The 68,038-nt window shown below is 51.6% G+C and overlaps 7 protein-coding genes across 7 annotated transcripts; 4 read left to right on the forward strand and 3 right to left on the reverse strand.

The window, feature by feature from the left end:
* Nucleotides 1-10,153: 10,153 nt before the first annotated feature.
* On the forward strand, nt 10,154-13,403 carry LOC100902508 (serine/threonine-protein kinase OSR1). The gene is made up of 7 exons (XM_018640519.1): nt 10,154-10,256; nt 10,766-11,010; nt 11,493-11,667; nt 11,776-12,056; nt 12,204-12,427; nt 12,691-12,967; nt 13,062-13,403. Exons 2-7 carry the CDS (start codon nt 10,864-10,866, stop codon nt 13,401-13,403), a joined length of 1,446 nt encoding a protein of 481 aa, XP_018496035.1. The 5' UTR covers nt 10,154-10,256; nt 10,766-10,863.
* A 1,066-nt stretch (nt 13,404-14,469) lies between these two features.
* On the reverse strand, nt 14,470-20,948 carry LOC100902650 (DNA topoisomerase 2-alpha). The gene is made up of 10 exons (XM_029112248.1): nt 20,901-20,948; nt 19,616-20,274; nt 19,288-19,458; nt 18,504-19,182; nt 18,188-18,404; nt 16,269-18,013; nt 15,961-16,131; nt 15,512-15,544; nt 15,224-15,475; nt 14,470-15,089 (listed from the first exon to the last, which is right to left on the reverse strand). Exons 1-10 carry the CDS (start codon nt 20,946-20,948, stop codon nt 14,547-14,549), a joined length of 4,518 nt encoding a protein of 1,505 aa, XP_028968081.1. The 3' UTR covers nt 14,470-14,546.
* A 3,182-nt stretch (nt 20,949-24,130) lies between these two features.
* eIF2Bdelta (eukaryotic translation initiation factor 2B subunit delta) lies at nt 24,131-26,436 on the forward strand. Its single transcript, XM_003745965.1, has 6 exons — nt 24,131-24,281; nt 24,388-24,664; nt 24,760-25,072; nt 25,175-25,405; nt 25,504-25,681; nt 25,805-26,436. Exons 1-6 carry the CDS (start codon nt 24,180-24,182, stop codon nt 26,186-26,188), a joined length of 1,485 nt encoding a protein of 494 aa, XP_003746013.1. The 5' UTR covers nt 24,131-24,179; the 3' UTR covers nt 26,189-26,436.
* A 548-nt stretch (nt 26,437-26,984) lies between these two features.
* Nucleotides 26,985-29,190, forward strand: LOC100902945 (serine/arginine-rich splicing factor 5). Its single transcript, XM_003746001.2, has 7 exons — nt 26,985-27,085; nt 27,172-27,350; nt 27,442-27,538; nt 27,659-27,728; nt 28,402-28,478; nt 28,620-28,710; nt 28,810-29,190. Exons 2-7 carry the CDS (start codon nt 27,176-27,178, stop codon nt 29,188-29,190), a joined length of 891 nt encoding a protein of 296 aa, XP_003746049.1. The 5' UTR covers nt 26,985-27,085; nt 27,172-27,175.
* A 3,763-nt stretch (nt 29,191-32,953) lies between these two features.
* Nucleotides 32,954-33,950, reverse strand: strat (RAB interacting factor STRAT). The gene is made up of 3 exons (XM_003746002.2): nt 33,916-33,950; nt 33,485-33,620; nt 32,954-33,319 (listed from the first exon to the last, which is right to left on the reverse strand). Exons 1-3 carry the CDS (start codon nt 33,948-33,950, stop codon nt 33,146-33,148), a joined length of 345 nt encoding a protein of 114 aa, XP_003746050.1. The 3' UTR covers nt 32,954-33,145.
* A 422-nt stretch (nt 33,951-34,372) lies between these two features.
* Nucleotides 34,373-47,721, forward strand: LOC100903232 (ensconsin). The gene is made up of 10 exons (XM_029112234.1): nt 34,373-34,418; nt 43,256-43,441; nt 43,718-43,902; nt 44,052-44,235; nt 44,621-44,752; nt 45,040-45,426; nt 45,685-45,891; nt 46,066-46,945; nt 47,079-47,404; nt 47,697-47,721. The coding sequence occupies exons 1-10, from the start codon at nt 34,373-34,375 to the stop codon at nt 47,708-47,710; spliced, it is 2,547 nt and encodes an 848-aa protein (XP_028968067.1). The 3' UTR covers nt 47,711-47,721.
* Nucleotides 47,722-49,899: 2,178 nt separating this feature from the next.
* Nucleotides 49,900-52,304, reverse strand: LOC100903375 (ectonucleoside triphosphate diphosphohydrolase 5). The gene is made up of 10 exons (XM_003746004.1): nt 52,221-52,304; nt 51,991-52,124; nt 51,725-51,889; nt 51,428-51,642; nt 51,134-51,346; nt 50,984-51,026; nt 50,663-50,862; nt 50,450-50,556; nt 50,230-50,358; nt 49,900-50,132 (listed from the first exon to the last, which is right to left on the reverse strand). The coding sequence occupies exons 1-9, from the start codon at nt 52,221-52,223 to the stop codon at nt 50,287-50,289; spliced, it is 1,152 nt and encodes a 383-aa protein (XP_003746052.1). The 5' UTR covers nt 52,224-52,304; the 3' UTR covers nt 49,900-50,132; nt 50,230-50,286.
* Nucleotides 52,305-68,038: the final 15,734 nt, after the last annotated feature.

A 68,038-nucleotide genomic window follows, 5' to 3' on the forward strand; every position in this document is an offset into this window, starting at 1 on the left:
GTGAGCGGTAGCGGTGGTGCTTGCACCGGCGACTGCGACAACAACAACAAGTGCGACGTCAGCGGACCTAATTATCCAGAGAACTGGCGTCTTATGCCGCTTCGACAATGAGCATTAGTTCGTTGACGTATCGCGATTATATCGGAGTGGAAAATCTCAATGCGACTGTCAACAACATGAGTGTCGGAAGGAATTCCCGATCCGCGCCATTCCACCTGACAGCTCTCGCCACGATGAGACCTTGTCATGTTTTCGACGGAACGAATCCGGGAAAAATATACCGTGTATGATCCATGGTTGGGCACGATTCCTATCCCGGATACGTTCCGTACGGAAAGTCCGCAAGATCGGCGGAACTCGGTAGGTTCGTCGTGAGTCCTAGACTGTCCAGTACGTAAGACATCGAGGCAAAAGTCAAGAGTTCGGGAAGAGGAGAGCGGCAACCGTCTCAATCGGATCCGTTCCCCACTCGGAATGCCGCGCCATCCGTAACAGCAGTCAATCAACCGTCGGGGCTACCGACGTGACTCCGACGACAATCATCGAACTCCTCAGCGCCGAACAACTTCGTCTTCGTGAAGGCTGAGCAATGCAAGGGCTCCGACCTCTGCTGACTGAGTCTGGAAAGGAAGTCGATTGACTCTTTCTGGTATTGACTATTAGGGAGTTACGAATGGCTTTGTGGAAGACGAGAAGGATATTCATTATTACGCCTCTTTCGATGGCTCTTTTTCTTCAAGGAGCGACAGAAGTTGCTCCGCGATTGCGGCTTATTGCGCAGTTGTTTCATGTCGTGTGACGGCGTATGTGTGTTCATATGTGCTGTCCCAAGAGTGTTCTGCCCTGAGATTCACCACGAGTCGTGCAGCTCAAGCCACATCTGGTGAATCGTGAGCCGGGCACTCCGGAGCTCAACTCCCTGGAGGTCACGCTCTCATTTGAACGTTTGTGTCGGCTGCAAAATCATTCCCGCTCAACTCTGTAGGCTCTCGAATATGAGGCGTGGTGCAAATCTCTTGTCTGACGACGCGAACTCGCAACTTCGAAAACTGACGCGCTTGAGGAATACTTGAACAGACTTCAAGCGGTTCACCGAGCAGGTAAATTACGCTCGCCCATTCTCTTGACCACGTCGGGAATACTCGATCGGACCAGGCGGAGAGTTGGCGACGGTCTTCAGGAGATTGACCCGATGTGATGCATGGATGCCGACAACGTGAATACGTTCATTCAGAAAACTCGACTCCTCCGCTAAGCGGTATAATGGGCCGAGATCATAGCAGCGAGGTGGACGAATGGTCACTCGTCGGAATGACAGTCTCTCAAAATGAAATGATCTGCGTCAGGCCACGTTTCCGTCTACAGCGGGAGCCCGGTCGAGCTCGAAGCGAGTGCGCAATAAATGCCTACGAAATTCTCATTCATGTTGTTGAGCTTGCTCCCGTACTATTCCAGGTGTCTATTCGCTTAGAAGAGGAACATCATGCCGAAATTCGTGACGTCGATTCTGCACACCCCGCGGCTCCCGCGGTCGCCAATGCTCGGGAGGAAGGGAGACAAAAACAGCATGACCCCGAGTCTCACACCGGGTTTCATGACTCCCTTGACAATAGAGTCTTTCCAGAAAGGGTGAGTTCACGCACGGAAATGTTTCTCCCTCGTTCTGAGGCTCAAAGTCGAGCTTTTTCGGTGCGCCGATCTTGACGATAGCTCTTCGATCCCTGCGGCTGTTCAACAGACGATTCAGTCAGTGACATGGACAAACAGAGCCAGTTGTGCAACGCGACAGATGCATGACATGCGTAGCGAGCCGGAGTGCGCCGATCGAGAAGGAGATTCAGCGTCCTTTCGGCAGCGTAGTGTTATTTTCGGAAACTGCAACCGCGTCACTGGAAAGTTTTAAGTTAGCTAGAAAACACAGATCAGGCGGCTGCAAATAATCGTGTGTTGCTGAGTGTCGTCTCGTTCGAGGCTCTCAATAGATTTGTCGGAGCCCCTTCATGGTCCGATTTGAACTGGACGAATAGATGTGACACACTTGCTCATGGCTCATGGGCTGTCATGCCTCCTTGTGAGAAATAGTCTTCCGCTTACTCAACCTAATTTCCTTCGCCCGAAAACCTGACTTGAGATGCCCGACTCGAGGCTTCGTCTCGTCTCCACAGAGAGAGAGAAGTCTTTTCTCCCAACGCTGTTCCGGATGTGACCAGTTTGTTCCTCAGTCCGCGACGCCGTAGACAGTCTGAGATCTTGGGCTGATTGCAGTGATGTTCTTCCGACGGAAGGGATCATTCGTCAGGACTCATGCTTGTTATGTCAGACAAACTTACACGCCAGAATTCTCGCTCGATGCTTCTCGCGGAACGAGAAATCCGAATGATTGAATGGGGATGCCAAGATGGCACAGCATGTGAGCCCTCGAGACTGTGTTGACATGTCGGACAGATATTCATCTGTGACAGGGACTGAGGAAGAGAGATCAAGAACAAGGAAGAGAGCCCAGTGATGTCCAGCCATACTGCACTGGAGCATGCGTACACAAATATTTTGTTAACCGACGCCTGTGGACAAGATCTTGAAAAACAAGAACATCTTGATTGAAACATATGTACTGGTCTCACCATCTCTGGTACTAATACCGTTATTCTGTGCAGAGATCGAGTCACTCCGGGCTGAGACAGCTCGCGGAGCTGCCGGTCATTGGGAATGTCCGCAGTTTATCGGCCAAAAACCGATTCAGACCGAATCGGAATCATGAAATCGATAATTCCGTCGTTGTCCCTGAACAATCAGTAGCGGAATACGCTACCCCATCCCCCGCCCCGCTCCTCCTTCCGGAAGATTGTCCTAGAGGCGGAATAGAGGAATCGGGAATCTGGTTTGACTCGGGCTCTCCACAAAATAGTCGGCTAATTACACAAATGTTGATTCAGTCGCCGGAACTTGAGGGTTATGTAAATATACAATATGTTTGCGAAATGTGTGCTCCACTGACGGCAGCCGCGGCGACTGAGCGGCATGTAAGCTGTTAGCTCGAAGACATCACGTGAGCGCTCCTCATAGCAGCACAACTGAGCATAAAGCGCATCCTGTAAACCTTCGAATATCTGCAGCAGCGACCAGTTTCCAATCAGCAGAGGACGGACCTCCGCTGATCGTTTCACAGTGGCCAACGAACACCGAAGCCGGCAAACTGTTCGCGACCACCAAGGCACCGACGGCGGATTCGCAGGAAGTCCCTTCGGCCCTAGTCGCGTTCGAAAAGCCGCGGACTGGATTCGCGGCATCGACTATCGAAGTTGCTCGCTAGAGAAAAAAACAATTCAGGATCGGTTTCCGGCAAGCGGGATCTTCCGTCGATCGGTCGCCGTCGTCATCGCCGAAAATCAGTGAACGCCTCGCCGTGCCGCTTTCCCTGTGAAGCAGTGTATCGACTTTGGAAATCTACCTCCGGATTCTATAGTGAAGCCCTTGTGTTGTTCTCCATCTGTGCTTCGGACAGAGAAGAGAGACAGGCTTGCAAGCCCTGATTTTGTCAGCTCAGCGACCAGATCCGCCGCTAGAATGCCTATATCACGTCAATCGTCCAACTTGGATTCTTTTCGGTGGGTAATGATTGGAAGGAACATCGATTGATTGAGAGGGCGAAGCGGCGGCGGTACTTCTGTTCCGAACGATTCCAGAACAGTCGGCAATATTTTTTCCGTCCAAAAGAAAACTGTTCCCGAGTTATATAGTCTGGTCAACTCGTACGGCCTAGAAAGCTGTGCTGTGAGTCATGCCTAGGGCGCCCCACATGATTTTGCGCGCGGCCGAGAGCAGCTGAGCCGCCGACAGCAAATGAATGGTCTGTAGAGGAAGCGGGTCGGGGTTTTGGCGGCCAAGCTCACCATGGTGAACTAGCGAGAAGGAATCGATTTGACAAACAGGGGCTTCGCAATACCACCGCTTCCTCCGCCGTCGTATTTCTCTCAGCTGTTCTGATAGGTTATCTATTTTTGATGAGTCGCAGATCCATGTTTTCCTGAAACGCCGCCATTTCTCTCCCCTTCGAGCCGACCTTCTCGGCCAGAGATCCAACATTCTCCAAAAAACGAAAGGAGTAGAACGCTGCCATGTCGAAGGGCGAGCCGTATGTCGAGCGAGGTCTCATATTTCAACGAAAACGCATCGGTACTCAACGGTGACTTGTGTCCTTTGTCGGTTCTTATGACACAGCCGAGGTGACTATCCAGCCTGTCGATTGCGTGCGTTCGCTCCGGCAGATGCTCACGTGTCCGTGATGTCTTGTTAGTCATGCTTCGTTCCGTAATTCGTACGCAGGCAGATTTTCTGGTTGCCATCGTGAATTCATCCAGTAGCTGGAATGCCAGTCAGCTGTTGTGTTCATCAGGTTTTAGAGAGGACACGGATCTGTTCTTGACATGGGCAAGCGGAAAAGCAAGCCGAAGGAATCGATTCTCGCCATTTTTCTCTCCAGTCGTCCTTGAATGGCGCCATCGACTAACAGAAGATCCGAAGGATCGGATCGAAGATACCTGAAGAGGCCTTTCGGCAGTAACTGTTCCCCTTTGAGATCTGATCTCAAACGATTCGGTACAGGTCATGAATTCTTGTGTACCACAAGCTGAGGAGTTAGAACGATGCGATTCGCTCATTCCATCGAGCTCGGGGGAACCTACTCAGTGCGTGGCAGCGACCGCTCCTCGCTGGAGTTCTCCACTGAAGAAAGCGGCTGGCATAGATCTAGGATCCTAGAGGGCGGAGTTTCCCTCGAAATCTTTCGGATCCTACGCTCCGTACCGTGAGCTTCTGTGGTGACGTGGGCGAGCTCTCTAGGATGCCATTTATTCCCGCAGAGCGAGTGGAGTCTCAAGAGGATGAGGGGTCAAGGGGAGATGGGCCGCTGACCACAATTTGCTCGTGATGCCTGGCTCGACCAATTCCTCGGATCATCTTGGCGTCGGTTTGAAGCGCCGAGCTCAGGCTCCGACGCCAGGGCTGAGACTGCCCGTTCCATCCAGAACCATCTGGCTCGAGCTTCCGCTCTCTGAATTTCCCTCTGATTCATGGGAATAAATTACTTCGAGAGTTCTTTTCCGAGCTACTTCAAGCCAGTTTCTGTCCGGAGGTCCAGCAGACAAGGCAAAGCGGCTGCAGTACGCAAGGGAAGTGAATGACCGCACTGGTTTCTGAACGCTCGCGACATTGCTCGCGGACACGCCATACCTCGTATGGGGGCTCAGCTCTTGAGTCATTCTCCTTGATTCTCCTTAAAGAGATGCCCCGAGCGCCGGAACGAATAATTTGAATGAGGGAATGATTCGGGTGAGGAATGTCTGGATTCGGAAAAGCCTTCGTCACTCTCCGATATCGTTGACGTTCTGCCTCCAACGCTCCTCTGGTGCCTTAGTGTTTCCAAAACCAGAGGGAATTATCTTGCTCGGAGCTTTGGGATTTGGATCCGCGAGTCTGAACGGGAGTCTCCGCGCCGAGTTCGCAGAGGAGAACATTCCCTCATTTCGAAGTACTACCTACAGCAGAAAACAAGGAATACGATGCCTAGGCACAGGCTTCAGGAGGGAGTTCATGGAGATTTCCAAATCTGAAAGGAAGCAATCGGTGAGCCAGATTGTTTCGCCCTCGAGTGTCCAGCTTCCTTACGTGAACCTCCACATTCCACGGAAGGCCTCGGCCTAACTGAGAAAAATGCGAAATACATATTAGCGTCACTCCCTTCGCGGTTTGCGAATGATTGCAAGTCGAATTCAGCGCATTCGACTTACTTATGAATCATCCTTCCACGTACCATGGGGGAAACACGAATATCTCAGCATCGGGGGCCGCTCCAAAGTTTTTCGAAGTCGACGTTTTTTTTGGGTAAGGACATTGAGTGGACGCACATCGAGCGAATCGAGATGAATGGTCGGTTGCCAGGACTGCACTGAAATTGTTCCTTCGACTCGCAGACTTCCGGGGCCCCGAGCGTCATCCTAGCCCGTCAGGGCCTTGTAATAGTATGACAGCGGAGATCTTGACATGGGCCAGATCCATTCTACCTTGGATCGCGACGAGTCTGGAGCACGCGCTCGCTTATTCTATCATCTGACGTCGCGTTACTGCCTGCTAGCCGACTCTCGTTGTGTGCCGACCTTAATGCAATCAGATCCACTTCTTTCTTCCTTCCTCCCTCGAGTTCTCGTTGACGCGTCTCGGTTTATTGACGTCGTGCTGTCCATCAGCTAGTCGGAAATCAGACGCGTTAAGAAATATCACTTTGTCAACTCGAACAGATGAGACATTCAAAGTACACCGACAGCGAGTCGACGCCGCGCCGTTCCGGGGGACGGTCGCAGCTTTTGTTGTTCGTGGCGAACGATGATCTCAGTAGCTGTCAGTGGTAGAGGCTCCCTGCCAGATTGTTTTAGCATGATTAATGCTTGTATCAGAAATTGTGGACATCTCGTCGCCCCGGATTGACTACTCTGTCTACGGCGGATCATGCACTGCCAGATTCGTGAATGACTCCGAAATGCTGAAATATGGAATTGTGCGAGCTTTCCGCTTTCCGCTTTACAAGCGGAAAGCAACTCGACTGCCGCATCGGGGTCGTTTTTCGCACGTCAATCGTGAGCTCAAATCGTGCGGTGACGTACACCAGGCGAGACTATGCATAAGACGCGACAGATGCTCATATCCTCATATGACCTGGGAATCGGGGCCCGAAATGCTCTGGAAGACGATTAGGGTGAAGTTCTCGGTTCGAGACACGCCTTAAGTTGTTAATTCCAAAAATAATTATTATTGGTGCCCAGGTCTGAGATCCCCCTCGTAGAACTATCGAAAGTACGCGGAGAATCATTCGCCTCTCTGGCCGGCGAAGACAAGACGAGGACTTTGAAAAACACTGCTCAAGCTGAAGCGATTCCGAGAGAACGCTTCCATAAAGATTTCCAGCGATAACCTCATCTGACAAGTACAGTCCTGCATGGATGGTTCGTGTCAGTGATCTATTGGATTTGCTGCTCTTAAGCATCGCGAAAAGGAGGCCCTGGGTTCCTAGGCATGGGAGATGATCGCAATGCGTCCCTCAGAGCGCTCGATCAGATAGAGGATAGGCAGAAGCTCCCTGCGGACAGGGAGACACAGGGAAATCGGTGAACCGGTGAATGGTTCTCATAATATTAGAGTTCCGAGCCGTGTGGAGCCCCGCGGATTTCCATCGACTTTAGAGATTCCAATCACGGGTCCCCTCAATGGGAAAAAGTCGAGGTAGGGATCTGAGTCCTGAATTATTCGAGTCAGTGTCGCGGGGGGGGATCATTCTGACAGGGTAGGGATGCGAGGAGGGAATCATGCTATCGATGGCGTGCCGAGGTGGAATCATGGACCTGAGAGTTGATGTTAGAGTTGGCTGCAGAAAAGTTCAAATGCTCTTCAAAAAGGACCCAACGATGATTCCATGCCATTTAGCGGAGCGAGCCGACATGTCGGCGCCAGTGACGCTTCGTACGCTGCGAGCCGTGAGGGCCGTGAGGGTTTTCTCGACGTTCTCCCCCTCCACTTCGGTCCTTTCCATGCAAAATCCGCTGCAGCTCGGCGGGATTCGTTCACGTGTTCCGTTGGGGCTCTCTGAGTGCTTGGCTGCGCGCGAGAAGAGAAAACTCTTCGATAGACGTACCATTGAAGACAGTGATCTCTCTTCATTAGTTCACCGACAGCTAGCCGGTCCCTCAGTTCTCTGGTCGACCGTCATTTCGACAGACTTGTCTGTTCCTCTGAATCAAACTTTTGTGCCTGTGTTCCCGTGCTTGAGCGTTCTGTTAGATAATTCGGCTCCCGAGGGAAGGAATAGACTCCCGGAGACGAATCAGTTAATTCACATCTGTGGTTCGATCAGGCAGTGCGTTAAAAGAATATGATTCCGAGCTGGGAAGCCTCCGTATTTCTCAAAGGAATTTATTCGACCAAAGACTCTCAAGGAAGGAAGCTCCGTTGAGGTTAACTTTCCAGTCTGGCCTGAATTGATCGAAAATTTCGCTTCCACCGAAAACTCGCATGAACGGCACCATGACTCGGATCATCGATCGCGTTCACTTCCGAAGGTAAATTTGACGAACCGATCGAATCGGCCTCGTTTCTTTTCTGTCAGATTTCTTCGACAACTGAGAACATACACGTCGAGAACCAACGAGCGAGCTGCGCGTTTCGATATCCCGAAAGGTTGATCCTTCAACACCCGTGGCTCGAGTGATAAGTCCGGCTGATGGCTGTCAATGTATTGTTCGCCTGTATCGACAATGACACCTAAATCTTTACCATCGCTCCACCGTGATCGGATCGACGACCGCGGCGTAACCTGCGCATGCGCTCTATGAGAGCCTGAAAAATTCGACTGAGCTCGCCGCTGCCCTGAGAGAAACCGTGCCGAGGATTGAACTTCCGACGGCGCAAGGTCGGATTTCATCAGTCGTTTAGCTGCCGTCTGGTCGAAGTATTCCTCACTGAATTGTTATTTTATTTACGGGATGATGTTTCATCGCCTCCGCGCGATTATTTCAACTCTGGACCAGTCGAGACACCTAAAAAGTGAGCGTGCCCGGATCGGGTTTGACTGCTCCGGTAGCTCTCAACAAAGGAAATACTGCTGATCACGAGAAACTCGTCAGCCGATGTTCGACCCTATTCCTGTATTATGTTGTTTGGATGAGGTCGACGACTCCATCAGCAGCTTCAGTGGGCTCGCTGCTTGATTAGTAGCTTATCTTGCTGCGCTGCTATTCGAAATCATTCTCAGCAGCGAGAGCATCGTTCATTATCATATCAGCGGCTATTATCTTCTCGCTCACCGGCCGAGAACCTCTTGAACTTTGGTTAGAGTGCTCATTTCCTGATTTAATACCTTTTTTTTATTAGCGAGCACCGAATATAGCCGAGGAGAGAGCTTCCTCGTTTCCGCGAATTCGAGGCCGTCGAGGAGGAGATCAGACCTACAGGTGACTGGTCCCCGGGTGCGAGAGGATTCACCAATCGAGTGATGCTCCTCGTTGTGAATATTTGCAAGTGCGGAATCTCGATACTCCAGAGGCCCCTCCTCTATAAGAAAGCTGGCGACGCGTCGCCGGCTCGAGCCTCGGATGGACGAGGAATCGGCGACTATCTACTTTTCCGAAAAGGGAGACAGCGACTTCGTAGCCATAGGCTTACTGTTTCAACAGACCGACGTCTTAGAAAAACCGCACGGAACGCTCTCATCTTGCGCAAGGCCTCAACTTTGCAACCGATTCGCTAAAGCGGAAATGAGAATCTGTGACGCATCTGCGAACGAAAAGCCAACGGTTCGTTTCCCTCGGCCGTCGGCCAGGTAGATAGTCGGAGAGATGGACAGACCAAGCGCCGATCGACCGAGCTACCCGCAAGGCGATAGACTGCGCAGTGTACCCAGCTTTGAAAGGCGCCGCGGGTCAGCATGCGTCCCCTGTCGATAGTAAACTGTTTCGAACAGACTGCAGATAATTCCAAGCTGAGTTATTAAGGCGAGAGGGCAACAACCGGAAGCCGCAGAAAGATTGCTTCTTGTCAGTCTCCCTCGGCCGCCCATCGTGCAATATGAACCTATCGGCCACGCACAGATCGCTCGAATATTCTCAAGCTCAAGCTTTGCTCGCACTGCGCGCTTTTTGCGTGTCCTCGGTGACAGACTAGATGAAGACGAACATTGGCTCCATTTCGGGAACGCCGGACAGACTCCGAACGTCAGCATGGCGATCTGACTGTAGTGCGTTCCAATCGACATCGCAAAGCCACGGGCGGTCACGGCTTGACAAGTTTCGAGCAGCTGGAAAGATCATTCGCTTCGGGGACCGAAACCTGTTCAAACAACACCTCGCTCCTCGCTGCTTGGAGAAACCTCCGAGTCAGCCCGGAATGGAGATCCGCGACCAGCGAGCAGATTCCGATGGTTCGCGGAGATGAGCATCAAGTAGCGTATTCTTGAGCCCTTGGGGAGAAGAGACGAAGCGTAGACGAGCGACTCGAACAGAATTTCTACATTCGTTTCAGGGAAGTGAAGCATTGCGAAGACGGGTCGAATAATTCCGTGAACAAACTCCTCACAGCGACAGCCGCGCTCCTTCATCAACACAAGGAAAAACAGGATAAGGAGAAAGAGCGTTTCCAAGATGAGAGGGAAGTCGACGAGAAAAAAATCGCTTGGCCCGCCGATAAAGATGCTTATGAGCTTGGCGAGGTCATAGGTGAGTTCCTCGAATTTTCCTCGGAGATCTCGACCGTCCGACAGCTACGGAAGGATGAACGTTAGCGGAAGACCGCGTCGGAGCCCCGCGCCGCGAGTTCGGCCGGGTCGATAGCCGATAGCCGTACTAAAGACATGGAAAATAGATAAGGCCTACTCCCAGTCATCAAAATCTACAGTTGGCTTTCTTCCCGCTCAAAATCCATAGTGACTCGACCAAGCCGTAAAGTAGGAGAGTCTTGTCACCGATGTAACTATCTAGCGAACCCGTGGATTTGTCAGGTGTTCTCAGAACAGATTCTCCGTGATTGAGAGGAAACTCACACATCCGACCCAGACCATGGTCACAATGGAAACATGTGATCCGTTCAAGAGCATGCACTATGTGCTTGAAAGGCCGGACACAATCCGAAGAATGAGTTTTTGTCTCGCTCTTCGGTATCGTGAAAATTTAGAGGAGCTGAGATCGGAATGAGTAGAGCGTTTACGAGTTGAGCCCTCATATTTCAGGTATCGGTGCAACGGCCGTCGTTCACGCAGCATTCTGTCGACCCCGGGGGGAAAGATGTGCTATAAAGCGAATTAATCTTGAGAAATGCAACACATCGATGGACGAACTTCTCAAAGAGATTCAGGCAATGCGCGCCTGCAATCACCCGAACGTCGTTTCGTATTATTCCTCGTTCGTTGTGCGAGACGAACTGTGGCTCATCATAAAACTTCTTGCCGGCGGCAGTTTACTCGATATAATCAAAGTGAGTTTACATATAGTACTCGGATCGGGGATCCCGTCATGGACGGAAGTGGCACGTATGCTGCGGCGTACCATAAAAAATTGAATAGCTCGAGAAGGAAGGCTCGAACGAAGATTAAGGGTGAGGATTCCTCGTTGTGACAGTGGAATCTCCTCCGCAAGTGAGAACATCGAAATCGATCTGACAAATCTCAGTTGAGGATTAACCTCGGTCGGAGTAGAATGATGTGGATAGAAATCAGGAATCTTTCGTTCTGGGAATCCGCCGTGACTGATTGAGTCTGCGGGATGGCGGCTTGCTGTCTCTTCGGCCCTGATCCTCGCGACGAGCGCCTCTCCGGGTGCTCCGAGTTCAGAATCAGAGGGAGGTGGAAGGCGTGGGCCGGCTTTGCTTCATGCGAGAGGTGCCCAGTACGGATCTGAATCAGCCTCTAGAATTGTCCCATGATCGTCATACTACAAATGTTGCATGTTATTCCACAGCATCAAATGAAGGCCGAAGATTGCAAACACGGTGTTTTCGACGAAGCAACGATAGCGACTGTTCTTCGCGAGGTTCTCAAGGGTCTCGAATACTTCCACCACAATGGCCAAATACACCGTGACATCAAGGCTGGCAACATTCTGCTCGGCGAGGATGGCACTGTACAGATAGCAGGTATCGCGCGTTTGACCTTCTTACATTTCAAATGAGTTCCGGCTCGAACGTCAGCCGCCAAAAGGAAACTCGAGCGGAACGTGATCTCCTAGAGCGTTCTTCCCGCAGATTTCGGAGTATCCGCTTGGATCAACACCGATGGCTTCAATCGAACGAAGTCCCGGCACACGTTCGTTGGAACACCTTGCTGGATGGCTCCTGAAGTCATGGAGCAAGTTACCGGTTACGACTACAAGGCGGATATATGGAGCGTCGGGATCACCGCGCTCGAACTGATAACCGGAAGCGCACCTTATGCGAAATACCCACCAATGAAAGTTCTCATGTTGACTCTACAAAACGAACCGCCTACGCTTGATACGTGTTCATCTGTTCGCGACCAGTACAAGGTACGGAAGGCCATATTGATTCGGTCCGGACAGACTTCCCGCCTCGTGCAGGCTCTTTGAACCTCTATATAGAGCCGGAAATTCACTCGCCTGGTGATTCGCCTCCATGGGAATGTCAAATCTTAGTTTTAAACTTTCCGTACACAGGTGTATGGCAAGACGATTCGAAAAATGATCTCAGATTGCCTCCAGAAGGACCCGTCAAAACGACCCACAGCATCGGAGCTCTTGCGCCATCCTTTTTTCAAGAAATCCAAAGATAAGAAGTATCTGACTCAAACTCTCCTACTTTGCACTCCAAAAATGGATCAAAGGGCACAGAAACTCCGAAGGTCGAGAAGAGGCAGCGAGCTGCTGGGTCTCAAATACAGGTAATGATAGCTTCCTTCTCGTGTTTCGCCTTAAGCCACGTATGCTCCAACCCTGCTCATCGGCGATTTATCAGCGCGTCTAGGCTTTCTCCAGACAAAATTAGAATAGAAGGAGTTCTTGATTAGATCTCGCCGTCTCCAATCAAGACAAAGGTCGCTCAGGAGCTTCTTGGCGCAAATTCTCTTGGATCGAAACACGCATATGATCGAAATGATTACGGTATCTGATCGAACGTGACTCTTCATCGCCTTATCATCAGCAGACGGAACTCCCGGAGGGGATCTCTCAATCCCGATACGGGGGACTGGGTTTGGTCCGAAGATGAGGAAGAAGACGACGAGGAGGACGAACAGCACAATGTCGATCAGAACGACGACGAGGACTCCGATGACGACGATCAAGTCGTCCACATAGCTTCTCCGGAGGAAAAAGCCAGGAGACAACGGGCCATCGAACAAGCGAACCAAAGCACATCGTCTTCCGACGATGAGACCGAGAGGAGCGAGAAAGCGTCTTTAGCTACGATTGCTGAGCCCAAGGTTGGTTCGAATTCAGTGCTCCTACATGAGTTTCCTCCTGAGTCGTCGAGAGGTTAAAATGAATCCAGCATTAAGTCGAGAGCTTTTTTCGCAGTCGACCGAGCCCGCGGTTGACGTACCCCAAATCATGATCAATGACAATGTGGAGATCAATCTGGCGCTCCGGATACGGAACCACCGACGAGAATTGAACGACATAAAGTTCCAGTACTTGAAGAGCAGGGACAGCGCGCAAGAATTGGCTGCAGAACTCGTGGGAGCCGGTCTCGTGCCTGAGCGAGACCAGGACATTGTCTCTCGGAGTTTACAGCATCTCGTGCAGAAGGCAGAGCCCGGGAAATCGATAGTTTTCCCACTATCCCCATCTCCAGCGTGGCCCGAGCCCGACCAACAGCGTCTGATAGGCTTCGCTCAAATCAAAATCGTTGCTGATTGAGGAATTCCCTGACCGAGTGTTTTTCGGGAGACCTGATCCTTGTTCCATAGGAAGAAAGTGCCATCGAGTTCCACGCTGTTCCGGCTCTCATTCAATGAGGGGACATATGCAACACCATTCTCCTCTATCATTCGAGCATGGGTTCGAGTGGGAGAGCCTTCTATGATGAGTGCGTTAGCGAATCATGTTTGTATATTTCTTGAAATTGACTTCGAAGATCTTGGAAATCTGAGAAGGGCTCCTCTCTGGGGAACTTCGTAATACTCGACCCATTGCGATTCTCCAAGGATTCTGAGAGCCTTCCGTAAGACTTTCATGTGAAGAGCATTGACTTCCCGGGAGATTCCCGGCCGCATCTCTTCAAAAAGGGGTCCCTAATCAGCGACGAAGGAAAACCTCTGATGTCGACGAAGATCCGAGAATGCTAATAAACACATAGCGTGATGGAAAGTCCGTCGAGTGTTTTGCGTAAGCTGAACGTTTATTCGTCTGACTCCGAGCTTCGTGAAGACAGTTACACAAGCACGGATATTCACTTTCCATTATCTACGAACACACAAAATTTAAGAACTAGGTATGGGAAAACATAGACGTCGATTACAGTATGGGAGGGAAGCATGTCTCTCCGTCTTACATATGTATATATTTATGTGAGTATCGAACAGAGTCGAGGGGAGGAGCCCTATATACAACGTCTGGGAATCTACGATGGGGAAAACCGGACTTGTGGCTGGTGTCGGAGAATTTTACAAATCAGAACGCGGGTTGATCATTTACATAGCGTCTGCCACCGCTACCGAAGGAGTGCAATCTCAAGAAAACGTGGAAAACGTTCAGATCTATGTTCCGTGAAATGTCATAGGAAAATTATTGATGGGGCTCGGCCAATCGCAGCCTAGGTATGTATCCATTCCTATGAGGAGTACTCCCCGGAGCTAGGAGATGGCGCGATTGTCGGCATTGATCAACAACTGGAAGTCTAATATGGGGCGCAAGGTAAAGTTCATGGTACGAGACGAGATGAGAGAAACTCATCCAGTGTGGGAAAACTTGGGAAATTCAACCCCTCTCAGGTGAATAAAATCTCTCCGATGTACGAAATCGACGGTCAAGACGCTGGTGGGAGGAATGTTTCGACCACACTCAGAAATCCGAATCGGCGTCGAAATCGTCATCGCTCTCTTTTACGAGTTTCTTACGAGCCCGCTTCGGGGGTTTCTTCACCGGCGAATCGTCAGAGTCCGAGATGAGATTGACTTTTTTGGCTTTGCCTTTCGGCTTCGGCGTAGCTTCGAAATCCGAATCACTGTCGTCTTTCTTGGCCTTGCTCTTGACACTCTCGATGAACTCGCCGAAGTCATCGTCGTCTTCCTCTTCGGAGTCTTTCGGCTTCTTCTTCGCCTTGGGTTTCGGAGCGGCGCGAGGTTTCGCGGGAGCTTTAGCCTTAGCGCCCGGCTTGACGGTCGAGGTTCCGGCCGACATGAGAGCATCGAAAGCGTTCGACGCGGACTCGCTGCCCACGTCTGATTTCTTAGTGCGGGCGCTCAAGGGGACCAATTCCGCTTCAGAATCACTGGACACCGCGATGGGTGCGGGGCTCGCGGCCTTCGGCTCTGCTTTCTTCGGAGACGGAGTCGGACTCGCGTCCATCTTCTCGTCGCCGCTGTCGTCAGCGAATGCGGTCTCCTGGAACGGACGATACCACGATGATTATAATTATCCTAATTATTCATTTTTATAGACATATCGAGGAATCTTCTGCCATAGAGCAACTGATGCCGCGGCGGACTCGAATTTTCATTCCGTGAAAGCTCTCAAACCTTGTTATCGGAGTCGTCATCGCTGAAATTGTATTTGATCTTGGAGGATGCCGCTCTGCGACTGCTCTGCCTCTCCGGGGCTGCCGCTCTAGGGGCGGCAGCCTCGAACATGCCTTCGTCGCTGTCCATCGAGGCCTCCGAGTCACTGAAGTCCCTCTTTTTGAAGTTGATTTTAGTTTGCTTCATTCCATCCGATTTTTTCGGGGCTCTCTTAGCGGCTTTCTTCGCGGGCGGCGCCCCGGCTTCACCGTTCTCGGCTTCCTCTTTGGGCTCGATTTTCGGATCGACTCCATTCTCACCATTGGCTTCTACCTCAGCCTTCTTGCGCTGTGGAATAGAATTGAGAGAAACATTAGAATCGGCTACCGAAGTTATTTGACGCGACTCCAGGATGGAGCGAGCTCTGGGATAGCAGGATGGAAAGACGGATCTCACACAAAAGAAGATTATATGCCCGAGCAAAAATATGCCATAGCATTTATTTTCTAGAATTTGAATAAAAGGCATCATCTATACAAAAATATGCTACTTCACAGAATGTATCTGGCAAATTTGGAAAATTTCAAAAGGCTACGGGATGCTATGGGCAGCGTACAGAAATTCTTGACTGGATACGCGGGCAGACCTCTTGATAAATTCGAACCCCCGAGAGTCATCGGGAGTCGATCTCGTCTAGCTACAGCGTGTATCCGTCTGAATCCTCGCCACATCTCTTCGTCTTCTTCCCAACTACTTACAGCCCGCTTAGGACCTTCGGTCTTCGCTTTGATGGCCTTCGCGACTTTCTCTTTCAGAGCTTCATCGATCGTGGGAGCCACGCGTTCTCCGTCGGCCGATGGAAGGTGTTCGGGATTCTTGCTAGAGAAGGCTCTGCCGCCCTTGGTCGTTTTTTGGGCGACGGACTTTTTCTGAAACGTCAAAATCTGAGTGAGACTGAGTGGCAGCACTCAACGGAGGAGGTTTCGCGTATAATTCTTCACCCAACAGTCGCTGATGCGAGTATTCGACGAGAAAAATGAGTTCCCATCCTATATTTGATACTCACGGCGCTCTTTTGCATGTCTTCTATTTCCTTGCGTTCTACTTCTTCGAGTTTCACCAGGAAAGCATCCAAGTCAGTACGCCATAGATCCTTGGGAGTCTTCTTCTTGATCGCATCGAGTTCCGCCAATTTCAAGTCCCGCTTCTTGAGGAGTTCCTCTTTCTTTTCGTAGGTGAGGTTCCACATGGTCATCCCAAGCAGATAACCGTAATCCTTGGTCTGAGCGTCTTCTCTTGCTTCAGCCGAGTTTTCGGACTCCTCGTCTTCCAAACCCGCCTCCGCTTCCTTTTCTTGGTTGGTGGTGTGTTTCTCCTTCCACCTGAGCATAGGATCCGGATCGTAACCCTTATCGACAAGGATTCTCATCATCTCCTTTCGCTTCTTATTTTCCACATGTATTTTGCCGTCGCATTTCTCGACAATGAAGCGCGCCTGGTTCGAGAGTTTCTCCGCTTCGGCGGTCAGGAGTCCGATCAGGTACTCGCGTCTTCGAACGTATCCGTCCAGACGAACGTTGTAGAACTCCTGCATGATCTCCTCCGGTGTTTGATAGAAACGTATGCAGCCATTGGAGTCGAATAATACCATCGAGGTATTAGCGAGAGTGGTCTGTAGTTTAAACACCTTGTGTAGACCTTCATCCTCGGCCCTGCGTAGATTACCCTCGTCCATCTGCACAACGAATCGGACCGTGGTGTCCGTGTTGTACTCCTTGTAGTCTTGTATGATGCCGGGGATTTTATCGGATCCGTGGAGCAGAGTCTCGAGGACGTTCTCCTTATATTGTTGAGTCCATGTCTTCACCGGGAGTTCAGTGATCTCGAGTTTCTTGTTCCCGAGGATCGAGACTTCACCGTAGACGACGTATCGGGTTCTTTCTTCGTCCAGGACGTGAATTTCTCCCCGGAAGTTCTTATACCAAGGGTGCATCTTCTTCAGAGGCTCGTCGTTGAGCAGACGCTTTATGTTGGCGACGACCTCTCTCGGGTTGTAGTTTTGGACTTTGGTACTCCAGCCGGTTCCGATACCTTCGGCACCGTTGACGAGCACCATCGGAATGATGGGTAGGTAGAAATCGGGTTCGATCTTCAGATTGTCATCGAAGAGATAATTCAAAACAGGATCATCGGACTCCGGGAACAGATGTCGCGCGAGCGGACTCAGTTTGGTGAAGATGTATCTCGGCGAGGCCGAGTCCTTGCCTCCTTGGAGTCGAGTACCGAACTGACCGATGGGTTGCAACAAGTTGACGTTATTGCTGCCGACAAAATTCTGCGCCAAATTCACGATTGTCATCATGAGCGACTGTTCGCCGTGATGGTAGGCCGACATTTCGGCGACCGAACCAGCCAATTGAGCGACTTTCACTTCTCGTTTATCGTTCCTCTTGAAACAGGTGAACAAGACTTTACGTTGACCGGGTTTGAATCCATCGATCAACGACGGAATGGAGCGTTCGTTATCCATGTTGGAGAACAAGATGAGCTCCTTATGGACGAAGTCGTTGAAAGAAACGGCTCGAGTCTCTTTGCCGTACAGATAGATCTCAGGCAGACCAAGTGTCCTCCTCTGCTTGCGATCCTCCATGCCGTTGGTGAGCCACGTCTTCCGCTCATCGACCATCTTCTTGGAGAAGGCCAATTGGATGGCGTTATCGTCTTCAGCCCCAGCGTAGCTGAAGGTGATTCGATGACGACGCATGTCCGAAAAATATTCCTTAGCCTCCTTGGCCGTCGACGTACCCAAACCTGTGGGAGACGTATTCGATTAGTGAATCATCGGATCGGATCAGGGAGGGAAATCATGTCATGCGGCAGAGTTCGACGTGCCCATGAAAGTGATTGAGGCTCTGCTCAGGATCTACAGGACGGAGGGAAGAAAGTCCTGGTCATGAGGTGAGGGCCTCCGGGGGAGGAGATTACCTTTGTAGTACTTGATACGGAATTTGTTCCAATCCGGGGTGGCAGCTTTCCATTCTTCGAACTCAGGCAATGAGAAGAACGAAAACTCTTGGTTGCCTTTGATGGCCTTCACGATTGGCGTGATGAACTCCTCGAGGAAATTCATTTTCAGAAGAGAAGGCCAGTTGTGATGAATGAAGTTAATCAGCAGACCTTTGATGTGCGAACCGTCTTGATCCTTGCAATCGAAGAAAGGAATTATTCAAAGCGGACCCGTTAGCTGGGGAACAATCGCGATGGAAGCGTAAGCTTCCGACAAACCTTCGTAGCTGCTCACCTGATCGGTCATTATCATGATTCTACCATAACGGAGGGTTTTCATGTCTTCTGGGGTCTCATACTTCTTCTTGTATTGCAGACCGACGATCTTAATAATGTTGTTAATCTCAGCGTTCTCGATAATCTGCTTGTGGGTGGCTTCTCGAACGTTCAGGATTTTTCCCTTCAGGGGGAAAACTCCGTACTTGTCTCTGCCGATAACTCCCAGTCCGGAAACAGCCAGTGTCTTGGCTGAATCTCCCTCGGTGAGGATCAGAGTGCAGTCTATACTCCGCACCGTACCGGCATCGTTAGCGTCCTCGAGTTTGGGAATACCCTTAAGTTTAGAGACCTTGCTCTTTGAGCATTTCTTGTTCATCTCTTTCTGGGCCTTGAACTGGACCCAGCTCATGATGGCTTCAACGATTCCACACTTCAGAACGTTGTTCTGGAATTTTTCACTGACAACACACTTGGAACCAAATTGTTTCGCTTGTTTCGTCATGTTCTCCTTAGTCTGCGAGTCGAAAGTCGGATTCTCGATAAGACAGTTGATGAATATCCACATGTGATCTCGAATTTGTTTTTTGCCGATATTCACGCCGGCTTTGTTCTTCTTCTTGACTTGCTCGGTAAGCTTCTTGCACAGGGAGTCCACCACGTACTCGACGTGAGTACCGCCCTTCGTGGTCGCGATGCTGCGGATAGAAAATTCTCGTCAATCCGGGTCAATCGATAGGACGCTGAGAGACTCCGATTCCAATCAGAACAAAATCATTTCCGAATTAGCTTGAGAGGCTCACTTGTTCACAAAACTCATCTGTTTGAAGTCGCCCTCGGGGGACAGACAACATGCGACCTCCCACCTCTCGTTCACCTGCTCGTGTACCACCACGAGCGGTTTGTCGCTATCTTCGTTCACGCATTTCGACGTGAACATCTGCACGTAGTCTTTGAAGGATTTTATGGGCAACCTGGAGAAAGGTTCGATTATTGACTCGCGCCTAATGATTTTCATAGCTCGGACATTGAGAAATCACACGATCAAGGAGGGGTTCGAAGCGCTTGTTGGAAAGGGATCGTGCATTCGATGACAAAATGGACGACCGCACAAGCTTTCGGCTCAATTACCTCGTGCCATTCAAGAAGACTTTAACGCCCGGGGTGCAGCCCGCGACATCGTACGCGCGCCTGCTGATTAGCGCAATGAAATCCTTGTCCATCTTCTCCATTTTGAATTTAGACAAGTCCGGGTAGAAGGTAATCTTCGTGTAGTCTTGACTGCTGTCGACGATTTTCGGCTCTGCCGTGTTGGTCATGTTGTCGCTCCATGACTGTTTGAATGCTCTTTTTTGGTCTCTGGAGGCGGTCTCCACCGTGAACTTCGTGGAGAAGATGTTGCACAACTTCGCTCCGTAACCGTTCCTGCCACCAGTTACTTTCTTCTCTTCATCGTTGTAGTTCGACGATGTGAGCAAATGACCGAAAATCAGTGTTGGAACGTAACATTTCTCTTTCTGGTGCATGACAACAGGAATTCCCTTCCCGTTATTCCAGACGGAGATCATGTTCTTCTCAGGATCGATCTCGATCTTGATGCAATCCTGATTCTTGTCTCTATGCTTGTTATCGGCGGCATTGACGAGGATTTCGTCGAAGATTTTATACAGGCCGGGCACGTATGTGATCTCTCGCATGACCATGCCTTCTTGTTCGCCGTCGAAGACCCACATCTTCTGCGTGAGGGGTTCCACCGAACCGATGTAGGTGTCGGGACGCAGGAGCACATGCTGGGAAACGATTGAAATATTTAGAACCCGAGATGTACTGTCCGACGGGATCGACAGCTGGCTGAGAGGACAACACGGAATATGATCGAATCGGGGTTTTGCACCGATGGCCGCGTTTCCCCGAGAACGAACATGTACACAGTTGCCTTCGAATGCTCCTATTTCGCTGAATATCAGAGACAGAAAGAAAGAATGAAAGATTCACGCATGTTCTCTACATCGGTGTTCTTTATGTCGCCCTTCTAGAAATGAACCGTCGGATAGTACGGATGTTGAAAGCATCAGGAAAGGCACGAGCGAGACTTTCTGCCGATGTGACGCTTCCCCGATAGCCCAGACTTTTGACATACTCATTGTGAGGATTTTCTGGCGACGGTCTGTTCGCAGATGATTTGCGCAGACCAGTCTGCCGCTCCGGGCCAACGACCGCTAGAGAAAACAACAAATGCAAGCAAATTCAAGCGATATCAACGATGGCAGCGTGAATGCCCCCGTCGAAAGCACAGCCTCGACTTCACAATCTGGACGTCTCAGCTCCGATAGGTCAGCATTGACAAATCGACCGCTTTTTAAACTCCAACGGTTCTCGCAAGGGACGCCACTCTCCGAAAGTCGCCGGTTCTCACCTCAAGCTGCGTTTTCTTCTGATATATCTTCTCGATATCTTCGCCCATTTTAAGGGCTTGACGGAGCCGACGAGGTTCTGATTAACGTAATCTATACGTAGCACAAGATAGACAGTTAACCTCTGCTGTACTCTGCAATCAATGCGTCGAAACGGCTCCGAGCAGCGGGACCACCACAAGCACTGGACAATGGCGCCAAGCACGATCGTCGCCGCAAGCCTACATCGCCGAAACCTCGCACCGCGCTAATCGACGGAAGCGAGCCCACGGGACAGACGGTGAGAATTCCGGAAGAACGTAATCCCCCGACAGGCTGGGACCGTCCTCTGAGCCATGATTTATCTTATCGAATCTGATCAGAGCAGCTCACATCTCAGGATCGGAGAATTCCTATTCAGAGGAAATCCGACCAAATCAGTTCCAGTGATCTCGTTGACGGCTCCGTCACTTAAGAAGACTGCGCTCACTCGATTAGATTCATAACAAGTAAACACAGACATTCTCTTCTCAACGCAAGACAGAGGACACAGCTGGCTAGGATTTTTCGAATACTCGTATCCTCTGGTAATCCTCATTTCGATGACGATACAAGGAGAAATCGGCGGATTCTACGATACTTCAGTGAAAGATCACCAAAAGCTGTGAGAAATTGAGGGAACCCTCCTCTCCGAATCTACATTCGAGGCATTTCGACCCATCCGAAGTTTACGGCCTCGAAGGCATACCCAGCCCCATAATGACCGTGAGTGTAGTGCGAATTCCGATAGATCCCGGGCTTGGAGCAGGGAAGGCGAAGTGCGATGGGTGGAGAAAGCTGGTCCGATTGCCTCCGGAAGACTTTTTCATTTTCCTCCTTTCTGGCGGCTCATGGGTCACCAGGTACCGCGGCCGTTCTGCTCCTACTCACAAAGAACGTGTTGCTTGTGAGTTAGCTCTCTCGAGCGATCCGAGGCTGGCAGTCTCGCTGCCTCCACGAGATCCCGTTCTCGATCAGTCGAGTGAGTGAGCGAATTCCCCATGTGCATGTCGCATTCGTGCTGCCCATTGCCGTTTCCGGAGCCTCGACCGAAACTAGCTGCCAAAGGTAAATAACGGGGGAGCCATTGATTGCATCATCCGCTCCGAACGCCTCGGCACATATGGGGCTCACCGACTCTGATAATCTCACCGGCTGATATTCGATACTGATGAATCGACCATGAGAACAACATTCGGGCTTCGTGGGGCTCCGACGCTGACATTCATCGACTCCACGAGTGGTAGGGCAGCATATTGTAGCTCACGGTAGTGTCTTTCCGAACATCTCGGGCTGTCACTTCCAGCGGCGTGCGATTTCTCTGATTCCGATGCGGCAACGATCCGAGGCCGTGATCAGGAGCTCAGTCAGTCGAGATCCCATCCGCTCCGGATTGGCAATCTGCTGGAGGAGCCGCAGCCAATTAACCGGGTCCCGGAATTTACTCTCGAGTGGGTCATGCGGTGCGGGCGCACCCGAATAACGTGACGATTTCGTGGAGGGCAGGACATCACGCGTCTGGAGACTTGAGTCTGCTCCCCGGAATAAAGCGTCGACGCGGAATTCGGAGCGTGCATGGGATCCATCGTGTTTGGGTTCGATCGGGTTTTTAGGTTCGAGACGCGCGATTCGCACAATTCATCTCGAGTGAAAGTTCTGAGAAGGCCTCTCAACGGGGGCAGACCAGGGACCGAGAGAGACTTTCGGAATCATGTTGAGGTTGAGGGCTCTCACGATGTCTGAATCCTTTCAGAAAAAAACGAAGAGCAAGAAGAAATCCGTAGCTCCGGCTCAACCAGACCGACAGAAGGACCCGGTGCCTCAAGTCCAAGGAGAGAATCAGAAGGAGCTCCAGAAGCTTGTGCCGAACATAACGCCGGCTCCTGCTCCTGAAAGCGTCCAGAAACCTATCGAGATCAGAGAAGTTGCGAAGCCAAAAGTACCGGTAGGTCTCGGCTCCGATTCTCGAGCAATGGTCGCCCGCCCCTCTGATCTCGTCCCGATGTACCTACTTGGCGAGATCGGGGTTCATTAGAGTTTCTGAAACAGTTCGCTCTCAGCTGTCGGACTGAGCGAATTCTTTCGTCCTCAGGAAGTGTCTATCATACCGATCGGCGTGAATATCATACCGGCGCCGGCACCATCGGCAGAAAGTGCAGCTCCAGGTAAGAAGAAAAAGAAGAAGCGAAACAAAAAGAAGGGTGGCCAACAAGAATCAGGAGAGTCCGAATCTTCGCCAGCCGTGACTGTTATACCCCTGAACAAAGACCCCGGCACGATCCCTGCTCACCTTAACCCCGCTGTTGTTCTAGCTCGACGTAAGTTTACTCACAGGTCTAACTTCGTTTGTTATGCCGTGCAAATCTTAACTTGAGCCAGATGCCGTCTTCAGTCCTAGACATGATCTAAGGCTTCCCTTGAAATACAGAGAGTGAACCCACGGGTCCAAAGGTCATCGAAGCGTCACCGGTCGTGACGCTCATCGGATCGAACAAGAAGGCTCAGGGACACGGCGCCCTCTACAGTCCTCCCCCGAGACCGCAATTAGTTCAAACGCCGCAAGAGGTGAGTGCGGTTTTCGGTCAGAAGCATTTCGGGACACGGAGTCGCCTGTCGCCGATGATACTCGGTTCCGGGGAACTTTTTCCAAGACGGTCCTTCTCTCGCAGGAAGTCGTGCCCGACGACAAACTCCAGACCATATCCGGAGGGTTCAAGTTCCCTTCTTCCCTACAACCGGTTTTCGAGACGCCGGAGAGCGTAGCCGTGTCCACGGGCGTGGTATTAGACACAGAGACGAGTGGAGTCCTGACCATAGTCCCCGTTCGCCAAGACGGAGTCAAGAAAAGGAGAAATAGAAATAAGATTCTGCCCCCTTGCTGCGAGCTTAGAGGTACCTCCGGACTCGAAGTCGTCTGTCCTCACTCGAATAAACCGATTCTGAATTACAACACCGTCGTGAATGAAGACATTGAAAAAAATCGACAACTCCAAGAGACTCAGGAATCACTCCAGGTGAGCAGGGTGTTCGAGCTGTTGATCACAAAAGACGAGTTCACCCCCGAAGCGCATCCACTAAATAGACTCTCATTGGCATTCCCACAGCGAATAGAAGACCCTGAGGTTCTTGGTTCGCTCGCCAACATTGGTCATTCGGTCACTATAAAGTTGATCGGTGGAGGCGTCACCGAGAAAACCGTTCACAACAGCAAGACAGGACCGGGAATCGGAAGTCAGACAATCGTCGTTGAGGCAGCCGACGCCATGAGCAAAGAAAAAGCCGATAAGTCAGCCCCGGTCGTGAACGGCATGAAGCCGGAAGACGCTGAAAAAGCTCGCCTGAAAGCAGAGCGAAAAGCTGCTTTCGTGAGTATCGTGCTTTCCTCCCGCATTCACTCGTGATTTTCATTTGCTCTGCCGAATTCGAAATCTCTTGGTTTTGTCTCCGTGTTGATGGAGCATGCTCTTCCAGGAAGCGAAAAGAGCCGCAGAGCAGGCCGCCGATAAAGATGGGGCTGGCAAGGAGAACAAGAAGGAGTTGACGAAAGCTGAGCGGCGCGCCATACAGGAAGCTCAGAGAGCGAAGAAAGCCCAAGAGAAAAAGGGTCCCGCCGACTCGAAAGACGTCAAGGCAGAAGAGAAACCAGCGGCGAAGTCTGGGTCTACCTCAGATTCGCCATCGAAGCCAGAAGAGAGCCCTTTGGGGAAGAAGAAAGATATGCCGACCAAGAAAGTGTCTTTCGCCGACAGTAAGTACAGAGACCATCCTCGCGATATGATGATATGGTGCAGATTTGATTGATCGTTGATTCTCGCGAACTTACAACGACTGCTTTCCTCGTAGTGAAATTCGCTGCGAATCCCTTCGTCAACATGCACAAGCGACGAGACAACATCGGCAACTTGTTTAGAAGCGTGGACAGGAGGAAGAAGGACGACGGCGGTGGCGAGAAGAGGCCATCGGTACATCCCGCGATTCTGCAGCTCGGTTTCCAAATCGCGGACGGCGCTGTTTCTGGAGCCAACGACCGATGCGTGTATATGCTGGAGGCTTTGAAGAAACTCGCGCAGGACTTCGGATCCACTGAGTCCCCTGAGTTGCACGATGCTCGGGAACTGTCCCAGGAGTTCTTCTCCAAAATGGACTTCAATGTCGCGTAAGTGATGTCTCGACAAGATCCAGTCTTCCAACCCAGAGTTAACCCCGGAAATGTCCCCGAGAATCGAATCACGAAGCTAATCGTTTCCTTCATCAAAAGTTTCCTGAAGGAGTGCCGGCCTCTCAGCGTATCGATGACCAATGCTCTCCGACACATTAAGCTCTCGATGAGCGAGGACGAGTCGATGAAGAACGCAAGCCAACTTGCGAGCACCATTATCGACAACATCGATGGCTTTCTTCAGAACGAGATCACATTAGCGAGGCGTGCCATTGTCGAGATAGCCAAATCAAAAATCCATGATGGTGATGTCGTTCTCACCTATGCCAGGTGAGCTAACAGAAATGAAATTATCTCTTCAATGAAATTATTCTCTGCTGCGATGGCGATTGATTCATGATTTCAAGAGCTTCCCTCCTCTTCTATAGATCGTCGGTGGTCCTGGATATTTTGACTACTTGTCATGACGAAGGCAAACGATTCTCGGTCGTGGTGGTGGACTCGAGGCCTGCTCTGAAAGGTCGAGAAACGCTGAAAACTCTGTGCCAGAAAGGGATCCATTGCAAATATGTCTTCATCCATTCGGTGTCCTACATCATGAAGGAAGTAAGTGTACCGCCTCCCGATCCTGGATTCTCTATGGAAGTCTGCTGTAGTGCACGGTTCTCTTCTCAATTTTTTTTCTCGGCGAATCTAAATATTCATGCCTCTTCTTTCTCCTCCATTCAGGTAACCAAAGTTCTCCTGAGCGCTGACACCCTTTTGGCTAACGGTTACGTGGCTTCGCGCGTAGGCAGCTCGCAGATTTCCATGATCGCCCACAAGATGAACGTACCTGTCCTGGTCTGCTGTGAAACGTACAAGTTTTCTGATAAAGTACTTGCGGACTGTTTCGCCGGCAACGAGTTGGGTTCTCAGAGGGAATTCCTACAGAATCTCAGCGAAAAGCGGAAACAGCTCTTGTGCACAACTCTGTCGTCGACTGTGAGCCTTGTCGATTTGACGTATGACATCACGCCACCAGATTTCGTCACGATGGTCGTTACGGAACGTGGAACTCTACCTTGCACATCGGTTCCGGTAGTCCTTCGAGTGAGACAGAATATAATCTAGGCAGAGAGAATAATGAGTTAACGGACGGCAGAGGCATCAGCGTCAATTAGGTATATTTGTTCGGTTGCGAAAAAATTTAGCGAAAATATATTTTCGAGAACATTGTGTTGATAACGCGGAGAGCGGCTGTACAGAAAGGTTGAGAGCGCGGGGAAGCGCTCGGGGACCTCCGTTTCACGGAGAACGAGTTGTTCTCTGAAGCTATCCGGGAGATCAGCACGCGGGAATAAAACACTCATACCCACGAAACCTCTGATTGATTCTTCAAGTCGCGCAAAATCGGCTCAACGATTTTATAGGTATGAGCTCGAATTGATCTATTCCGGCGGATTATCACGCTCCTTGTAGGAGCTACGTGCGTCGCCCTCTACATTCGGAGGACCGCTCCCTCCAAAGGATCACCCGAGCAGGTGGGCAAGGCGCATGGGGGTCTCTCTCTCCTCCGCTGTTTCGATATTGCAACACTTGTCACACCAGGAAAGTACTTCCAAGAGCTGAGGGTCGAATCTTTTTTTAGGGATTCTCTTCAACGATTAATTATTGAAGGAGAGCGAACTCTCACGGGGCTCGACCCGTGAATCCGTCGGCTCCGGATCATGCGAAACTCTTATTGACGGATCCCCTAACAGCACACGCAGAGAAGCCCCTCCCCCGTTTCCCATTCCAGCTCTCCGTTCAACTTGAGCCGAGCTGAATTCCAACCGGAGAAAAGGCGGTTGAAGCCTTCCCTGGGGGTTCGAGCTCGCTCTCTCGCTCCGATCCCCTCTCCCACTTTATGAACCCTGAAGTATCCTAAGTGAAGGTTCTGGCCTGTCGTGTTTCGATCAGATTCGATTCCGATCCGAAATTGATTCTCTGTGAGGAGCAATCACCTCGCTCTCAATACCGACATCATTTGTGAGTTTTTGAATAATTTCAATGATTCGTGATTGTTGAACGCCCTGATCGCTCGGTCTCACGTCGGGAATTGATTCGTTCCGAAGCGAGATGAGTGGGAACCGTGTTTTCATCGGGCGCCTTCCTCGTGGGAGTCGCGAACAAGATATCGAGAAGTTCTTCAGCCGTTGCGGTCGTATACGGGGTATAATGCTCAAACGAGGATACGCCTTCGTGGATTTCCGCACCGACCGGGACGCATCAGACGCGGTCCACGACATGAACGGTGAGCCTCCAAAGAGAAACCCAGGGCCCTGGCGGGATCCCATCTCCGACCACCTAATCATAAGAGACGCCTCTCATGACGAATTTCGCAGGGAGGTCTATGAGAGGTGAGCGCATGACTGTGGAAATCGCTTCCGGTCGCCAACGCAAGGGGAGTCGTGACCAGAAACACAGGAGCTCAAGTGCGAGGTGAGCATCTGACGGTGGCAGCTCGAGTATTCGCTGTCGGGGTTCACGAGGCTCGGCCGCATCCTCCTTGGGACAGTCGACCAATTGGTCCGAAATTCCCGGTTCGTTCATTTGTTTCAGAAACGATGCTTCTTCCAACGGAGAGTACCAAATAGTTGTCGAAAATCTGAGCTCCCGAATCAGCTGGAAGGTGAGGAATCGATTCTGAGAGGGTCTCCATAGATCGTTGCAACGGGAAGCGACGTCATACCGTAAAACTAATGATTTGCTTTCTGCCGTATAAGTGCGTTTGCGGTGGTAGCTGAATGTTCCTCCAATGCTTGATCCTTGTGGGAAGCAAATCAGAGCAAGCAGACTCCGTCGCGTCTTGAGGGTGGCTGATCTCCACTCGTTGACGTTTAGCTCGGGGCGACTCCTCGTCAACGTCTGAACAGAGCTCAATACTCAAGAGCGGTGTTCCGTGGATGTCTAGTTCCTCATCGAGATGAGTCACGGTGCTCGATCACTGTCACCGAAACGAAAACATCTCATTCGTTCAATTGATGCTCCCAGTCAATGCATTTTCGGGAGTCGAGTGTCTTATAGACAATCAAATCATTTCGATCATTCGATCAATCAAGTCGAATGTCTTCATCAGGACAGTCTCTGACTGACTCCCAGGTCTGTGGTGGTGAGCTACTGAAATAAGAAGCGACAACAACCTTAGAGCTTCGAAAACATTGTATTTCGAATAAAATGATGAAAGCGAATCGCCTTAATCTTTCCTGGAGAAGTCATTCATTTTATCGTAGTTTTAATCCGAAGACCGGAATGTTCTTAAGGGTTCACTGACGTTCACCCTAAAACCACATCTGTCCTCGCAGGACTTCAAGGATATGATACGCCGTGAAGATATCGAAGTCGTTCACGTAGACGCTCACAAACTCCACAAACATCAGGGGTGAGTGCCCCGGATCTCATTCCGCACATTTCCTCATTTCTGGGTCCCCCACCGATGCTGCTGCCTGGGGAGCCTTGAGCTCCTCAAGGAACGAGCCTTTAATTCATCTTGAGATTAAGGTTCGATATATGGATCTTGCAGGATCGTCAAGTTCAGAACCCACAGCGATCTGAAGCGAGCCATAAAGAAGTTCCAAAACCGAGAGATTGAGGGTCGTCGACTCGAAATCACGGTAAACAACTAATATTGATTCACGAGTTTTATTTTGTCGCTAAGAGTTGGATGGAACCGGAATGACGCTCAATCGAAGCGAGGATTCTCATGTTCACAGGAAACGCGTTCAGGCAGTCGCGAGCGATCCGGAAGTCGCGATAGTCTTGACCGGAACCCTCCGAGCAAGAAGAGGTATCGCTCTCGAAGCGCATCATCGGTGTCTCTTTCGCCTCGACCGAAAAGAAAAGCCGGAACGCCGACCTCTGATTCCGGCTCCGCAGAAAAGGAAGCGCTGAATCCGAAGGACAATCCCCCCTATCGCCGTGAGGGCGTTGTCAGTCAAGCATCGAGATCCAACAGTCGCAGAATCTCGACTCCCGATGGGAAAAGTAGTCCAGGGACGTCCAGTTCCCGCTCGAGCACCCCTGCGCGATCCAAAAACGCATCTTCGAGCTCATCCGGCTCAGAATCACCGCCAAAAACACCGGACAGCCCTTGAGATCGGGGTCCGCCGCCTGCAGTAAGCAAGGGAGACCCAATGTGCGGAGGCGATTCGATGTGGCGAATGCCCCCACCACATGATAGAAACACCGATCACGATAGTCGGTAGCAAGATTATGTATTCAGATCATAATAATCGATCGTAGAACAATATTGTGGCAGTCCATGAATGAACGAATAGCTGACTCATTGAATAAAATCATGAAATATGTTCGCTATCATCATCAAGGAGACTTATTCGTCTCTTGCTCATCTGTCCTCTTCTTCCCACTTCGCGGGAGATCCTCGAAATAGATAACGAAGATAGCAGAGCACAGAATGTGTCAGAAGGTGAGTTCTGATCAAGTCCCGCTCAGTAGGACAACCATCGTAGTGACTTCGCAGACCTCCCTGTTACCCATCCCATAATCCCCTAGTTCGCTTTCTTTCCACTCAGACCTACCTGATGCAGTGAGAAGTACCGAAGTCCAGATTCTTAGCTACGCCTGGCACGAGCAGATGCAGTCAGGACCCTCGTTGAATTCCCCGCAGAATTTGCGAGAGCTTACCATATATGACTTGACGTACCCACGGATTCTGACGGCGCCAGACGGAGGAAGCGCGGGGGGCGTTCCTAAATCAGAGCTCAGACACGAACGATGTACTGCTCTCGCTCGGGTATCCCGTGTGTGTCAGGTACCCTTACGCTGAAAGCTTTCCGATTCTCCCTCAAACAGCTCGGACGTTATCAGTCTACGGTCCATACGAACAATTATTCGGACAACCATCAGCAGCGTTTCCGATGCTCCACTACCAGGAATTTCCCATGGGGACCGCCGTGCACCAGCAGGAGCAGCAGGCATCCGACCCGATAGCTGACCAGGAGCTCACAGTGGAAACCTCACCACTCGACGTCCCAGAAGACGGTCAAGAACAACTGATATCCGCTGAGGAACCACCGTTCACGATCATCCAAACTTCGTGGCCGGGTGTGAGTTACGGTCCTTGGCAAGGCTTCGATCCATCTACAGCTTGGCAGGTCCCCCAGGACACGCCCGAATCTTCTCCCGAAGGTCCGCAAACAGCAGACCCAGCTGGTGGCACTCGGGAGGCCTCAGGGCCTGAGGAGTTCCCCAAGAGTTCTACGGGGGTCACCCAAGGGGCTTTCGAACCTATCCCGGACTGGGAATGCGCTCCCAATCAGCAAGGTACTCCTGCATTAGGACAGCAAGAAAATCTTCATCCTAAATACGAGTATGAGCACGCTGTGAGCCCAACGGAATCAAACGATGTCGCTCCGGAACTAAATCATATACCGGGTCAGACGGTAACGTCGTCTCTTGCCGACATGATCCGGACTCAAACGACCGACCCTGAGCCTACGCATTTGGCTGACAAACTAGAGGCTGGTGCGAGCGAGATTGGGGACCCCGGCCCGATGCTCCCAGCCCCAAATCCCCAGGAGATAATAAGCTCGGCACGGCCACGACCAGTCAATGACTTTTTCCGCGCGCATCGAGAAACGCCTCTTGAGAACGACTCCCCTTTCCCCTTGTTCCCCGACGAGATCTCGAAGGAAAAGAAGCCTGCAGCAAGATTGTTCCCAGAGTTTCTGCTTTCTACGGTCGCTAAGGGGAACCCGCCGTCTCTTCCAGCTCCCCGAGAATCTGTTTCCCCGGAACTTGGCGGGCCTACACCCTTGCGCGGCGTGAATCCGAACAACATCAATCGCCGTGAACTGAAACGCTTGATGCCAGACATGGTGAAGAAAAGCGTCAGAGGACGGGTCGCATCGGCGTCTCTTCTGCAGAGGAAAGAGGATAAGAGTCTTCCGAAGCGCCGGAAAGCCTGGAGACCCCCCGAGGAAAGGACCGCTTCGATGTCTCAGGCGAGCGTCGACTCGGAGTCGAGGGCACCCCTCTCCCCGCCTTCGGCAACTACTGTTGCCGAATTAAGTGCTCTTGAAATAGTGGTGAAACGCGACCAGCCGATACCCGAACTGAATCCGAAGGATCATCGGGTAATCGAGATGTGGAATTCCGGTGATTCCCTCGAAAAAGGAATCAACCCCAGGAGGGTGGCACCAAGAGCCGCTATCGAAAGCGTGACTCCATCGAAAAAGGAAGCATTCACGGTGGCGAAGGATAAGACTGTCGTGCCTGGTCGAACTTCAAAATACGCAGATGTGGGCCCCACGAAAGAGAGCGGTGCTATGCCGCAGGCTAAGGGATTCGGGGTTCTGCCTCGTTCGAATACGATAGTCTCAGCGAAATCTTGCGGGGAAAAGACTCCGATGGCGAAGACTGGGATCATCTCTTCAGCGAAGAGAAGCGGGGTGATCCCCCTATCAAAAAAAGGCGGTTTCATTTCGAGCAACAAGGGAACTTCTCCCGACGCGAAGAGAGTGAACCTTATTCACCCGGCGAAGAGAGGTGGGATTCTCCCTCCTGCGAAGAAGGGCAGGGCTCTACCTCCCACGGAGAAAGGCGAATCTCTCCTTTCTGCGAAGAAAGGCGGGGTTCTCCCTGTCTTGAAGAAGGACGGGTCTCACCCTCTGGCAAAGGGAAACGAGGTTTTCCCCCCCGCGAAGTTTGGCGAATTCCTCCCTTCCGCGAAGAAAGGCGGGGTTCTTCCTGTCTTGAAGAAAGACGGGTCTCGCCATCTGGCGAAGGGGAGCGGGGCTCTTCCTCCCGCGATGAAAGGCGAATTCCTCCCTCCCGCGAAAAGTGGCGGGGTCCTTCCTCCCTCGAAGAAAGGCGGTTTCCCTCCTGCCTCGAAGAAAGGTGGGCTTCTTCCTGTCTCGAAGAAAGACGGGTCTCACCCTCTGGCAAAGAACAGCGAGTTCCTTCCTCCCAAGAAGGAGGGCAGGGTTCTTCCTCCCAGGGAGAACGACCGGTTGCTCTTTCTGGCAAAGGAAAGCGGATTCCTTCCCCCCGCGAAGAAAGGCGGGGTCCTCCGTCCCGTGCAGATAGGCGGGAATCTTCCTCCCATGGAGGAGGGCGGGGTTTTCTCCCCGGCGGAGGATGGCGGGGTTCTCTCTCTCGCGAAGAAACGCGAGGTTGTGTCTTCTGCGGAGACAGGCGAGGTTATTCCTTGCGCGAAGGAAGGCGGGGTCCTCCCTCCCAAGGAGGATATCGGGATCCTCCCTCCCAAGGAGGAGATCGGGATCCTCCCCCTCGCGAAGAAGGGCGGGGTTCTCCCCGTTGCGGAAGAAAGCGAGCCCATTCCTTCCGCGGAGTATCGTGAAGACGCTGCGTCTGCTAAGGTAGCGGTGGCTTTTTCTCCCGTGGGAGAATGTGGGGCGTCTTTTCCAGCGGAGGAAGTCAGAAAAAATGTCACTGCGAAGGCTGCGGGAGTCGAGGGAAGATGTTCTGGGCCACAGACGAACGGATTCGGGAACGAAAGTGAAGAAGATAGACTCGCGCCTCGAGTGAAGGGATGCACACCCATTCAAGAAACGGACACTAAAAACTCGGCGAGGGGCTCTGTGGGGCTCGGTAAGTTGAGGGCTCAGGAGAAGTCGGTGATTGAGGCACCGGAGCCTGTCCGCCGTACGATCGAAGCTACCCCACTTGGCAACCTCGGAGGTCAAGCCGAAGGCGCTCCCGGGGCGGCGAAGGGACTTTCCAACTGGGAGGACAGGGATAAGAGGGCGAAGCATGCAAAGAAGAAGAAGAGCCATATCACGAAAGACTCGAGGAAATTCAAGTCTTGTGGGGTCAACTGAGGAGGCGCCTGAAGGTCCTGCCTGAACCCAGGAGACTGTTTTTTTTGGTCGTGTTAAAGTATGCCACGAGAGTATCCATTTTATTTGCTCGGAAAATATCGTTATTTTCTTAATAAAATATATATCCATACGTTTGCGTGATCAACGTTACTGTACAGGACGAAAGGCGTGTTATTGCAGGGGGTGCCGAGAGTGTTGACGCCGAATCGCCAGTTCACAGAAAGCTTTCCTCGTCGTTTGCAGCTTTTCACTTGGAGTCAGGTTCATTCTTGACTCTCGCTATCGCCACGAATGCGGTATCGTTTGGAGAGTCGAAAATTCCCAGAGGACCCCGCTCACAGTCACAACACGTTAGGTAGCGAACGCCACTTGGTGAAGGCTTCGTCATCCCGATGTTTTCGAAAGTCATCAGTGATTCCACCTGGAAGAATGAAAAGATGGATGAATGTTCCTTCGATAGGACGTAGTTGATGGTCCCGAGAGACGTAAGCCCGGCTTTCCGGCTCTGCACGACTTATACCCAGCAAGAGATCCTGTAAAGCCGGAGATCAGTTCGAATGAGAAAGACACGGAAAAGGACACAGACCTTCCAGAACTCCTCTAATGTTTCGAATGTCTCCTCAACACAATCAGGTTTCGGGACTTGCATCTCCTGTTTGAGATAAGCTCCGGTTTGCTCACAGAGTATCCGCGAGCTGCAGTGAGGACACTGGATTTGGAACCTGCTCGAGAAAAGAAAAGTTATCGGAACAGTGCTGGAATAGATCTGGATCTCGACCCCCAGCTTCGCTCGAAGGGAACAGAATCGATTCGGATCGATGAGACTCAGGCGTTCCATTGGCTTTCGAACCGATGGCAGCGGGAGCGGGGGGCTCTGCCGTCTATTTCATCGCAACGAATTCGAGTGACACCTCGTGGCAAATAGGGAGACCGACTCCTCTGAAGTTCTCTCAGGAATATACGCCGGAACTCATCTGAGAATGGAAGGGTTTGACGCTTTCTCGATTCAGAACCTACTTGTTTTTCCCGTCTCTCACGATCTCCGTCGACATGTTCAAGGAAAAAGATCGACAACTAGGCTGACGAACTTCTGGTGATCGTATAAGAAACGCCGTCGAAGATCTCAGCTAGTCTGAAGATCTGCCCAAGGCTATTCTAAGTCTGGAGCCGACGCCGGTTGTTTTCGTTCGAGTTTCTGCCGTCAAATGATGTGTGCTTCCATTTTGAAAAATCGTCTGCTCCCACGGTCCTCGACAACCCTCGTTGGGCGTGAAATAGGCCGTTTGCCACCGAGAATAGGCATCGAGAAATATTCTGATCGTTACAGGGGTGTTCCGCCCGAGGTTGGGGAGCCAGGAGTAGAAATTCGATGGGGATTGCGAGATTTTTCACGCGAGGCTCATGACGTTACAGAGTGTTGGCTGAAGTCTCTCCCGAAGGAGCTGTCTGCACCGCGTTGGGTGTGGGTCGTGACATGGCCGATCGGCCCGTGTTTCAGCAGCCGCAAGACACACCACAAAGTGAGTATAAGTTACCTAATCATGGCTTTTTGCGCTCAACTCCAGCGAATTGACGCGATCTGCATAGTGACCGGAGCTACCCCCATGGATTATCAGCGGTTTCTGTGTCGACGCGAAGTGTAGAGGTGCGTTGTGATTCGGAGTTTCGTCTCTGTCATCTGTGGAGTTGGGAGTGGACAGCACGCACTCGTTCCGGAGGCTTATGGCTCTCGTGAGGATATCGCGCGCTCAGCAACATCTTCTCCGAGCGTGCCGCCTGGCGTCACGACTCAAGCAACGCCAGCCTTCGTTGCCCGAGGTCATGTGTGCAGGAAAACCGTTTCGAATACGAACGCTCGATTGCTGGAGAGGAAAAAAAACGTTCATGATACCGTCGAACCGTTTGGAATATTTCCAAAGGAGCATCGCGTGACATCCTCGACACCATTGAGTTTCGCTCGTCTTGTGCGGCAAACAGTTGTGTTGAGGGCGGAGGATTTTTCTATGAGGCTCGTTCGGCAGCCGTGTGAGGAGCTGATTGAAAAGGATAGTGTTTCTATGCCGAGGCCGGATTCTGACATCTTGTTTCTCGGAAGAAGTGCTCCAGTATCGTCACGGGATCGGCGATGCTCGATCTTGGAGTCTGGGAGTGTCATCTACATATTCGCTGCACGCTTTCGAACAGAGAATCTGGATCACTTCTGGCTGTGCTCTAGACGGCAGTAATGCCGTCCGTCTGTTTCCGTGTGGCTGACCCTTGTACGGCGCGTACGGTACTTCGAAGTGGGATTGAACTTCGGCTTCGTCTTCCACCCGCGCTTCCACCGCGAAGTCGGTCAATTTGATTTCAACCATACATCTGAGTCGGGACGGGACGCGGATTTCGCAGCGCCGATGTTCCGTCCCATTCGAGCTCGGGCCCGACGACTCCCGGCTAGACATTGGAAGGGCTTTGACTCAGCAGACAGTGATCCGGAAGAGTCTGATGCTTGCTTGGATTTTGACTCATCAGTCTTCAAACAACAGCAGGGCCTCGCCATCGAAAGGGATAGAAACGGAAAATCTCGGACCGCGCCTGTTTTTGAGGACAACCCGATTTCTCGCGTGGCCGGAGAAACCTTCTTTCCGCCCGAAGAGCATTCGGCGGTATTATTCCGAAACGATCCGTGCCGAACTTTCTGACGTGTTCCCCGTGACCTAAGAGCCTACGACGTGACAGCAATGCTCCTACCGCTGAACCTCTACCGAATCCTGGAAACAGCGCCGGCGCGGCCAGCGACTGCGAGGCCCCTCCCTTGGTGTCGATCGTTTTGGGATTCGGGACCGAATTCAGACGATCGTATGTGACGGGGAATTATCAGAAGCCCACACCTGTCGTATTGCGTCAGCTCAATCAGTACTCTTCATTGAGATAGCGTGAGCTTCAGAATGCGCGAAACGAAACAAGATCTCGATAGAGCCGCGAGGGTCGGAGCCCCTAATAGTGTTGTCGGCCCGTAGAATGATCGAGAGAGACGAATTCAGGGTGAAGGTCGACCGTTTGTAATTCAATGTCGGCGAGTAACCTGGAGCCACACATAGCGGAGTCGAGGCGAGACAGCTTTTCCCGTCGAATCATGGCACCGCTAGAACCTGGAGGGCCCACGTCAGATGCGCCGGATATTTAATGGATGGCGAAATTCGCCGACAACGGTATTCGGTGCGCTAGGACGCTAGATTTGAAGTCGAATCGTTCCGCAGAGGCGGCGGATTCAGAGCTGCCGAACAAAAGGAATCCATTTGTTTTGTTCATGACGACTGAAATGAATGCCCGCTAATCTGCTCCCACTGATGAACTCGCGCGGAAAAAAATGAAGGAACCGTCCCGCCCGCGGTTGTAATACCACAATGCGAGAAACAACACGAGAGACCCCTACGAGACATGTGAATCCCGATATCTCGCCTAAATGCGTGACAAGATCCCCGCTTGCCAAATCGATCTCACGGCTCCGACTCCTGACGGCTCCCAGGCAACGACCAACTTCCTGCTGCGATTGATCGCTGGGCATGTGCTCTACAGGATCTCAGTCAGTGTAGAGTTCTGACCCTTGGAAAAAGTGTGATCCCTGCAGGCGAGAAACTCCCGGTCACGACGCGACGCGCTACCAGGAAATTCCAATTGGGAAGCGATAGTAAAGTCATACGTAATAATTCGACATTTGTTCCGCTGGACGCTTTATTATGCTCGCCCGCTCACTCTGCCTGTGGGAAGTGTGAAGTGTAGTGCGCCCTCCTGCTCGGCGATCACGAGTTTTTGTTGACCAGCAGGGTGTGGTTTCGAGTCTCTCCCCATTTTGTTTTTCCTCGACATCTGTCGATCCATCCATTCATTCATCCGATTCCTTCTTCTGGGATATCTCTGTCGTTCAGTCAGAGCAGCGGCGACGACTGTTCCGATGTTCTTGCAGGCCGTTTCGTCGGCTGAAGCTAACGTGCGTGATAGTTCATGAGTCGCTGGACTTCGAAGAGCTTTCTAGAATTGACGGCGGCGGCGGCGACGGCGACGACTGATGCGGGAGCAGACAATGCTCACGTAAACCGCAAGTGTTCAAACATCCGTCGGTCTAGCCGTAGTCTGTTGCCTATATGGCGACCACAAAAAAAACGTCATCGAAACTGGCGACCCACCATCGCTCGGGCTATCGACTGATTCCGGAGAAATTCCCGGTTTCGGTATTTACATCGGAATTGTTCGATGTGCTATTTCGATCTCGCGCAATAACGCATCGAAACGGTGCTCAGGAAGGAATCATTCTGACACAATTTGCAATGTAGTCAGAGAGGTGGTTGGTGAAGTCAGACGCTGGGACTCTTTGAATTATAATTTTGTCCGCCGAGGTGTTTCTCATTCCGAAGCTTGCACAGGACAAATCGAAATCGGAGAGCTCCCCCCGTCCCGAGAGCACCAGGGTCTCATGTCGTTCTCTCATTTTCGATTAATTTTAATCATCCTGCATAGCGGAAGATCCCCCGATGTCCCGTGGAAAATTGATGGGGAGAACACGGGAGAGCTCGTGTTTTGTTTCGGCGAAGCCTCTCTTCCATTCATGTCTCGTTCAGAAATCCATCAGATGTCGGACCGGCCTTGGGAGCTAGCAGACAGCGTGACGCCGAAATCATTCACATCGGTAGGTAGCTTCCCGGACAGTCGGAAAACTGCGGAAGCATTCCGGCCCGCAAAATACCTCACCCAAAATCAAGAAGTAGTCTCCCGTCGGCTCCCCATCTTTTGCCTCGCGAGGATTCCTAATTTTCTACGATCTGGCTTTGCCGCGATGGAATCACTCGACTGATTTCGCCGCCGGCCGAGCCAGGGAGCCAGAGACGAGGCGAGGAGTGCGAACGTTTACTTGAAGTAAATGTCTTCACAGAAAAAATGGAATGTTTTCCAACGCCGAATAATGATCATGATAAACTGGTGTAGCTGTCCCGCGGAACGGCCGAGAACACCAGGTGTAGTGCATATGGCTCCGCTCAGGGGGCTTCACGAGAGCTCGCCGCTCTCATGGCGGCAGCAGCTCCGCCCTCATGCATTTATTCGATTGTGTATTCATCATTCACAAGCCGGACTTTGAATGCCGTCTCTGACGGCTCCTCTCGTGATCCTTGATCACCTTGACCTTGTTCCGTTTTCCGTCAACTAGATTATGAATCGTGAGGCTTCCGATCCCGGGAATGCTTGTTGTTCGACCTGAGAATCACAGAAATTCGGCATTGCTCCGACAACGGGCATGACGGATAGGAGTTCTCTAATGAAAGCTTCAAAATAATCGTCTTTCCCAAACAATGGTTCGGTGTCTTCTCTCGTTAAGTGTATCGTCCGCCGGACAGCCGATTCGCAGCCGTCTGACAAAGCATTAGTCACAAACTTGCTCGACAGCCGGGGCCAAGCGGGCTGAAACACATATCCACCCGAGATCCGGCTCACGCATTTTCTATGATGGCTGCCTCTCGTGAAGGTGGCGCTTGAAGCATGGCGTGGTCTTCCACGACGGAAGGATTCCGGATAAGGCTTTACGAGCTAGGTACGAACTCGTGGGCTGGCTGGTCAATCGTCTGGTCGGGTTGTCGGTCAGCTCACAGACTGAGTCATGGGCCACCAGGTAAACCTCTCAGCCCGAGCATTGCCCCGCTGTTAAGCTATTTGACAAGAGTGGTAAAGGCCGCCGATGTGTAGGGACTGACTCCGCTGTTTGACGGTCGCGACAAGGACACCCTTTCCCGAACCATTACCGAGACGAGTCTGATTATTCCTCGAACGCTCATGTAGTCATACATTCGGTCGCTGAGGAATACGATAATGAGGCCCACCGTTTATCGGTCGGGGGGCTCGACAGATCGACGCCCCCCCTCTCGATTCAGGCCCCATATCTTGCCTTGAATCTGACTCCTGCCGTGGGATGTTGCTCTGCCAGTCTGGGAATATTCACTTTCAAGCTGTTCGTTCATTCAAGCGAATCAGCTGCAAGTTTAAAGGCCGATGGAGCGAGAAGGCTTGGAACAAAAGTTTTTTGGGACGCCGGGCAAAAGACGATCATTCTCAACGCCAACAACTCGAGCATCCATGGATTGTTCCGGGTGATTCCCACGCGGACCCTACGGACGTTTCTCGAGACGGAAAATGGGTTCCGTGAAGACGATGATGTTGTATGGCTTTTCCCTTCGACGAGCATCACCTTCACCAGTACGAACGACCGTTTTCCCTTTATTTTTTCCCTCTTCCGGAAACTCGGACGCGTCGGTGCTTGTAATGATCCATCCTTCGGCCATGAAGTCTACTTTCGCTCAATTCTCCGGCGTACGCTGCACGACTCAATAGGAGGGAACACCGCTCCCTACCCCGCCCGTGCAGCAGGTACTGATCACCTTTTATCGGATCAGTCGGACCATCTCGACTGCAAAGATGCTTGAGAGGAGTCCCGAGGGGGAATTCATCCAGAGCAACGGATAGAGTCGAATGAATAATTGCGAGCCTACACATACGAATATCGATCATTCCTGGACACACTCAAGAACTCCCAGATTCTCACTCCACTCTCATTCCGATGATTTTTATGATTTGTCTGCTGTATCGACCCCGCAAAGTTTCCGTTCGGCTCTTCGAGTCCGAATCAAGGTCCGGATCACGGCTTGGTTCGATTGAAAACGACTGTCGTAATTCAGCCGAATGAAGAGTCTGCGGAAGGGGCGGAGCCGTTCCGAATGTGATTGATAAGCTACCAATGATGGACAGCTCACAGCCCAAGCGGGAGCCTCCGTGAGAGAACAGAGAATTCCCAATGAGGGAGAATAGTACGCTCTGTGTACCATTGCGCGATAATCGGTCGCGTTGGCAGAAGCGCTCCAGATGTTTTTTGACACATTAGCTGCAAATTCTGTACGACTGCCCCTTGCTTGCAGAAGCGTGTGCCAAATCGTTGGAATGGTTCATTTTCGTTCAAACCCGCCCAGAAATTTCATCACCCTGGGTCGCTTATTCGAAATGAACTTTGCTTCGTGTATTTTCACCGCCGTTCAAGCGCCCGCGACGGTGGCAGTACAGAGCGAATCGAGTTCGAACCCGAAGGGTTTTCCTTCACTGCGGCCTGCTCCCAATTCTTATTTGCGAGATCCTCATCTTCCAATAAAGAATTACTTTCCGAATGAGGCTGGGCTGCGGCCGACGGAGTAAACCTTCTCCTCGTGAGCCGCAGAAAGGATGGCGATTCTAGCTCACAGGCAGTTATTCAGCCAGCAGCCGCCCGAGTAGACTTGTAGCAGAAGACGTGCTATTTCTGTTGCAGATTTCTTTGCGGGCGTGTAAGAAAGACGTTTTTCCGTTGTTGTCCGTTCCGTCTGATACGCTTCAGAAACATTTTTTGTGAGGCTCACATCCCGGGTGTACCGGCTGCAGCTCTAGAGGGTCGAAGCATTCCTTCATTGCTAAATGACGGACTGGCGGACAGAGTCGAGCTCCCAAGGAACCTCCCGTTGTCTGAATAAACACCAAAAAAAGCATTTGCACCGCAGTTCATCCCATGCAAGCATACTGGTCATCGACGAGACACCCGGAGCAATACTGAAAAATTCGGTGAAGGTTAATCAGAACGCAATTTCAAACAATCAGTTCCCAAAAAGAGTCGGGGAAGCTCATCCGAATCTGTGTATTCTGACTGGCTCAACGGCCGCAGCTGAGCAAACATGAGCTGTCTGCCGCGACGCTGCTTTGAATGACGGAACAGCTGTCGGAAGTTTGACGTTGTTTCAGAGTTCGATGGCCTGCCGTCAGTCCCCGCATACGGGGAAGGGGTTAGAGGAGCGTCGGGGGATGCTTTGTCGTGTTGCCTCGGAATTCGGGCGCAGCAATTTCAATTTTCTCAAGTATGGATTATTACGTAGCATGGCAGCTGCCCCCTGCTGAGCGTGGTAGTTGAGCTTCTTACTACGGTGAGACTGATAGGAATTCTACACGATTGCCCTGGATCTCGATCGCCTTCTATTTTGACGGATTCAATGAGCAGAATCCGTCAGCGCCCGCCAGACAATTGTTCCGACATTTGACCGACCTGCATGCTTCTGGTAACGCCAACACCATCAGCGCCATGTCGTAGGGGGAAGCCGGGAAGATAAATTTAGAAATATTGTCGTCTCGCTACAGAGGAGGTCGTTGTTGTGTTTCTCTGGCTCGGAGAGAATCTGAGAAGAAAAAGACCTTTTTCGGAAGTCACTACCGGCATCGCATCGCCGGCGGATCTGAACGAGCGAGGCGCAACTGGTGATCTCGACGCTCGCGAGTGACAGTCTTACCCACTCCGTGTGCCCGTGCCGTGATCAGACATGTTGTGACCATTGTTCGTCCTTCGGGTCCGACGCAGAGCCCTTCGGAGGCACGGTCGATCTCCTTGGATCAGGATGAGTTCTTCAATTGAAATCCAAACATCATCATTTGCAGGTTTCGATGGAAATTTAAATCGGTCGTGTGTAAATGTAGTCTCGAGTATGGCCTTTAACAGGAGGCGCCAGCCACAACAACGAGGTAAGTCCCATCTCAAGATTATCATGGAGCTCGAGGGTCTTCGAACTTCTGTTCGGAATCGGCGAAATATATGCCCTGCTCCGAGACTCAATGTTAAGGTAATTCGGAATCGAGGATCCTCCGATTTTCGGAAGCCTAGATTTCAGCTCTGAATCGGTTTCTGATCGAGCCGCAGTTCTCCTTGTACATTTGCCTAATCCCGAGCTTGAGTACACATATTCGTATCACCTTAGCTATGGCGAGGGTCGAACGAACTCCTCACGCCCACAGCTTCGTCTCTCCATCACCGCCTTCTGCGGGAACACCAGATTATATTTTGCATCGCACCGCACTGCCTTTCGGACACTCGGTCAGCTGATTCCGTTCGAGACTCCGGATCAGAAAATACCTCATTATCGGCAATATGCGGTCACTCGCTCCGTCGCGCTCTCTCGACCCGCTCCCATGGTGTCGATCGTTTCCATATCGCTAGCTTCGATTCTGAGCCGAGGTCGGGTCTATCGGGACTGAACCCCGCAATCGGGCGGCATGTAACGCAGCCATTGATCGGGACCGAGGAACAGGAGAAATGTTCCTCGGTCGAGCCGTTTTCCCGATTTTGAGCGGATCACTCGTTCCTTCTCGCTTTGAGCCGGTTCCGGTGTCTCGATTAGATTTCGATTGGGAGATGAATCGTCTCTTTAATGGAATTTTGTGGCGAATCCAGATCCCTACTGGTTTGCTGGCGCCGAATCTCAATCAGTCTACGAGGGCTTATGGACGCATCAGCTGCCGTCAACGACAGGAAGCCTGTCCCCAAGAGCTCCTCTAAGCCTTCCGAGAGCGGTTTCCGTTTGCTCTGATCTCTCGGAATCGGTGGACACCTCTTTTTGCGCTTCGTCCAATGCTTCTTCGACAAAATCATCGAAAAGTACGGGTCCCTTTGAAGGAGGATGACAACTTTTTCCTTTAGTTGGTTGATGCAGTATGAACTCTTCCTCGTAGATTACGTCGCTGATTCCGTGCTTTCTTCTGTTTAGCTAAATTAAATTCTGTTGAGGACTTCCTTTTGTTCAATCATGAGTCTCAGAGACTTTGTCTTGGCGTCTCATCCTGGTGCAGCCATCACAGCTGTGGAATGTTTCCCGGAATAACCCATTGATTGATTCATCGTGCGGAATCGGAGACTTGAAGAGGAGTGTACCAATTCGAAGAGAAAGTGCCAGGTTGCATTGAGCGTGGTCGCCGACTGACTTCGAACCCTTATCCGAATATTTATTTCCGGACGGGTCCGCTACTAAAGTCTTCTGCAGTTCTCACTTTCTCAATTACTACACCGAAACTATTCTTGTTCCCCTAATTATCCAAACAGCGATGGAGCAAGCTGAACCATCGGACCGTGAAAATTGAAGTGGGTCACAAAGAATAATACGAGTCGACAACGAACAGAAAGAGAATTCTCTCGTGAGCACTCCGATTGTCGCTGTTCGAATTGATTATTCCCGGTGATCGCTGCTGCATGCAAAACCGCTTCTGAACGTTATATGCCAGTATCGGGCAAGAATATCACCATCACCTGCAGTGCCGTATTGCTCGAATATTGTGTCTTGTGAAAACATCCTTGCCGTCGCGAACCACAATTTTAGTTGTTATTCACACGATTGAGTTGGCTTTAAATTTTGATTGTTATTCACACTGTCGAGTAAGCTTTGGATTTTGATATTTTTTTCCAATCAGTTTGCTAGATAAACGAGATAGTAAGCATTATTTAGAGTTATTTACATTCTGCTTATATTTTCTTATGGCGTCTCGTCTCGCACTTTAGGATCTTACTGGTTCGCGCAATCGGGTTCGGATGTAGCGGACTGTTTGCGACACCAGGACTCGCCCGTCGGCTACACGGCGAGCCAGAACTCAAACCAGATCCAAGCAGCACAGACTCCGGTTGGCTTCAGCCAGCCTTCCGGACAACAGGCTACGTTGAGCGACTGGGGCAGCTCGCATTCTCAAGGTTCGAGGAAAAATCTGCATTACAAAGTGCTTGGGTAGCTTTTAGCTCGCATTCCGCTCCTTGAAGCAACTCTTAACCCCGCACCCACCCGTTTCCCTGCCCCTAGAGCATCGTCATTCCAAATCCTTCCGTGAATTTCTTCTCTCTTCTCTCCTGCGGCATCTCGCGATCCTGAGGGGGATATTTGACAGAAACAATTTCCATGTGCATGACGATCCGATAATTCCGAAGAATTATTTTGAAATCCGATCATTAATGAAGCGTATCGGAATCCAGATCCTCACCATGCTGAACGGGTCCGACAAGAGGCTCGCGAGCGGCAAGAAGAACTGCACAGGCGGCGAATGGAAGAATTAGCCCAACACAATGAGCACGCCCAACGAATACGCGAGGACACCGAAACCGACAGACGGAAGCTCTACCAAGAGAAACAGGTGGTCCACGAATCGAATAAGCAACACGTGAGTAGAAAAAACTCCGTTCACACCTCTGTCATCTATTTCGAGCAGTACATAGGCGATCTCGACCGATTTTATGCGCCAAGGCAAACCGAGACGAACTCCGAGGCGGGGGCAGCCTGTTCGGGATACTGACGCATTTTCACATCCAGGTGGACGACCGACGACGTGCCCTGCACGAAGCTGATCAGGAATGGCGTGAGGCCGTCCTGCGGAGGAGCCAGGAGCGGAATTTGCGGGCAGAGCAGTACCGAAAGAATCGATTGAGCGCGTCCATACTCGTAGAGGGAAATCAACCGGTATCGGTCATGTCCAGTCCTGCGCGGGGTGCTTCGGGTGAGTTGGTATTTCCGTTTTTGTTTCACTTTCCGCCGGCCGAGCGGAGGCCGACATCCACCTCCGGGGCACAGCTGGCAACCCTCACCTATCACCTCCCACTACGAGACACCTGTCCAGCCCGGCGCGCACTCAGAAACGACTTTATGGACGGACACTGAAACCAGCTCGAATTTGATCTAGAGAATCTCTCGAACGCTCAGAGACACTTCGAGCCAAGAAAAGCACAAAGCACTCCGGTGGGCTCATGTCGGCTCGCGTTTCGAGCAATATTTTCCCGGCGCAAGATGTAGCTGCGAGATTTGTTTCCGGTTACAGTGGCAAATGCACGATCACTGCACAGAAAATTGCAAGCTTAGCGTCGAGTTTCGATGGGGGTTTTCAGATGAGTTGGCTGCGGATGGTCACGAAGATAAAGATGATAAGGTGCCTCCTTTGCCAAGCGAGAAGCAAACATTGATGACGGCGTCCTGCTTCGGCAGTCTATGGGGCTCGGGGGCTCTTGTTCAGGAGGATGGTAAGGAGCAGCGGAACGCGTGTGGGGAGAACGAACTAAGAGTGAGACGCTCACTAATACGGTCGAGAGCCATCTTTGTGGAAGAGAACAAAACGTTACTAAATTCGGCCGCATTGGAGGAAATGGCTTTTGCTTGGGTTGGTCGCTTTAATCGGCTTCGGAATGAATAATCGAATTCGAAGTTGATATGTAGATACCACCGCACAAAGGCATGCTCGATATCGATGAAATGTGAGCGGAGATGTAACGGAGATCGTCTGACCAAGATGAATCGATCGGCATTACAGGGGATCTCATGAGCAGAAGTATGATCGTGACCTCGAGCGCAGCCCGCCGCAAGACTGATCTGACGCCGGTGACGCCATCGCCATGGGCTCGCGGACTCGGTTCCAAAGCACTGCCGACGACGCCCACAAGACCGCAGACTGCAGCGGGCTCGGCGGGAACGCCCAAGCGAGCCGTGAGCATGTCTCGCCTGGACATCCTTGCGCAGCCTCGACGAAGATTCACCATGGAGGACCTCAAGAGTAGGTCTCATTCGGCATGGAAGCTGAACGATTCCCCGCAGGGCGCCGGCTTCAAAGGAATCCAGAGCGCCCGCAGCATGTCACACTTGAGTTCGACGCCATTGCAACCCCCTCGCATTACGCGCACCTCCCACCTAAGACAGAAAGGTTTGACTACGTTCGGTTGCGTTTTGATCAGTTTGACGGTGAAGCTTCTCGAATCGGATTTGGTTTTCGTTGTGTTGCTCCTTCCAAAGCATCGTTTTCATCCCTATGCCGAAATGAGGGAACTCCGAATTCCCGAGCGGCTTTCTCTTGCGAATCATTTTCCCCTGCTTCCAAATGCTCGCCCCGCTCATTGCATTCCTCTCGGCGATCCGGAATGCTCTCGAGTTCTTCGCATGAAAAATTACTAAGCTCTCAGAGCGCGTCTAACATGCCTCAATCTACGCTTTGCGATGTCAGGTCATCATTCAGCTTCGGCGACTCGCAGTGAGCAGGTCTCCCCGACCCACCATTTGCCCACCCCACATCATCTGCGCTCAAGAAGTCAAATGTCGTCAGACCTCTCGCAGAGTTCTGTGGCCTCTTCGGTGGGCAGTCCGCATGCAAACATGAGGCCTAAACCCCAAGGTACTTACCATCGAGGGAGGGCGAAAGACCCACTCGACCGCATCTCTTTGCCGTGGCGTAATAATGCTCCTGGTCAAGAGCGCGTGAGCTATCATCATAATCCCAGAAACCTCCGAGAGAATAGAATCTTCTCTCACGAGCAATCCCCTCACTGTTTCTTCTTCCTTATTGAAGGTTCCGCGAACCGGAAGACCCGACCTCTGAGCATTGCGGGTTCGATTCCTTCGAGCGAATTAGATAAGAAAGACAAGCCGATCGTTTTGAGGAAGCCCCAGAAGCCCGTGCCGCCCGCTTCGTCGCCGGAACCGCAGGCCGGCAGCAGAAGCCGCCGATCCGCGTCACCCAAGAAGAAGGAGGCGACCTCTCCCCAGAAGGAGATCAGTCGGGACGGGGCTCCGCAGAACGCGAACGTATCGAATGCGATGACGGAATCGACCAATACCCTCCCGGTCGATATCCCGCTGCTTATGACTCAGAGCTTTACAGAAGGCTGTATGCCGATCGAGAACCGTCCTGCGGAATCGCGCAAGACGAAAACTCGAGAGGAGGCCATGGCCGAAATCGCAGAAGCCAGGAAAAGGGCTCGCGAAGAAATCGAGAAGCAGGCTGAAGAGGAGCGTAAGAAAAAAGAAGAACAAGCCGCTGCTAGGAGAGCTATCCAAGAGAAACGTCGACAACTTGAAGAAGAAGCCCGACTCAAGCGAGAGAAGGAGGAAGAGGAGAAGCGGAGACTCGAGGAAGAGGCTCGGAAGGCCGAAGAAGAACGACTTCGTCTCGAGGAGGAGCAGAAGCGACTCGAGGAGGAGAAGGCCAAGCAGGAAGCAATCGAGCGTCAGAAGAAAGAAGAGCAGGAGAGACTCGAGCGGAAGAAACGAGTCGAAGAAATTATGGCGAGGACCAGGAAGGCTCGCGCTGCTGCTGCGGACCTCAAAGAATCGAATGGAACACAGGGTGGAGTCGAAAACAACACCAGCGCCGACGCGAGTCCCGTAAGGGATGTGTCGAGTGCGACCGTTATCCCACAGCAAAAACATCAGAATGGCTTGTCGAATGGGTGAGTCCCGTGGAGAGAGACTCAATTATTATTAGCGAATTGAAACTCGAATTATTGCGATTGGTCCCCCTCGCTCCTTCCGTCCCATTCAAGCGTCTTGCCCCCCCTTCTAACGAGTCTGTTTTGCTTACAGTCACAGCGCCAACAGTTTTGCAGCTCAGACAGTCAGTGTTGGGGGAGGAGGAGGCAACGTCAATGTGATAAGCGAGAAGAAAGCTGAGGCATCAGAGAAAAGAGTCGACGAATTGATTTCGATTGAAAACTCCAATAACGGACCCTCGTCCACTGATTCGGGCACGGGTTCCGCCGATTTCAACTCGAATAGTACCCAGCACAGTAATGCGGCCAACAACAATGTAACCACGACGACGACGACTACCACCACCACGAGCACCGGTCAGATGCAGGGAACTCCCAACGATGCGAGCCTCGTAACTCAAGAGGCTCCCCTCATCCAAGGTTAGCCGCTTAGTGTTCAGTTGTCTTGCACCAGCCTGCCTGACTTGCACCTTCGCACGAGTAGACATCGTTTCGGGAGATCAACCAACCAAATATAAATGAGCTTCGCACATCGCGCAATCTAACTCCACTTCTGGGTCAGTTTGTGTTCGTTTTTTCCCTCTCTCTATTCATATGATTTCCAATGGATCAGAAGCCACCGCTCAGAATCCGCGCGAGCGTATTCGCGGCGCTTGCATGACTTGGTGTGCTGAATGCTGAACCCGCTGACCGATGTTCTTCTTCATTTCAGATCTGTTATCATAGATGTTAACAGCTTCGGTAGGGACAACGAAGGATAAGGGAATCAGGTTGCTGACTCCGCTCTTAGGAGAGTAGTTCCGTTCCGTAAATGATTCCAGAAGTCGCTGATACTAGCTGACTCGCATCCGTATCCGGATGTCGTGGCTGTCATTCCACCGCTCTCTGCAGAGGAAAAGGATTTGCAATAGACGGAAACTACATCCCCACGACTCGCCTCCGAATCTGGCATCATCGGCTATCATGACTCACGATCTGCCAGAGACAGTTCAGAGCACCCATCCGCGGGAGATGAATATATCCGAGAACGAGGCCGCTTCGAGGACTCGGAAGACGGCGCTTCAGACGACTTCTTTCGGAAACGCTTCCATCCATTAAAGTTCGTTAAAGCCAGGGATAGCCGGGGAAATTCCGTCGACATGCGAAATACATCTGAATTGAGCTGCGGTAGAGACTCGCTTCCAGGCCTGGTTCCGTTATATGCTGATGACGATGATGTAGTGATTTGTGTAGATCTACAATCGAAACTCTTTCCATCCACTTTCTCGGAGCGTGGAGGTTATTTGGAGAGGAGACTTGACTCTCGCTCACAGGTTAAGTTGAGTATTTTTTCGATGAAGACAATGTAATGACCGAGGTCATATACCTTATATCTTTACGTATTCACGCGGAAACGAAACACACAGCGCGGTCGAGCCCGGATCAATACGGCTGACCGGAGATGGTCTGATCAGAGGTCGGCTCAGTAGGGAGGGATCCAGCTCACAAAGAAGAAGATAATTTATATAACATTCTTGGGAGTTTAAAAATAACTTAGACAGTGAGTCGGAATATTCGTCGATTGTCGCTGTCGACAGCCGGAAAAGTAAGCAGTCGATGTCGACGCGGAAAAACCGCACCGGATTCACGAGTATTTTCCGAAAATTCGCAAAACCTCACCGCGGGAATCAAACCATAGGCAGGTAATGAATAGGTTTAGGAAAGAGGACAGGTTGAAGAGTCCGAAAGATTTCGAAGTTCGGTCAAGGGTTGACGCGACCGATATTCGGAACCTCGTCTTTGTTAGGGCACTGTGCTGTGTCCTGTATGTCGGAGTTCGAGTGGGGTCCCAATTCCGGACCTGCTCGAGGAAGTTGTATGTAATGTAAAATAGCTGAAAATAAAACATGGGGAAGAAACTCAAAACCAAGCATCTTTCCCTCAGCTGTGGCACTGAGGTTTCGTACTTGAGTAAATCTTCGGAAAAACTACGGTAAGCCGGAAGCTTGCAATGCGTGACGATATCAACGGAGTGAGCAGTTTCCTTCATGATTCATGACCCTTCCTTCGCCTCATTCTCGAATCTGAGGACTTCGGAGGTGCGAACGTAGGCATACCCTCCCGTTCTAGCCGGTGCGGCGCCGAACGACGGGCCGGTGCCGGCGTCGTAGTGCCTGACTCTCGACGGGCATCCTTCACAGCAACGTACCTGTCCTAGCATTATTTCTCCGAGGAATCACTCGAAGCGGCAGTAAGATCATAAAACTGTCATTGCTGATCTTTTCTCACTCACAAGGGAAGTTCCCGACATGATGAGCGAGTTGGGAGCGGAAACTTGGCTGAAATCTTGTTCTACTCGAGACTGGAAAAAGCCTAGAATATTACGTCCTTATGAGCAGTTTTGAAAATTTCGGTAATTCCCCCATGGAGCCCATTCGTACGTCATTGTGAATCATTGGGAACTTGCAAGGAGCCGTACCAAGACGTACGAATGGTCTATGGGGGAATTACCGCAATTTTCAAAACTGCTCATAAGGACGTAATATTCTAGGCTTTTTCCAGTCTCGAGCAGACTAAGATTTCAGCCAAATTTCGGCTTCCAACTCGCTCATCATGTCGGGAACTTCCCTTGTCAGAAATTGAGCTCTGCCGGCTCGCTTCACTACCCCAAGCTGTCGTTTCCGCGCCCGAAAGTCCGAAAAATATCAAAACCGAAGAAACTTAATTTCCGAATCTGACGTCCAGAAATCCGCCAAGTCCGCGATGGCCTCCCACAGGGTAGGGCTGGTTTTCTTTGACCTAGGTCTCACGTCTTCCGTCGAGGCACTACGAACGGAGGTTTCCTCTGAACCCCGGGGAATTTTGGGGGAATGAATCTCTCTTGCGTTTCACTGCGCCCTTATCGACGGCGAATATTTAAATAATTTAGAGACAAGTTTCTTGGAATGTTTAATCTCTGATTGTGATGTTCGGAGCGAAGGTCCTTATTCGTCAAACAGGAGAGGCAGCTCTTCGGATCTTCATCTTTCCCCGTGGATCGCATCGCTGCGAGTACGCAAAGCCATTGAGCCCGTCTCGAAGACAGCAGTCCTACCCCTCCAGTTCTTCGAGACGGTCGAAAGCACGACACTATTTCGCGTTTTGCGACCCTGTCACCTCTGGGGAGAGTCTGAAGCGAAATAAAGTTGCATGAAAGTCGAGCGAATGAGCCCTTCGTGAATGCCGCCTCCTTCTCTGTAACGCTCAATTCTTCCTCGATGCCTCACCCAAGACTTCATTTTTCATCGACATCTCAGACCGGGCCGTCGAACGAAGTTCCGGAATCAGTCGTAGACGTGAGATATCGCCAGGCCCAAAGTCCAACTGGCATCCGCGATTTCGACCCGTCTCACGAACTACAGATAAGATGGTTCGCAGTCAGCAAAGTTGGACCAATGCACGTGAATTCTTTGAGCATCCTCGTGGGCGAAAAATACGAGAACTTACGACGAGCTCATCTTCATCATCCAAGGAATAGCCCTGGGTGAATAGCGCATACATATAAGTCAATTCGAAACAGATGCTCGCAGCGCCTCTCCTGCGGTCCTCGCAGGCTGGAAATGACGATATCCTCGTGAGAATTCGATGCTTATTCCACAAGATCAGGTACGCGAAGACGTTGATACCATTTGGCATGAATCTCTAATCTACTGAACCAACCAGCTCTAGCTCTCGATCCGATGTACAGGACTTTGATAGTCTGTCTATTCTCGTGCTCTTGGATGAGATTCGCATAGACGGCGAAGTTGAAGAAGAATCCCCGGACGTAGATTGTTTTCTTCCGCAGGTCGGGCATCGGTTCAACGCCCACGTCGTCCAGGTGATTTTTTACAGCTTCCAGACATTCCATGAATTTGGGTCTATCGGGAGAAATGATGAGGATTGGAGCGATGCCTCGTCTTCACATTCGAACTCAAGGCCCTAATCTGTATAAGTCATTGATGGATTGATAATTTGGGTTGCATTTCACGAAAAACATACCCTGGTGCGCTGTGGGAATCGCAGGTTCCTGGTCGCGACTTCCCTTTAAGAAACTGACCCGGTTTGCTATTTCTAGCGGACTTTCTGATCGAAAAGAATTCCCATGGATATCATTTTCTCGATTCGAACAGCCCAGATGCTTTGTCTTACCGAGAATCTCGGTGCGTGCATTATCTATCCCGAGACGTTCATAATTTGCGACGTAAAGGTCCACTCGTTTCCGGAAACGATCGAAAGCCGTCGTCGCATTCATGGTTTCTGGGACGAAGCAGATCTGGCATCGGTATCGACCAAGATTCAGAACCGCGATGTGATTCCCTCTGGTATTTCGCAACAGGGAGATCGCTGACCAGGTGTACGCCACTGAGGGAAAGAGTTGTCAAGGGGATCGATTGAGATGTTCGGAGATTCTTCCAAGGATACAGGCTCTAGGCCTTACCTCACCTTCTTGCGTTTCATTGATGAAGACCAAGTGAGCTTTATGGAAGGGTGACGATCGAGCTCGGAATAGCAAGCGATAGATCATACCGAACAATTGCTCGATACGAGGATCGTTCTCTCGCTGCAGGTGGTGGAAAAGCTCGGTTACTCCGAGTGAAACGGTTGACACCGCCTGATGAGACTCGGGAATCGCGTTGATGGCTTGCTCGAATAATAATCTGTCAGAAACACACATCATAAGCATACGACAGCCATTCGATGAGACTGCTAATCGAAGTACTGAGAAGTTCGGGAGCTCACTTAAGGCTATAGACACCCTCGCGCGGAGAATCGATGTAGTCGAGTAGACCCGGCGAGGTGGATCCGTACTCTTCGGCCAGCAGATTCCAATAGCCTTCTCTCCAGTCCAGTCGGAAGAGCTGTACTCGCGTACTGTTTTCCCTAGCTTCGAACACGACGCTATAGCTTGTGTTCGACGAAGGGTACGTCAGGGAAATTCATCGTGTCCCATGTGTCGCCTCCGAAAAAGACAGCGGCTGGCATATGATACTCACAGCGATACTCACCGGGACTCGCGCCGATCTCGAGTGAAGTGAACCACGATAGAGACAAAACTGATGAAGATGATGATCATATACACGAACCATGAGATTCGGGGCTGTCGCCACCATCGGAAACCACCGCCATCCGAAGGATCGATCTGTCGGAAGAATGAATCGCTTAACTCCGAAAATATTGCAGTCAGTCCGTTGAATCAGGGACTCCATTCAACTCTCTCCCGAACACGAAGACACACCATGTCATCAGAAGACTCAAATTCACCAATCAGCAATTGATCGAAGACTCGTGTTGATGCTGGCCGCCCCGGTATGACACCCGGTGGAATGAAATTCGGCGCTCGTCAATGGCTTCCTCAAGCGAGAGAGGGAGCACAGACCAGAATGCCTAATCCTAGATTATGCTGGAAGTCTACAACAGAAACGCTCAATATTGCTAGATACTCCAACTTGCGATCAATTCGGCGTCCGACTCGTCGTCAACAGAATGACGCAAATCGTTACGACTCTGAATGGTAATCTGTGAGACCGACGTCGAGCACAATAGAGGGGAGCTTCACGTACACTGTATCGTCATATCAGAACCTCGATCGTGACGAAACTACGAGACCATCACCTCCTCTCGACTCGTGGTCGAGCAGTGTTCCTTGGTCTAGCACTCATGGCCGAATCTCATGTGTTCTTTCATCCGAAGAAGAATAGCACCATTCTCGTTTGCAAGGCGGGAACTCGAAAGCTAAATGGCTTGAGTGTGTTCTGCGGAGTGATCCGAGTTGAGGAGCCGTGAATGCCAAGCCGGAACGATTCGAGGGCTCCATGCTTCCCATTCAGTCAATGATACGGAGAAGCCACGGACTTACGGGAGATCGTTGCGTGCTCAACCTGGCGAACTCGCATCCAGCAGCTGATCGCGAACAAAAGGAGAGATCGGAGATAGCCATACCCATTGAACATGTGCGCTGTGCTTCCCCGATCCCATCCTTGGGTCTCCTGGTCCGATGCATTATATAGGAGAGGAATCACTGCCCGTGGTAACGCGAGCCGAACGTATCGCGCAGTTCGACGGGGTCTTTATTTACAGATATCTCATCATGACACCCGTCCTCCTAAACTCTTTTTGGAAATACTACTGACTATAACTATGTTTTTGAACTTCCGAGGATTCACTCAGCACTCGAACATGTCTCGACAAAATGATCGGAGCGAATCTTTTGATTATTTCTCCTCCGCATCGGGCGTCTTGAGGTGTCCAAGCCATTCCGGAAATGACTGAATGTGACGAGTCTCGCCAGCAGAATTCACGAGTATGTGGCCTCTCTTCGCGTTCATTCTCCGACTTCTCGAGAAGCGAGACGGAGTCGAACCTCGCTACGTATCCATTTCATTCGTCGTTGAGAGGGGTTTCCCACTCACGCACATTTGGCCTCTAGACCCTAAACCAAGGCTGATTCGAAGGTCTTATACTCTATTCCGTTGATTCGAAATCGATCTGTCTGTTTGCATCAGGAGTTGATAGCAGCTCTACGACTATACAGGGAAAGACTTCTCAGCGGGATTCGGCGAGCCTCAAGTCATCATCCATACATTGGATAGTATGGCATGGGCTGCGCGGGTTGCATCATATTATAGTGGGGATACATGGGATAGGAAGGATAACCCATCCCCAGGAATGGTGTGACCCCATAGCCGCCGCCATAGCCGCCACCGTAGCCGCCATAGCCGCCACCGAATCCACCACCGAAACCTCCGCCGAGGCCACCGTAACCACCGAGGCCACCGTAACCGCCGTATCCTCCCATTTTTTTCATCATCATTTTCATCATGCCGTCACTGGGATCTAGCAAGAGTATGGCGCACATGAGCAGCAGACATTTTTTCATTCCCACGTTTTGCCTGCAAAGCGAGTTAAGAGGATAATAATGATGATAAATGATAATATTCGATCGCCAGGAAATCCGAACTCAACATGGGGCGGTCGTTTTCTCCAAAGACCGATAAAGCATATCCTGATGCGAACATAAGAAAAATCTCACCACCGGAGGAGGTCCTCGGAATTCACAGAACAGTCGTATCTCACCGAGCCGTCACTACAAGTGATCGATGCGCCCCTCGGCCGAATATATAAGGGGCGGCGACTGCAAGAGAAAACGGCTGAAGCAAGCCAGATATCGAGTGTGCAATGTTATTTTTGTTATTGCTGTTCTTTCTGCAAATATAGTCGACATTGTCTGTAGTGGTAGCGAAAATGGAAACGCGCCCGTCGTAGAGCTCTTAAGAATGAGTCTTAGCTAATATGAGCTCGACGAACCGCGTCTGGGCGACTGCTCTTCATTTGCATAGACGCGAACAAGACACTGAGCTTTGTTTCATCGCCCAGATTGCGAATTATTGAATATAGGTCACGTCTCAGAAGCGGAACACACGCAGAACTCTGTTGCCTCCATAGCTGACCTCGCCCCTGACTGTGTTGTGGCATCTTGTTTATTATTCTGAATGAGATCAGATTCTCTTTTGGAATCGGCGAGTCCGAGAAGCTACCCGTCTCGTGGTCGAATTGTATGAATTGCGGTGTTGTCGCTAGAATTTGGTACTCGGTTTGAGTTGTGCCGCGATCGTTCGGCTTGACCTCGGGGAAGTCATCTATTTGAAAATAACCTCACTCGAACATCCATTGTCAGGGCGAGAATACAGAAATTCGAAATTTATTCATCCCCTAGTAATCTTGCACACAATAAGACTCATGAATGAAGAGGGAGCGTTCCCTTCTCTATTCCTCGATCGTCAATCACCGAGGAGACACTCCGGGGTAGGGTCGCGCACAGGATTTTCGTTGGGGGGGGGACACTAGACTTTTGGAGGGGGCCGAGACGACCGAAAAATAGATGACGCGCCTTCTCGGGGTCTATACTTTAGCATTGAAACCGAAGGATTTTGGTAGGGGCCATGGCCACCTTACCCCCCCCCTGTGCGCGCCTCTGCTGCGGGGAGAAATCTCGAGGAAGGTATCCATCACATCTATATACAGATTGATTCTGATCGTCGTCGGTACTACTCATCGTTCTTAGCGAAACCCACGTCTCGTATTTATCACGACCCCTGTGACTTGATGAGAATCAGACTCTTATTAGAGGACAGGATGGAGATCCAGACTAGATAATGAAGTAACTCTCGTATATTCAGAAGTACCGGCGCAGCGCGGTGAATCAATAATAAATAATCGAGATGGAAGGGTATCAATGAGGAAGCGGGGGTCCGCTCCAATCGAGGGATCAAGGCACGTGCTCCCCTCCGATCGCAGAAGACCGTCTCTGAGGCTCTGGAGAACTCTCTTCCGTCGCCACCGTACCGTCGCTTGAATCGACCGATATCTGTCGAGCTATTCTTCCGTTCGCATCTGATGCCTGGAATGTGGAGACCCCACTTGTGTCTAATTGTGGAGCGAGCGCAATGGCGCGCTGTGGAGCGTCTGAAATGTTTACTTCTCAGAAAAATTCCTTTCCACAGTGGAGCTCACCTCTCATGATCGCAGATGGGCTCTCGGCAAGCGGAGCGGCGGTGGTGCTGGCGGCTGTTCCTCCTCCATGCTGATGCCCCTTCGGAGGGAGGTGAGTTTCGCCTGGCGTTTCCACAATAGGATAACGACTAGGGCTATCAGGATTATTTGGGCTGCTACCACCAAGAGGAGTCGATCCGTGTGATTCCAGAAATTGAGTCTGGAAGGTAAAGACTATCGGGAGGTCAGAGAAGGTGGTGATTCGGGGGGATACTCGAATGGAGCACATCCGAAAATCGATGTCATCGAATGATGAATCGACTCACCGAGCTCCGGTCGATTTCTGGCAATACAGATTCGGTTGGGGAAGAACAGTCATCGGGCGAGCAATTGGACGGGACTGAAGTTATGTCCGCCGAGCTCAATGTCTCGATCTGATTCTCGCGGTCCTTATTCGATTTATGTGTCGAGAGAACAGGGAAACTCGGTCCCGAGGCGCTCGGCTTCACCTTGTCCTGAACTGTTTTCATTGTCGGAGACCCACCGGGATCCTCCGAAAAGTTCGGAGAGAGCTGATCACCGATGTCCGTTTCCTCGACGTTCGGTTGAGACACCGACTTGTCGGACAGTCCCCCGAGCGGAGTGATCCCTGTCACGTCCATGGAGGTACTGGTCATTCTCGATGATTTGGACCCGGCCGCTGCCGACTCCGTAGTGATCCCGTCATTCGGACGCATTGCGTCTGCCGCGGTCGGCCCTTCATGACCCGTCGAGTCGACTGCGCTCACCGGACGGGGGGTTCCCGTATTCATCGTCTCCTCGCCATTGCAGAGAGAAGTCCCGCTTGTGATTCCAGAACCCGAACTCTGCGTGACAGAAGTGCGAGAATTCGGATCCGATGACACGGGTTCCCCCGCGATTCTCCCATCGCTGGTCGGGCTCTCGGCATCACCTACTGTTGTGCCCGAAGTGTCTGTTACGATTCGATTAACGTCTGAGGCATCAGAAGAGACTTCAGTCGGAGGCGTTATGAGTTCCGGGGAATTCTCTCGAACGCGCGCTCCCGCAATCGACGCTGGTGTGGTGCTCACGGTGATGGGACCGATTGATGATTCAGCCCCATAGGCGGTGGGATACATCGCGCTTCCCAAGTGATCCACGGGCGACGTTCCCGCATTCTCAGAGATTTGTATTGGAGGCGTGCTTGCCTCATACACTTCAGACGTTAGATCCTGCACATGGGACCATATTATCGGCACGGTCTCCCCGGTTTGAAAAATGACTGTCGGAGTGGATGGGGAGCCTCCATGCTCAGGTGCTCTTGATTCCCTAGGGAGCCCGTCTGAGTACCCTTCTGTGGGGAGCGAGTCACTCCCTTGTTCCTCCGCCGGATGCCTCGAGCTTGGGTCTATGCTACGAAGTGTTGATCCATTCTCGTGAGTAGATTGTTCCCCATCGTAATCCGCGTTCCCAACCGTGCTTTTTCCATTCCGTGATTCGCTTACGTTCCATTCTGAAGGGGAGGGCGAGGAGTCTTCTTCTTTTGGCTCGGGGCTAGTGATGCTCTCATTGACCTCATCCTTACCGTCTACAGTCGGGGCTCCCGGTGATGTCGCGTCCGAGTTCGCCTTCGCGGTTATCCCGATGAGGTTTTGGGCTGATGGACTCGGGGCGTATCCATCAATTACCGTCGATACGCTCGAGGTGCCAGCTGACCAAGCCATAGTCGTGCTCGGGTTCGCAAAATCCTCGTCGGGCGGGGAATTTTTCGGCGATAGACTTCCGGGACTCGCCGAAGCGTTGACTCCATCGTCTATGGCATACCCAGTCATTCCTCGCTCCTCGGGTTCCTCAAATCCATCGATCTCGGTGTTCACAGGAACGTCTGGAGTCGTTGATCCCTTCGCTGGTTGAACTCCAACCGTGAAGCTGGGCTCCGGTTCATTCCTCTCGGTCGTCCATTCTAAGGATGATCCTTCAAAAGGTTTCTTTGAAGTTCTGTGATCAGAGCTTTCCATAATTTTCTCCCTCCTGGGGTCCTCCGTCGATGCGTTCACCTCTTCCTCAATATCAAGCGCATCGTTCTCCGGTAACGATATCCGTTGAGATTGGACTCCGCTTTCCGTTTTGGAGGAATGAGGATCTACCAGGGAGGTCGGAGTCTCGTTGCCAGTCCAAGCCTCTGCAAGGCTCCCGGATGTTCCGTTGCTCGAGAGCGGAGCAACACCGCCCGGTGCCGAGGTTCCCGTCACGACTTCGTCCGAGGATCGATCTGTGCCTCCCGGACTCTCGTCGTCCCCTGAAGACGGATCCAGCAGATCTTCCGCTCCCGGGGTTCTTGAGTGCCCGGTTGGCTTCTGTTGAGGATCTGAGCTCGTCGAGTGCCCAGGGTTTCCATCGATTGCGACTTGTTGCGCTCCCCCCGCTGTTTCCTGCGTCTGGAATGGTTCCGAGGTTGGAAGATTGCTCAGGGCATCCGTCGAGAGGTCGACTGAGCCGACAATAGTGTCATCAGGTGATTTGATTCCCACCCCATCAACACTCTTCTCATGAGCTTCCAAATCGTATTCAGTCGGATCTACCTCGGCAGCCTCTTCCCCAGCTCCAAACGTAGGAGAGGTTCCAGTGAATTCTGTTTGAGGGACACTGGATGCGGGTTTGTTTTCTTCACTACCGGCAGTCGTGGTGGAGCCGTCCCGATTCTCCTCGGGAAAGGCTGACTTCGCCTTGCCCGCGGGGAGCCGAGCAGGAGATCTGTTCGTTGCAGTCGATACCGGTCCAGGCTCGGTGATTGATCCAGGTCGTACATCAGGAAGCTCAGATGACTCTCCACGCTCTCCGATCGTCACAGGGGCCCATTTTTCGGAGGGCTTTTCCTCGTCCCTCGGTTCTAGAACTTGACTCGATCCATCATCGGACCCCGTACTTCCATCCGGAGTCCCCGTTATCCCGGAACTTCCCCGCGCCTCCGCACCGGACTTCTGAGTCGGTGAGACATGAGACAACTCTGGAATGGAGACGTTTTCGTCGGCGGTGAAGTCTTCAGCTTCCGGGGAGGTTCGTGCTGCCGGAGTACTGACTTGTTGGTCCGCCTCCGATCCCACGGAAGGAGACGACACGTCGATGCCATCGATACCAGCGGAACTTCGCGATTCCATCGCGACAATGCTCGAGGCCCCCTCGCTGGGATCCGTCGTCGACTGCTCTTGTGATGCTGCGTTTTCGGTCGCAACGAGCTCTGAGTTTTCCGATGCCGAGAATACCTCGACACTTTCCCCCGATATGCCTCGCCCTGTCCCAATTTCTTCTCCGCTCGGAACGAGCGTAGTCGAGAGTCTCCGATCGACTTCAAACGCAGGATTCTCGGTGGAAACCTCTCTCATCCGCGTCGGATCCGTGATACCAAGGCTCTGCGGGTGTTCGCTTCGTGGTGGCGAGATTCCTGAATCCGTAACTCCGTTGTCGCTATGCGAGGTCAGACCGTCGGGATCGGTAGATAAGTTTTCCACTTCAGTGACAGAATGCGGCGTCGAATTCTCGATGTTTCCGTCAGACGATTCTTCCGATGATCCCATCGGTGGGGGCGGAGCTATCGATTCTGTGGTCATTTCGAGTTTTCCTGCCGGGTATGAGCTGTCAGGAGACGAAAAGAATTCTGTCGTGGCTTCGCTCCGAGGGACTAGACCGCTCGACGGAGCATCAGGGGGCGCTGTAGAAACTGCGGTCGTCTGCCATGACCCTCCGGTATCCGGATGAACGTGCGCAATACTTGAACTTAGTGCAGCTTCGGTCATATCGAAGTCATCCGTCGATGCTCCGGTCCAGGACAGCACGTTCCCCGCATCGGCATCTGAGGAGCTTCGCGGTCCACCTCGACTCCCAGAAGGAACTTCAGTGTTTCCTTCCGCTTTCCCCACGGAATTTCCGGGAACTTTTGCTGTCGTTGATGTTCCCGATGAACGCGCATCTCCAATTTCTGCCGTTGCGATCGAGTCCTCATCGTGGCTGAGGTCTTCGACAGTAATGCTGTTCCGGGTAGTGAGACTAGATTCTCTGAGCTCCTTCGCGTCTGAATCAGGGGCCGAGCGCTGGCTCGACGACCTAGATTCAGTACTTCGCTCGGCACGCTCAGGTTCAGTTGTGGTTTCAGGTCCAAGGAGTGACCCTTCCGGTCTTCCGCTCCCTCCTTGCTGCTCGCGGGTGACAGGATTGTTTTCCGTTCCGGTCATCGACGATGATGAGGTCATTTCCAAGTCGCCGGTCGTCTCCGAGACGACCTCCAGATAGCCTGTCGAGAAAGAAGAGTCTCGGATTGAAACCGTAGAGCTTCCTGAGACGGTCCCCGTCGGAGCCGAGTCAAGCGGAGTCTCATCCGCATCGTTCCCCCCGTGACTTCTGACACTTTCTTCGTGCTCCTCAGCGTGACGTGACCAGTCGGAGCTTACTTCCGTGACCATAGATGCTGATCCTGCTTCGCTTGCAGAAATTGCTCGGTTCGCTATTTCCGACGTTGGTCGGATAGCAGAGATCGGACTCGAACTGCTTTCCACCCTTGTTGTCCCATCCGAAGAACGTTCGGTGATCTCGAGCGCAGCCAGAGTCATCGATGAGCCTGTAGTGCCGTCCCGCGTTCCAGGACGGGTCGGTTCCCCGTGAAGATGGTTCGACGCCATTCCATCCTCCGTGGTCTCCTCTGAAGTAGAATCCAAAACTTCATTCGACTCTCGTGATTCATCGGCGGGTCTCTCGTTTCTCGGCTTAGACTCAGTGTCCGTGATAATGTCTTCGTCGACATCTGGGGATCCCTCTGTGTCGACCGGAGTCTGATCCGGAGGCCTTTTTGAGCTCCGACCTCCAAATTCGTCTTCAGGTGCGTCGGGAACTTCGAAGGACGCTCTTTCCGTGCCGAAATCGGATTTATCCGGTTTCATGGATGTTTCCGAATCCCCTGAAGGCCGGGAGACTCCAATGCTCATCATCGGGGCGTCTGCCGAGACGTTTTGGTCGCCTATACCCTCGCTCGACTCGATAATCGAGGTCGCTGAGTTAACTACGAGGAGACTTTCAGGACTGACTTCGAAGTCCTGACGAGGTGAGTCTGTCGATGCTGCCTCAGGCTGGGGACTTATGGGGGCACTTTCGGAATCGATGCCGAGTGTTGATGCTCCGGTGGTTTTCGGCACCAGATAAATAACAGCCTCGGTTTTCGCGGAGTCTGCACCGGGGCCTTCTGATGGAACTGGGCGGGCGACGGAAAATGGTGGCGTGGTGACCACAGTATACTCAGTGGTCGATGGGCTTCTGTTCGGTGTGGCAGTCTTTTCCGATCGCGGTTCGGGCGCTGGAGCCGGGGCCGGCGTACGCGCAATGACTCCGATGTCGAAATGGTTCCGGATTGCTTCAGGAATGAAACGAAGCCAAGACGAGTCCGGATTCGTATCTCCTTCTGCAACTGCAACGATAAATTCCCTCAATCTTGGAGCGCTTAGTCGGTCATGACTGTACTATGAAACGAATTGCGTTCCTCTGAGCCTCGTCTTCGGAGGGACATGATTAATTATTTTTCATCGCATCACTGATTCTACGGAACGCTCAGATATTATCGATAGGGTGAGGCAAATATGTCACACAGCGCTCAGCTCCCACAAGCTGGAATAACCCTGAACGTTCTCAATTCACACGATAAGTCCCCTAGGAGTCCCGAACGGGCTACCGACCGATTCATCAGGGATCTCCGCTCCGAGTTCTGATCCCCGCTCCGGAATCTCCTACGGGATAAGCGATAAGGACATATATCTAGCCAAACACCGCGAAAACCATTCGACCATCGGTGCACATTTGAGCCCAAGGCACGGCCGAGCGACACAAGTGGTTATCGTTAGGGGAACTCTCCAAGTTTCCCTGCAGGTTTCCTGCCAAAGAGTTCGAACCCTGTGTCACGCTGGTTACTCGTAGCCTCTCCCCTCGAGGAGGCTTCCACGAGGGGAAACAGTATGGGAACCACCAGTCAAGAGGGATTGCAAACAAGGGTTCTCATACCAGAACCATCCTCGAGGTCGATTCCCGTCATCAACGAGGAACTCGCGGAGAATGACCTGCTCGTCCGTTGAATTCCGAGCCAGATGAGGTTTTCAGGAAGGGTTCTTGGAACTCGGAAGAGCTACCCCGACATGATAGCCGCAGTCCCGATTGCCCGCACTCGAGGGTACTCGCGAATATTTAACCGTGCACATGGAATAACTCACCGTGAGATGGGTCACGAACTGCTCTCCATTTTGTTCGCGTGCAGACATCGGACCCCCTCCATCGTTGCGAGCAACGCTCTTTTTGAACTTGTTTACAGTCTTTGCCATCGCAAGAGCCCGGCACAGTCGTCCAAGTCTTGGAAACTCGGCACGACAAGGTTTGCGACCCAAATCCACGTTCACTACACTCAGGAGCGTCGGGAAACGATCCAGCGCTGCCAGCGATCCTATCGGTCGGCTGCGGTCGTCGGTAGAATGAAGCGGCTCTATTCGGCGCAAGAGAAGTTACTAGCAGGAATCTGCAATGGAAACACACGGCGTACAACACACCGCCTTTGCAGCGATCCACGAGAATCCGAACAAAATCAACTCTTGAAGAAACAGGGCGATCGACGAACATTAGAAAAGCGGGGAACATCTCTTCGTATGCGGACTACGTTCTGCGAAGGTCATTGCTACACTGAGGCTCGGAGCTCCATGAATACAGCGAGAAACCTCCGCCAGCTACTGTAAAGTGTTTATGATCACTGCGCTCGATGCCGTCACGGACGCCCCTAGTTGTTGCTTTATGGTGTCCTCTGGTGTCGAAGACCGGGATGCGACACGATTAGTCTTGATGACAGATGTTCCGTCACGAGAATGGTTTCCGGGAAGCACATCAACTTCTTCCAATCGTGAAGAAGATGTCCGTCTCTAGGAGTTAGGAGTGCTTCATACCATCATATGGTCACCCACACTAATCCGTCAGGAAGACAACGATCATTCACATTCGAGTCCTGTTGCAATCCTAGCCGTATCTAGTCGAACTCGCTCCCAGATTGCCTTCCTGGACTCCGATAGTCCGCAGCTGGTAAACCACGTCCTCACGATTGCTACTGATCCTCTCATGTCGTAAAGCTTGATACGTTTGCGAATGCACAATACGGTCATCAAACCGCTGAAGGCCTCAAGTGTTTGACCCATTTCAACTTGAGCATTCCTCAAAGCTGACAATTGGTGTTTCATTGGGTTCTCAGCCGACGATCGGTTACGAGCTGGTGCCAGGAGTTCAATGCCTTCCAGACCGATATCGTTCCCTGTGTGGAGTGTGAACGAGAAATCCCATAATTCGCGAGGTGAACAACGAAATGAGTTTAAGTTGCGCGTATTTCGTCAAGACAGCCCTCGGAACTCCCTTCCGGGAAGGTTCTATCGCTCCCATCTCCTCGGCTAGTCAAATACTCGACCCGGTACCAGATATCCATTCCTTTCCTTTCTCCCTCCCTGGAATAATGCCGTTCGCTGCAAGTCGATCGATCTGCATCTTTCGGGCCCGATATCGAATGAGAGATCATCCTGACTTCGGATTCCCCGAAGGTTAGGAATGGAATTGGGGGCAAGAGGAACTCGGGCCGAAACCGCGGTCGAAGGCGTGTCCTGGCCGTGGACCGATGTGCCTTGACACATAGACTGGTAGCGCTCGAGCGGAGCTCACGAGGCCAAATCATCACTTCGCGGAGAAATTCGCAAAAGGAAGCTGTAATTCAACGATCATAATTGGCCGCCACTTCCGGCTCTCGGGATGGGTGGATCGTTTTCTGACAGCGTTGGGATGGAGAACGATGATCGCGTGAGGCAACTCGAGCTCCGAACTTGGACTGCCGCGACGAGGCCGATCGGGCCGGAGCCCACGGCTCCCTGGGACAAATGCGATCCGGGCTACTGGCAGCCTCAACAAAACCCAATCTCGATCCGCTCGATGAAGTTTGCTCTCTCGATCGATACTCGGGAATCACGGTTATCATGAGTGGGATGCTGGATGTGGAATATATATGGATGATATTCTGGATATGATTAAAGATGAAACTGATGGAGTGGATCATCCACCTCGGCGAAAGGGTTGACGGATGAAAGCCATGAACACATGGAAGCGGGAATTCGCCTTTTCGAACTAGTTCCGTCGGTCCAACCGTGTTCCTTGTGACGAGCTTCTGCTGTGTACCTTGCTACGGAGCACCTTCTCAGTGTACGAAAATCTAGCCTCGAATCTCTTGCCATAATACGGAAGCTCAATTCCGGCCATGTCCGTTTTTCACTAGGATTTCCGTCGGACAAGCGTCCGCTTTCCCTCGAAACAATGTCCTCTCATATGGGAGGTCCAATCATGGGGCATCTCACCGAACGACCCTCCGTCCTCCATGTCTTCTCGGTGCTACGGATCGGGCATAGTGGTGGCGCAGCGGTCATAATATACTATATAGTATACTAGCCGTGAGGCCGCTTCGCGCCCCCACAGCCTTAAGAAAATCAAGTGTTGCTTTTTGTTGTCCAAGAGGAAGGGTATGCACGCAATAGACATCTTGTTCCTCTTTGAGTCTGGACTACATAATTATCGTGAATAAGGGGTGTTGGGAGGGGCTCATTCTCGTGAAGATTATTTGTCTAGTCTCGAAGCGGGATAAGGTCTGACTGCGCTTCATAACCGGGCATGGTTCCAAATCCAAGCGCAGGCAGCCGGAGCCTGACGGGACCGGTCAACGTTCGGGCGTACTTTCTTAGCGCGGGGTGACGCTTCAGCGGAAGCGGACCAATTTTTTTCTATCCTCACGGGATCATGGGCACCTCACGGCATTCCGGGCACCTCTTCTCAGAGCCGCAGCCCCTCGGCACGTGCCCCCGGGATACGCCGCTCGGCACGCTCGCTGAACGCTGAAACGAATGGAGTAGAGGCTCCTCCCTTGATACAGGTTCCGGTTGCGAAGCTAGTTCAATGTAGACTGTGGGTTCGTGCCCGTAGAACTGTCGAAAAGGTGACCTGATGAGTACTGATGACATCATCGAAGCGGCTTTGCATTTTGTGAAAGATAACGATTACTGCACAAATACGTGAATTCCACGGAAAACATGCATATAAGCAGGTTGAGAAGTATATCTCGACCTCACTGGAGTGATTGCGCATCGATCGGGAAAATTTGGGGTCCCTTCGAAGTTTCCTTCACTTATCATCATCGAGAGTTTCCTTGAAATGAGTGTGACGATGACATCATAGTGAAGCGGCTCTACATTTTGTGAAAAATAACGATTACTGGAGAAACACCTTAGGTAACACGGAAAACACACAAGCTAATTCCAGGTCCAGTTCAGTCCAATTCAAGGTCCAGTTAGATAAGTATATCTCGACCTCACTGGAGTGATTGCGCATCGATCGGGAAAATTTGGGGTCTGTTCGGAGGTGGAGAGCTCTAAAAAGTGGTCCGGTGTCAGGCAGACATAGCGCTTTTATTATATAGGGGATAGCATGTATGTGCCAATAGACTCATACACCGTCCGGGGCAGCCCCGTATGGGCTGCTCGCGATCGCTCCAATTAGGATACTCAAATTCCGAGAAGCTCCCGAGTATATACACCGCTCTGATTCTACGACTGCAGATCAGAATTTCACCCGAGTCCTGAGCAATAATACGGGTTCAGTGTCGATCGAGAGATAAACACGCTACACGGTCCGCCCGAAGCGACTATGCTAAGACGATCAAATTTCTGGTCAAATGAAACCCTTAAGCAAAAGATCTGCGCATAAATTCCTAGCCGCAGAATCAGAGGTAGATTGAATTCGTAAGCCGATGCTGCACAGATATTTCTCCGCGATGATTCCGCCGCGCTTTCTTCAGGACAGTCTCGGGGCAATCCATGTTAAGCTAACCCTCGGCAGTTTCGACGTGTCCAGCAAATTGCTGGATGATAAAATTATTCGGAAAAGTGTTGATCAGGATTTCTATCGAACTCGGATTCGTTGTGGCTCTATCAAACGGACAGGGCGAGTCGCAGTCGGAGCCATTCCTCATACTCCAGACGTCTGGAATCTGATGAACAGACAAGTCTCTCATGGCGAAGCACCGTGATGGAAAGTTCTGTGGCTCCATGAGCGTGACTCACGCTGAAACTCTGAAGACAAACCAAGGCTCTTGTGACACCGACACCAGACGCTAAGAGCGAATATCATATCAAGCTCGGGGTGACAGCGACTTTCGCTCCAAGTGCATCCGTCGAAAGGCAGACCTCTTGAAACTCACAGACGACGCATCCTACGCTCGGATCCGTCAGTCGGCATGCAGGAGCTTGATCAAAGCCTGGGGACTTCGACTTCCGAGTTCCAAGGGACCTGTGCGCCCGTCAAGATGGCAACCAGGGTAGGCTCCTGATCAGCGGAACCACCTGAATCTGATCCGCCTGAGGTACTTTGATAGGCTCGTCGGTCATCTGCGAGCGTCCGGTTCCACTTCAGCAACGAGGAACTGTATCATTCGAGGTCATTCAATGCTTTCGTCGTCTGGCGTACAGCTATTCAAATAGAAATATTTTTTGATGGCAATTCTTAGCGCGCGTTGCATCATCAATCGTTGCAGAGACTTCCTTGAACATTTCACGCGAATTAGTTACTCGTGCGGCAAATTCTGGACAGAAAACAAAACATTCAAGTGTTTGTTCCGTGAACACCCATTCGACAAGACAACCGATCATCTGAGCTGAATGGCAACCAAAACCCAGAAATTGAAAATCCTACGGAGACCGAGATACTACGCTCCTTCTCAGCTCGGTGTGCCAGAGCTTTATTCTCGGTCCTTCTCAGGGCGGTCTCGATCGACGGAATCGCCAGTCCAATCGAGATGGAGTGATCACTCAACTGTTCCCGGAGGACTTTATTCATCCTGAGCCCTGGGGACCTGCGATATCTCCATGTTCAATGATTCCAAAGCTCCCATAGCCATAAAGATCGAAGCTCTTCAGGACCCTCGTCTCGAAAAATATAAAGATGTTCGGTCTCGTCGAGAAAAGGATAGAACGGACAACCCACGAATATTCAGATGGGATGCGGCTCAAGAGGCTGCACGCGCTCGGGTACCGTGTACAGCCGGAAGGTCACACAAATCACCATTCGGTTTTGCATTCTCATCGTCCATTTCAACAGTGACCAACAGATAATTCCGTTCTCCAATTCGATGCGCCGACTTTGCTCTGAGCTCCCGCCTTTCTGGATCGGGAGGAAGGACTTCCTCGTATGAACATCTCGCGAAGTGAAGTTATCCTGTATTTCTGTATCCGTCAAAGACTGGTCGAAGTCCGCATGCATATACTGCACCGGCCTGGACATTCTCTTCTGTTCCGCTCCGGGTGCCCGGCTTCTCTCGAGACGATACCCTGCGGTTGAGATTTAGCGCGACCGAGACACTTGCGAAACAGTCTTTCTTCCGACGTGACGGAGAATGGAGAAATTCTGCAAGACACCGGTGCCCGGGTAATTGTAGAGAAAATTAGAAATTGCGCGTGAACACCATCTTCTGGTGTTGGGTAACCGGGCCGGACGGGTCCGATGAAGATTGCGGAAGCTCGGACCGACCAGCATGAGGGATGAACGAAATTAGAAAGTAAACGAACACAGTCATAATTTAATGCTGTCATTTATTCGCATCGTCGTCAACAACGCGCTGACTTCTGTAGCGTTCAATTATTTTCGTGTGCTTCAGAATTCCACGTCTGGAGTCTGCAATCACAGTGAACTGGCGCAAGGCCAACCATAACCGAACGTACAGCTGTGCCGGCTGCTCTCGCTCAATTTTCCGCAAGTTCGGGAACCTCTGTGCAGCCGATCATCGAGTCCGCGGACCCTGGTTCCGATCTCCTTCAAGTAATCCCCGGGCAGATCAGAGCAACCCCGAGGCGAACCCCGACACATCCACATCTGGAAGTGGGGAACCTCTCAGGTATGAGACTTCTTTCCCGGCATTCCGATCCTCTCCCATGTATGGTGAGTAATGACTCGCGCAAATCACCAGATCGCCGCTTATATGTCTTCTCTGATTGGGGATAATTCTTGACAGGTTCCTCTCCACACCAGTTTTCACCCATCTGGGATCAGATTCTTCTCTGGAGCCTGCCGTAGATCCAAACCCTCGTTCAGTGCGTCGAACGCCTTGGTAAAAACTCGATGGTCCAACCGAATATTAGCATTTTCTCATCCATCCCCGATTGGGGATTAGATAATCTTGGGATATTGAGAGAAATCCGTCCTGGAGGGTTTTACGACATTTGAGCGCAATTTTGTCTCAGCGCAGCGTGAGGGCGAAGTTGGTTCGGGCGCTGCCCAGATCTGAGCGCCATGTAAACTTGGGGGCACTGTGAATTTGTGCGCATTTGTTTTCGTGCACAAGTTCCGCCGAGCGCATATTGAGTTCCATAACGCTGAAGCTGCGCTTCGGTTAGCTCAGGGCTGGAGCTTCTGTCTGCTCAAATTTTCGCTGTGCTGAGTTGAACTCTTGCTCAGATGTGCTTGCGCTTAGATTAA

The sequence above is a fragment of the Galendromus occidentalis genome, unplaced genomic scaffold (genome assembly GCF_000255335.2).
Source record: "Galendromus occidentalis unplaced genomic scaffold, Mocc_1.1 scf7180000077487, whole genome shotgun sequence".
Lineage (NCBI taxonomy): Eukaryota > Metazoa > Arthropoda > Arachnida > Mesostigmata > Phytoseiidae > Galendromus > Galendromus occidentalis.

Coding starts and splice junctions, on each gene's coding strand:
- LOC100902508 (XM_018640519.1), top strand. CDS start 10,864: ATGGACGAACTTCTCAAAGAGATTCAGGCAATGCGCGCCTGCAATCAC. Junction 11,011..11,492: donor GTTTACTCGATATAATCAAA/GTGAGTTTACAT, acceptor GTTATTCCACAG/CATCAAATGAAGGCCGAAGA. Junction 12,057..12,203: donor CTGTTCGCGACCAGTACAAG/GTACGGAAGGCC, acceptor TTCCGTACACAG/GTGTATGGCAAGACGATTCG.
- LOC100902650 (XM_029112248.1), bottom strand. CDS start 20,948: ATGGGCGAAGATATCGAGAAGATATATCAGAAGAAAACGCAGCTTGAG. Junction 19,183..19,287: donor CAGATGAGTTTTGTGAACAA/GTGAGCCTCTCA, acceptor TTCTATCCGCAG/CATCGCGACCACGAAGGGCG. Junction 15,545..15,960: donor CCGAAGGTCCTAAGCGGGCT/GTAAGTAGTTGG, acceptor CCACAGCGCAAG/AAGGCTGAGGTAGAAGCCAA.
- LOC100903375 (XM_003746004.1), bottom strand. Junction 51,347..51,427: donor CATCAATGAAACGCAAGAAG/GTGAGGTAAGGC, acceptor TCTTTCCCTCAG/TGGCGTACACCTGGTCAGCG. Junction 50,359..50,449: donor ATGATGAAGATGAGCTCGTC/GTAAGTTCTCGT, acceptor TCTTATCTGTAG/TTCGTGAGACGGGTCGAAAT.
- LOC100902945 (XM_003746001.2), top strand. CDS start 27,176: ATGAGTGGGAACCGTGTTTTCATCGGGCGCCTTCCTCGTGGGAGTCGC. Junction 27,351..27,441: donor CGCGGTCCACGACATGAACG/GTGAGCCTCCAA, acceptor CGAATTTCGCAG/GGAGGTCTATGAGAGGTGAG. Junction 27,539..27,658: donor CACAGGAGCTCAAGTGCGAG/GTGAGCATCTGA, acceptor CATTTGTTTCAG/AAACGATGCTTCTTCCAACG.
- eIF2Bdelta (XM_003745965.1), top strand. CDS start 24,180: ATGAGCAAAGAAAAAGCCGATAAGTCAGCCCCGGTCGTGAACGGCATG. Junction 25,073..25,174: donor AAAATGGACTTCAATGTCGC/GTAAGTGATGTC, acceptor CTTCATCAAAAG/TTTCCTGAAGGAGTGCCGGC. Junction 25,406..25,503: donor GTCGTTCTCACCTATGCCAG/GTGAGCTAACAG, acceptor CCTCTTCTATAG/ATCGTCGGTGGTCCTGGATA.
- LOC100903232 (XM_029112234.1), top strand. CDS start 34,373: ATGGCCGATCGGCCCGTGTTTCAGCAGCCGCAAGACACACCACAAA. Junction 34,419..43,255: donor GCCGCAAGACACACCACAAA/GTGAGTATAAGT, acceptor CTCGCACTTTAG/GATCTTACTGGTTCGCGCAA. Junction 44,236..44,620: donor TCCTGCGCGGGGTGCTTCGG/GTGAGTTGGTAT, acceptor GGGGGTTTTCAG/ATGAGTTGGCTGCGGATGGT.
- strat (XM_003746002.2), bottom strand. CDS start 33,950: ATGTCGACGGAGATCGTGAGAGACGGGAAAAACAA. Junction 33,621..33,915: donor GTGAGAGACGGGAAAAACAA/GTAGGTTCTGAA, acceptor TTTCTCGAGCAG/GTTCCAAATCCAGTGTCCTC. Junction 33,320..33,484: donor CATTAGAGGAGTTCTGGAAG/GTCTGTGTCCTT, acceptor TCATTCTTCCAG/GTGGAATCACTGATGACTTT.